The sequence below is a fragment of the Trichosurus vulpecula genome, chromosome 3 (genome assembly GCF_011100635.1).
Source record: "Trichosurus vulpecula isolate mTriVul1 chromosome 3, mTriVul1.pri, whole genome shotgun sequence".
Taxonomy (NCBI): domain Eukaryota; kingdom Metazoa; phylum Chordata; class Mammalia; order Diprotodontia; family Phalangeridae; genus Trichosurus; species Trichosurus vulpecula.
The window spans coordinates 173,537,069-173,609,157 of NC_050575.1; the positions used below are offsets into that span (position 1 = coordinate 173,537,069).

Sequence of the window (72,089 nt, forward strand, 5' to 3'; positions counted from 1 at the left end):
ACACTTGTATTTCACAGTTCCTGCTCTAGTCACTTGCTTATGGATTGAATTTGTGATCTTGGACTGGAAAGATGACCCACTGTGGGTTTCTTCTTAGAGTTCCTAATCACTACTCGGTCTGTCATCCTTCTTAAATCTTTGAGCAATTGCCTATGTGAGAGTGTGTGTATGTGTGTATGTGTGTGGGGGAAGTAAGGAGTGCATTGCACTGTTTGTACTGGGTTGTACTTTTTGCTCCTTCTCTGTCATCTTTGCTGATTTTCCTCAATTTTTTTCTTATCCAAATTAATGGACCCTCTGAAATCAATCCAGGATAAGAACCCCCAACTTAGAGGACAAGACATCAGTCTTATTATTATTCATAAATTGTGTGTCCATTTAGGCATTGGTCTATCCCATGTTTGCAGATTTCATGCTTGCCCCAATTAGCTCTAAAGGAGTCCAAGAATACTGATATCAAGCCATAGTCAAAGGAGTTGCCTCAAACCTAGTAGAAGGAAACTCTGAGACAAGTTTTAGATACACTATGCAGAAGCTCTCAATGCCAGGATCCTCTTACTAATATGTGGGATAAGAAGTGAACTACTAAAGATGGGTCTGAAGAGGAACTCCTACTGTCTTGGTGGGATGCCTCCATCCATGGAAATGGATAATGAATTGTTTAAATATGCTTGGAACCTAGGTAAAAGGAAGTAAATTATATTCCTTCCTAGGAGCAATGAGCAAAAACCAGAAATAGCAAGACACATCTGGCTATGGAAAGAAGCATTAAGTTATTATTGGGGAGGGGATAAGAGACAATTTAAAAAATTTTATTTGTATAGTATTTGTTTTTATATCACCTTTATTTCTGAGCCTTTCTCTTTTTTCTGACCATCAAGCCATCCTATTAAACAAAGAAAAAGAGGAAAGAAATTAAAAGCAGCCTAACAAAACCAATCAACTACTCAATTGAGTCTGATAGTATAAGCAATATTCCACAACCATAGATACCCAATACTTCAAGGAATGGAAGGAGGTGCCTTTCTAAAGTCTTTTTCAGGATCAAACTTCATCTATATAATTACAAAATCATTCCCTTTGTATTTAAATTATCAAAATCATCATATATAATACTTTCTGGCTGTATTTTGTTTTCACCTCAATCATTTATATAACTCCCTGTGCTTCACAAAGTTCTTCATATTTCTCATTTCTCATAGCACAGCATTATCACATCACATTCATGTACCATAATTTAGTTATTCTCCAATCAATGACATCTGTCTTGTGCCAGTTCTTTGCTACTACAAAATTCTTATTGAAGGTACTTAATATCTAGATATAGATATGTATTCAAATTTATGTAATCAAAAGGATCTATTTTATCTTCTGTGAATGCCACTATCTGATGCTTCTTATCTATGTGAAAGGTGCATGATTTTGTTGTGTTCTACTTTAAAAAATTGTTATCTTTAATATTCTGTTCATGTATCCATTTTTAAATTAGGGTGTTTATATTTTATAAGATGTTGGTCTAAATCGAATTTCTCCCAGATTTTAGGTTTCTTAGAAATTCTTATAAAATGGATAGTTTTTCTCCCCATTTAATTCATGTCATCAGGCCTATTAAATACTAGGTTATTAAGCTCAATTATTTCTGATTCTTCCTTAAATAGTTTGTTCCATTCATCTACTTTTTTATTTTATTAGAATAAATTTTATAATGATTACTTTATACTAAAATTTAAGGTCACAAACTTGTTCCCCTTTCAATCTACCACTTTTTCTTTCATTTTTAACATTATTTTCTTTTCGATTCCAGATCTTTGTTCCTTTAAATTAATTTTGTGATAATTTTGGCTAGCTCTAAATTGGTAGATTGGTATATTGATTGGCATAACACCAAATCTATAAATTAATTTTGTAACTGTTACAATTTTTTATTATATTTGCACGGTACAACTGTGAGCAGTAAACATCTCTCCAATTCTTTGTCAATTTAAAAAAAGAGATTTGGTAGCTATTAGGCAGCCAGATGGCACACTGGATAGAGCTGAGTCTAGAGTCAGGAAGATCTGAGTTCAAATCTCACCTCAGATACTAGCTATGTGACCCTTGGTAAATCATTTAACCACTGTTTGCCTCAGTTTCTTCATCTGTAAAATGGGGATAATAATAGCACATACTTCCCAGGGTTGTTGTGAGGATCAAATGAAATAATAATGGTAAAACACTTAGCACAGTACCTGACCATAGTATCTCCTTTTCCCTTTAGCAAATTCTGTTTCTCCAGGGATTCTTCTCTTCAGTGAATTTTTGGGCCTCTTTTTACCATTTGGCCAATTCTGTTTTTTTTTAAAGTATTAGCTTCTTTAGTATTTTCCTGTGCCTCTTTTACCAAGCTGTAAGCTGTTAATTTTCTTTTTCATAATTTTCTCATTTCTTTCCCCAATTTTTCCTCCACCATTTCTCTCTCTCTCTCTCTCTGTCTCTCTCTCTCTCTCAAATCTTCCAGGAATTCTTGAAGACTTTGGGTTTAATTAGCATTTTTGAGGCTATTTCATTGCTGTTTTCACGTTTTTGTCTTCTGAGGTTATGTCTTGGTCTTTCCTGCCACTAGAGCAGCTTTTTATGCTCAAATTCTTTTCATTTTTGTTGTTTGCTCATTTTCCAGCCTATTTCTTGACTTGAACTTTATGTTAAAGTTGGGCTCTGCTCATCTGGGACTAAGGAGGCATTATCCCAAACTTCAGGCTTTTTCATGCTCCTGTTTTCAGAGCTAGTTCTGAGGTGCTTCCAAGATGGTATGATACCAGGAAGTTTGGTCACTGCTTTCCTGGTCTGCACTCTGATCTTATACTAGGAAGTTCCCCTGGTCCCCTGCAATCTCAAGCACTAGAGCTCCTCTTTGCTTTGGTGCTATGACCAGGGCCCCTGTTCTCTTGTGATCAGCCATCAGCATTTCTCTTCCATGGAACTGCAACTCAGAACTGTGTATGGGTGATAGAATTGCCAATCAGCACCAGCTCTATGCAGTGCCAGTAAAGGGTCCCACCTCCCTGAAATCTCTTTCTGTCCAGTTGTCTTACTCCCTTACAGTCTCAGGACTGAGAGCTTCCACAGCTGCTACTGTGTCTGTTGTTGCTGCCACCAGATATGTAGACTTTGGACATGTTTCCACCCTAGTTCCACAGGCTTCTCTTGCCAACCTCTTAAGTTTTCTTAGGCCGGAAAAATGTCTCACCCTGACCTTTTGCCAGCTGTGCCACTCCAAAATTTGATTTGAGGTGTTATTTTAAAGTTGTTTGGAGGGGAATGTTTGGTGATTTTAGCTGGGTGACTACCCCTAATTTGCCATCTTGGTTCCACCTCCTGGATTAGTTTTTTAAGAAAGCATTTCAGTGTATTTTGTTTGATACTGTATTTGTTTAATAGGGTATTTAATTAGTGCTAAATGTGAACTATATCCTATTATTATGACCCAGCAAGCAGTCATAAAATAGGTAGGGTTAAACCTAGTAGAATTGCCATATCACACATGTCTTAAGGAAGTTTGAATGGTCAATAAATTACTTGCATATTCACTTGAATTTAAAAGAAGTATGTTAGGCTGCTACTGATGTGGGACAGGAACTTAGGAAAGAGACTAAGATGGAATAAAATAGACCTTAGAATCATCTACGTAGAAATGACAATTGAATCATTGTCAGCTGATAAAATTTGCAAATTAGAGGACATAGAAAGAAAAGAAAAGAGGGTTTAACTAGAGCTATGAAGAAAATTCAATTAGTAGCTATGATATGGGTGATCTAGCAATAGAGAATGAGCAAGATCAGACAGTTAGGAAGAGAACCAAGGGAGAGCTGAGTCCTAAAAATAGAGAAGAGTAAGCATTCAGAATTAAAGGTTGGCAGTGTCAACTGATGCCTCTGTAGGTCAAGAAATGCTGTAACTTCTTTGCTAGGATTTTATTTGATATGTTTCAATCAATATTCGTATATCTATAGTTAGTTTCTTTCCTGTATAATCACTAGTTTAGATATTAGGACTATATTCGTCCCATTAAAAGAGTTTGATAGCATGTTTTCTTTTTTTGGGAAACAATTTGTGTAGTATTAAATATTTGATAGAATTCACTTGCAAATCTGTTTGGACCAAGTGTTTTTTCCCCTTCCACTTTTAGTGTCTCCTTAACAACTAGTTCAATTTCATATTCTGAGCCAGAAATAAAAACTCCTTGAAGTAAAGGTAAATCTTTTAAATAACAGTGCTTTATATTTTGTTAATGTTATAATTTAAGATGTCAATACATAATTTTACATGTTCTTTAAGGTTTTATTTTTTACACTATGTATATTTATTTTATTATTTTCTATTGTAAATATTATTTTCTATTTTACTATTATGCTTTATATGTATTTTTTGTTTTGGTAATTTGATTTTTTTTCCTTCTTGTCTTTGATAAGTTTAGTTAAAGGATTATCAGTTTTTTAAAGAGTTATCAAAGAACTAGGTTTTGCATTTAAAAATATATATAGTATTATTTTCCAGTTTATCAATTTTTCCTCTACTTTTAAGATTTCCTCTTTTGTACTTGTTTTGCATTTATTTGTTGATTTATTAAAAAAAATCCACATTCTGTCTGTTAAATATTTCTTTTAAAATTTTTGTTAATATATTTTTTCAGGGAAATGTGCTTTTTTAAGAGGATTGCCTTAGCTACATACCAGAAATTTTGGTATTTTTTTAAAAAAATAATTTTCATTATCTTTTGAATAGCTATTGTTCGGTGACTCTAAAAAAGCACTGATTTAATAGAACAAAATGCTGCCTAAAACACACACACTCTCTCTCTCTCTCTCATCCATCTATTAAAGCTTAAGTTGTTATTGTTACCTTATCTTTGTACAGCTATTTCCTTTAATAGAATGTAAGCTCCACGAGAGTAAAGACTATTAAATTTTGATCTTTTTATTTTCTCCTCCTTAGAACAGTTTTTTGTACATGGTACAACTTAATAAAGATTTATATGATTGAATATAATATTTCTTTTCTTGAGATTGTTTTCCTATAGGAAAAGAGGATATCCAGGGCCAGGGGGGCAGGAGAAGGGGAAAACACATATGTATGGATTTAGATCATTAGGCCTGGGAGAGCATAAATGGTTTTATGACAGAAATACAACTTAATGTCATTACACCATATTGTGGATGGCCTTGAATGACAGACAAAGAAGTTTGAATTTTATTGAGTATGCAAAAGGAAGACCCTGAAGATTTTTGGACAGAGCAATAGCCTAACCAGAGATATACAAAAGAACAGAGGACAAGGACATGTCCTGGTGTGATGGCCCCTCCTATTCCAGAATTAGCTTTTTTGTTTATCATCCAGAATCTTTTCACTATAAAGAACCTATTTGTTGGCTTCAACTACTAAAAAAAGTTGCTAGTAGGCTCCAGAAAAATCACAATCAGTGTAAAAAGATCAAGTCATCAGAGTAATCAGGGACCGGGGGTGGGGGGGTCTATCCTCCTATATTATTAAATTCTGGATAGATGACCTTTAATCTTCACCCCTACATGAACTCCCAAGATCTGGAGGGACTCCCTGAAATGTGCTCTTTCCCCTCTCCATCTCTTCCACTTTCTCCCAAGGTGACTCCCTCCCCAGCCAATGGAAATAACTTGTTTTTTGTGGAAAGTATTCCTGAAGGCCTAATCCTGGAACAGGAGATTCTTGGGCTTCCAACAACTCTATCTTTGTTACAACAGTCCAACTCAAAGACAATAGTCTCTATCATTTTGAGTCTTTATTTGGACATATTTGTCAATAGAAGACTCTTAAATATCTGCCTGTATTTAGATTATACACAGAGTTTAAGAGGAGCAGTGTCAGGGAGATTGCAAAGTGACTGATTTCATTAGATGAGTCCACTTCCCCTTCTGGCCATATTTTGCACAATTGTGAAATGAGCCTTGTCAATCACGAAAAGAGGCAACTGAGAATGTGTTTATAACCTTTGTCTCTCTCTCTCCTTTCTATAATTTGCCCTGTTGGTTACTTGCCTGGTTTGGGGTCTACTGTCTTAGACACAACAGAACCTAGGATTCACTCCTCAGTGATCCTGTGGATGCTGAATCTTTAACAACAGTATTGCTGTTGTTGCCTTTGAGTAATCACTAAGCATCTTACAGAAAACACAGAAGCAAAGAGAGAAGTTATATAATTAACTTTTCAGGTTTGCAGAGCATATTCTTTAAGCAAACATGTGAAGCAGGTAATATAAGTAGTTATCTCCATTTTACAAATGAGGAAACTGAGGAACAACATACCTACTAACTTATCCTTGGCTTTGCAATCAATACGAGATATGAGTAGGACTTGAATCCAGGTTTTGAGAGTCTAATTCTAGTGTGCTTTTCATCTTGCATTGACAGAGAGGAGGGAAAAGATGCAATTTAAAAATCTTTGTGCAAATATTTGGATAGAGTTAACTTCAAGGGATATATATCCTTGGCCCCAAGAAGGATCTTTTAATTTTAATATCCTGTATATACTTAAATTGGCTAAAGAAAATCAATACTTTTACCATCTGTTTTATTGACATATTTGGTTAGACCCTTGAGGTGAAAAATTCCACTGTAAAGTTGAAAAACAGGATGCCCAACTGTGGGTTCTGATGCCCATCTCTACAAATGTGTCTATGAACTTTAATAATCAGAAACAAATCACCTCCTCAGGAAGCCACCCATGTAAGTGAGGAATTAGGGTCCTGGTCCTGAATCTTGGCATGGTACACCCTCATAACTCTTTTCAAGAAAAGAAGAAGCAAAGCAATAAATTGGAGCAAGTTTAGTGAGCTTAGATAAGGTGCAAATGAAAGTCCTGTAGAATGATGAGGAAGACTAAAACCAGCCTTGAGACAGTGGGTATCCAGCTGTAATGTTGGGAGGTGGTGTAAGATCTTCCCTGCCCATTAATGGGACTCATATGGAGCCCATTAAGGCAAGCTTACTTAAAGGAAGGCTTTCACACCTTTTGGTACTAAGTTAATTAGGCAATGAGTCAGGTTGTGATGCCTTCTGGCTCTGAGTCTATTAGCCATAAGAGTACATATTCAGAGAGGTGAGCTTTTGCTTTGGGGGTTTGCTTATGAGGAAGATGTTGTGATTCCCTGGCTGAGACTCTGAGTGGCCATATGTTCAGAACCCTTTGACTCCTCAGAGGTAAAGGCTCTCTCAATTCAGTGGTGGATGTAAAGCTTTGATGCAGTTAGTAGAGCCCTGTCTGTTGGTCTTTATTTCTCTTCTTTGTATTTCCTGTCTGTATTTCATGTGATTAAAAAGATTGTTGACCCCTGACACAGTTATCTTTCCTTAGTAAGGCAGATCTAAGAACCTTCACTAGTGTGCAAGTGTGGTTGTTATTACACCAGCTGATCTTGGTGGTCAAGATAGTATTAGTGTTTTTAATAGGTAAATATATAGATGATATCTGATATCATTTTTTAACATTAGTCCCTGAGTGGGAAACAAATATATGTGATAAAATTTCATACCCTCCCCTCCATGACCTAGGTCCATAATAATAGAATAAAAAAGAAAAGGGAAAAACTGGTTGAGCAACAATCTCAAAAAATAAGGATGCTTGCAGCAGTATTTTTCTTTGCTTTAGCCTCTGGCTAAAGGTAAACATAAGGGGGAGTATTGACCAAAACCATCACAATTTCCCAGGCAAAGCCAAAAACAAAAAGATCATCAAGCTTCCAAAATCTCCATATAGACTTCTATTCTAGTGATATATTTCTGTATTGTAAGCAGAAAGGACATTGAAAACATGATTGCCCCCTTAGATCTACTGGCATCACTTCAAGTCTTTAGAGCAAATTAATACCTTTATTTTAGGAAGTCCCTTTATTCTAAAATGAATAGAAAATCTGAATGTCTGAACACTAGTACTCCTTTTAGGACCTTCATTAGTTTTTTTTTCTGACTCTGATGAACTTAGCTTTCCCATTAAAGTTGGAAATAAAATGTATAATTGTATTGATGATACTAGTGCCATTTATTTTGTATTAGCCTTTTCTAAGTTGCATGCATCATGAAAGAGGGTGATTTAAAAAAATCTTGTATGATCTTACATTAATGAATAAAATTTTATACCAAAATCAGCTCTTCCTGATGTCTGTAATTACTACAATACTGATGCCAAACTCTTTCCCCCATAAACAGGAACTTCTTTCCACTCACCATTTGATTAAGACTAAGATAAGATTTTGGAATAGGCAGGGGTAAAAACAAAACTGCTAGGTGTTTCAAAGCTTTTGAAAAAATCTGCAGTCTCTGCTAGGTCTTCTCAATCCTAGCCAGATTGGAATTGCAGAGATCAAGATAGGTAAGAGAGGAACAAAACCTTTTTCCCCCCAGTTTTCAGAAATTTATACCATTGTAAAGTGATTAGATTATAACTGAAATATCTTTTCTGTAAATTCCCTAATTATGGTTTCAATGTTTTTGCAATGCTGAAATATCCTTGTGGTTTTTTAAAAAAAAAAACCAGAACTTAGTTATTTAGTTAAATTAGAAGCAAAGTCACCCAAAAGAAACTGGAATGGACTATGTAACCAAAATGCGAACGCTTTGCAATTAATTGGTACTTTTCAAGCAAATTTGTGAAGGAAAGATTTAGTGGACGGATACACTGGAATATGATTGAGAAATAAGGTGAGAAGGACTAAGAAAGTAGCAAAGACTATGTGAAATGAAGAATCAGAGTGTAAAAGGAGCGATGCCGTTTTGAAATTTGTAGGGCTCTAATAAAAATCCACAGCAAATAAAGAAAAGAGGAGAATGGGTTGAAAGTTAAAGAAAATGAGAGTCCATTCACATTAACAGTGTGAATGTGAAGCTCAGTTAAAGGGCACATGAAGTGAGAATTTGGATTTTTGGAAAGAGGATTGAGCAGTATTTTTGTTTTGTTTTGTTCGTCTCATTAAGATAAGAAGAATATGAGAAACTATGCCTATGAACTTGAGAACACTACTTGGAGGAATGCCTGTTCAAATCCTCTTTGGAGATTTTTCCTTACCTCTCAGCTTTATTTCACTAATTTGGATGCTCTTTTTGATTTGGTAAATAGCTGAAAATATAGAAGGTTATGTTACCATCTTTACGTGGAGAATATATTAATGTATATTAATCATTAACAGTGGATATGTTTGTAATTTCCATATTTTAGAAGAGCCTCAGGGTCCCCTAAAGTGAGAAGTGATAATGTGACTGCCACATTAAATATTTGGAAGTAGACCAAATTAAAGTACAGTTATCCCTTCCATATCGTGGGAGTTAGGAACATGATGCCCCTGCAATCTGAAAAATCTGCATAAAATTTTTGTCCCTCCCTTCATACTAGAGAAGGCCTGAATTGTTTTATTTTTCATTTATGGGGTATTTGTGGTACAGTATTGTAAAATTTGGGTTGATATTGTACAATAACATACATATATTTTATGCATTTCTGATTTTCTAAACTTTTTCTGTCATTTGCTGGCCTTTATGTGTCATCTTTGACTTCCACAAAACTCCCCCAAAATACCCATTTAATTTCTTATGTCAGGCCATGATGTATAGAAACCCTGACTGGAAAGTCATGATGTGGAAGAGATAACTGTAGTGGGTCCTACAATTTAAGGTACTGGCAGCAAACAACACTTGGGAAAAGTAAGCTTTTGAATAATAGCAATTTTAATTGTAAATCTGGATTGGATTTCATTGATTTTGTTTAAAATTAAATTATAATGGGGTATCGTTTAAAGTGAGATGTGTCCCCTTTCAGGGTAGCTGTGGTGTTAAACCCTCTATAGGTGGATAAAATCTTAATGTAAAATATACTTAATATTTGACACAAAGGCTATATGTTAAGAAATTGCATTAGTGAGAATTAAAAGTATAATTTCATATTCTGTACTGGTCTCTGAAAACAATCAGTATAGAATACCAAAATTGATATATGTTTGTAATGATTTTCTATGTAAGATAATTTGGAAATGCATTCAAATAAATTAGTCATTTGACTGACCATAAATTTTGTTTTACATTTTAAAATCCACAATATTGTTTCTATAATTGTTAAGCTTCTGCTTTGTCTTGCATTGTGCTTTTAGGGAAATCATTTTATAAGAAATGCTGTTAATTTGGAAACTATCTAGAGGGTGATGTCATTGTATCCCTAGAAAATTAAATCATCTTTTGATCTGATTGCTCTTAAGTTATGAATTGAACTGTTAGAGGATGTGGTCACAATGTTTAAAAGCTGTTAAGTATTTGAGTATATTTTGCTTTAAAATGAATAATAACTATAACTTACTCTTTGGGAAAAGTATACAAGATTTACAGAACTTTTGGTCACTGATTATGAAAGTTATAAAATTGCATCAGGAATAGTATGTATTGAAGTTACTATTATTGAAACACCATAAGAAAAATGATAATAGTAATTGAACCTGGCCATAAGATGTTATTGGTGAAATTTGCTATTTGAAGTAAAATCTCATAGGGCTAAAATTTGATAATATTATGAGTTTTGACTTCAGGTATAACTATCTGAATTATCATGAAATCAGTAATTCACTATTCAAGGGAGATGCCATGAACTGCTCAAAGGGAGTACAATTTGGGAACAACTGTTGTTGGATGTCTGTATTTAGTAAGGCTGAGAAGAAGGCCTTACAAATGTAATGACAGGGATCCTCTTAGTTTTCTCATTTTATTGTTTCCTTACCTAATGTTGAACCTTGGTATGATACCCTCTGAATATTGTGAAATTTTGCTACATTATTGGCTGTTCCAAAAGGTTAACTATCACTCTTAACTTAGAATCAAACAGACATAAACACACTTTATCCTGTTATTCTTAATGTCAAGTCAGTCTGTGCCCTTGAAGGGACAATTTTGATATTGTTACAGCCACATCCTTCCTTCTTGCTTTCATAACAAATTTCTGTAACCATGGCAGGTGAATTGTAAAGGGCGCATGTGTATATGTATACATATTTCTTCTGAACTTGTAGTCACTATATGCTTCAAATTCCTAACATAAACAACTAGGAAAATGAGCTCTCAGGCTTGTCATCCGTTCCTTTCTTAATGGTTATGTATTCATCTGTAATAGTTAGTCTTTATAGTGTCTTTCTCTCAACATAGATGTAAATATATCTATATCAAGAAAGAGTGATATAGATAGAGCTATATTGAGATATGTGTATATATCCTTGGAGGGGGAAAGGACAAAGATATGATGTGATAAAAGAAAAATATGATGTGATATAGATGGCAAAATTTGGTGGCGTTGTGAACTGATCCAACTGTTCTGGAGAACAATTTGGAACAATGCCCAAGGGCTATAAAAATGTGCCTATCCTTTGATCCAACAATACCACTACTAGGTCCGTATCTCAAAGAGATCATGAAAAAGGGAAAAGGACCCATATGTACAAAAATATTTATAAAAACTCTTTTTGTGGTGGCAAAGAACTGGAAATTATGGGGATGCCTATCAGGTGGGGAATAGCTGAACAAATTGTGGAATATGAATGTAATGGAATACTATTGTGCTAAAAGAATTGATGAGCATGAAGATTTCAGAAAACACCTGGACTTACATGAACTTATATTGAGTGAAGTGAGGAGAACCAGGAGAACATTATACGGTAACAGCAACATTGTGCAATGATCATCTATGATTGACTTAGCTCTTCTCAGCAATATAATGATCCAAAACAATTCCAAAAGACTCATGATGGAAAATGCTATCCACATCCAGAGAAAGAACTATGGAGTCTGAATGCAGATTGAAGCATACTCTTTTCACTTTTTTGCTGTTTTTCCCCTTTCTTCTGTTTTTTCTTTCACAATGTGACTAATGTGTAAACTTGTTTCCATGATTGCACATGTATAACCTATATCAGATTGCCTGCTGTGTTGGGGAGGGTGGTGGGAGGGAGAAAATATTTGGAACTCAAAATCTTATAACAATGAATGTTGAAAATTATTTTTTTTGCATGTAATTAGAAAAAATAAAATACTCTTTACAATAAATTAAAAAAAGAAAAATATTTGGTGAGTCAAATGTCAGTGGTAACTTTGGAGAGAGTAATTTCATTTGAAAATGTGGTTGGAAGCCAAATTATAGATAGTTTAGAAGAGATCATGTGGAGAAGTGGAGGCACCAAACAAGGATGACTTTTTCAATGAATTTAGCTAAGAAGGGAAATAGAGATAGACGACAATGGCTAGTGAGGATAATAGGTTTCAGTGAATTAAAAAAAAAGTTGGGAGAAACAAATGCATTTGTGTGCATTAGGGAAAGAACCATTAGATAAATAGACAGATTGAAGATTAGAGAAAGGGAAGAAGGGTAGAGAGAATAGTTGAGGGATTGTAATCTGATGGAGAAGATGGGATTGGCATTAAGAATGCATATAGAGGCATTTACTTTGGCAAAGAGATGATGAAGTCTCTTGATCATAGATTGAAGTGAAAGAGAAGTTAGAAGGTTATTATATCACAGGGATCAGAGATGAAAAGAAAGCAGGAAAGAGAGTTCTGTGTGGATGACTCTAGAAAGAGCTGGTGAAGGAAATTTTAGGAGAGAAAAGGTTTGGAACAGCTGCTGTGGTGAGTAGAAGAGAGAACTGATTAGGGAAGAATAGGATGATTGCAATGTTGCTGTGAGGGGTAAGTTGAGATGAGATAACAAATTCATAGTGGACTTAATCAACATGTTTTTGTGACTTCCTTTAGCACTATTCAAGAGCCCATAAGTAGGAGCAAAAGAAACATATGGTGGGTAGCTGATATTTTGCAAGACATAGGGCAAGGGAGCTGGGGATTCAAGAATGGAGGGAAATGTAGAGTTGAACTGGTTCATAAATGGATTGAGATTGAAAATAGAGGAGAGCATAGCCAGGGTAGGGTCAATGACCTGGTAAAATACTGAGGACTGGATGTTTTGGAGATCATAGTGAAGATGAAGTACAGGATTAGGAGTTGTAAGGCACAGGGAAAGACATGATGATAAAAGATTATGATCACATAAAGAAGTTTTGGAGTTCATGAATATGGAATTGGTACATATGTGTACGAATGAATGAATGAATGAAATAATTAAAGAAAAAGCATTTATTAAAGACTATGTGAAATGCACTATACTAAATTCTGGGAATACAAATAGAAAAGAAAGTTGTTTTTCTCAAGGTAGTCACCTTCTAATAAGGAGAGACAACACATGTAGGTGGTTTCAGCTGCAGGTCAGATTGAAAAGCCCCATGATCCTTACTGTGCAGTGGCAAATCAAATGCTAATGCATCTTCTTTAATGTAATATTCATTAGTAAAAACCATATTGGTTTCTGATATTGAATCATTTGATAGTGTCAAGGACTTTGATGATATTCTTTCCCAAGTCTTTGTAAATGTGGCACCCGATGAGGTGAGGGCAGAAGATTCTACAGAGGAGGTTGCCAGGTCATAATTCCACAAGAATTGCTTTCATAAAATATGACTATGACTGTGAGGACCCAGCTGGAAGCAGGATCAGTGGTCTGGAGTTGCTGTGAATTCCATTGCTCTTGGGCTAACTTGCACATCATTGGCAGTTGATCAGCATGTGGTGATGATTACTTTCCTTGTTGATGACTGAAAGGGCTAATCTGGAAGTTGAGTTAGTGCTATTAACATTGACTACTGTGTCTTATGTACCAAATCTATTCCACTGATCCACCACTCTATTTCTTAGCCAATACCAGATAGTTTTGATAATTACTGCATTAAAATATGGTTTGAGATCTGCTATTGCTAGTCAACCTTCCTTTGTATGTTTTTAAAATTAATTCACTTCATATTCTTGACTTTTTATTCTTCCAGATGAATTTTATTATTATTTTTCCTAGTTCTATAAAATAATTTTGATAGTTTGATTGGTATAGCACTGAAAAAGTAAATTAGCTTAGGCAGAATTGTCATTTTTATTTTATTGGCTCAGTTTACCCATGAGCACCTGATATTTTTCCAATTGTTTAAGTTTGAATTTATTTGTGTGAAAAGAGTTATGATTGTGTTCATGTAATTCCTGGGTTTGTCTTGGTAGGTAGGCCCCTAAGTATTTTATATTGTTTACAGTTATTTTAAATGAAATTTCTCTGTCTCTTGCTGCTGGGCTTTATTGATCATATAAAGAAATACTGAACATTTATGTGGGTTTATCTTATATCCTTCAACTTTGCTAAAGTTGTTAATTATTTTAAGCAGTTTTTAATTGATGCTGTAGCATTCTCTAAGTATGTTATCATATCATCTGCAAAAAGTGATAGTTTTATTTCCTTGTTGCTTATTCTAATTCTTTCAATTTCTTTTTCTTCTCTTATTGCAATAGCTAACATTTCTAGTACTATACTGAATAATAATGGTGATAATGGGCATCCTCACTACATCCCTGATCTTATTAGGAAGGCTTCTAGATTATTTCCACTACAGATAATGCTTGCTGATAGTTTTAGATAGATACTGCTTATTATTTTAAGGATAGCTCCCCTTATTCATATGCTCTCCAGTGTTTTAATGGGAATGGGTGCTGTATTTGGTCAAAAGTTTTTAAGCATCTATTGAGATAATAATATCATTTTTGTTGGGTTTGTTATTAATGCAGTCAATTGTGTTGATAGTTTTCCTATCAACACTGGACCAACCCCATATTCCTGGTATAAAGCTCACCTGGTCATTGTGTATAATCCTTGCGTTATATTGCTATAATCGTCTTGCTATTATTTTGTTCAAAGTTTTTCCATCAATATTCATTAAGGGAATTGATCTATGCTTTTCTTTCTCTGTTTTAGCTTTTCCTGGTTTAGATATCAGAACCATATTTGTGTCATAAAAGTAGTTTAGTAGGTTTCCTTCACCATTTTTTCAAATAGTTTATACAGTATTGGAATTAATTATTCTTAAAATATTTGGTACAATTCACTTGTGAATGCATCTGACCCTGGAAATTTTTCTTAGGAAGTTCATTAATGGCTTGCTTAATTTCTTTTTCTAAGATGGGGTTATTTGTGAATTCTATTTCCTGATATGTTAATTTAGGTAACTTATATTTTCATAATTGTCTAATTTATTGGCATTTAATTGGACGAAATATTTCCTAGTTGATTGCTTTAATTTCTCCTTCATTAGTGAAGATTTCACCTATTTCATATAGCTATATGAACCTATATGATAGGAGTATCTTATTGGTTTTTTTAAATAAAACCAGCTCCTATATATTAGATCAATAGATTTTTTAAAAATTATAATTAATTTATTTTTAGTTTTTTAACATTCACTTCCACAAGATTTTGAGTTTGAGTGTTCTCCCCTAACTTTTCTGTCTTCTTCCCCAAGACAATGTGCAATCTGATGTAGGCTCTACTTATACATTCATTTAAACATATTTTCACATTAGTTATGACGTAAAGAAGAGTTAGAACTATTTGGCGGAACCACAAGAAAGAAGAAACAAAACAAAACAACAAAAGAAAAGGGGAGTAAATAGTATGCTTTCATCTACACTCAGACTCCAAATTTCTTTATTTGGGTGTTGATAGCATTTTCCATTGTTAGTCTTTTGGAGTTGTCTTAGATCCTTACATTGCTGAGAAAGGCTAAGTCTGTCAAGGTCAGTCATCACACAATGTGCCTGTCACTGTGTACAATGTTCTCCTGGTTTGGCTCATTTTACTCTGTATCAGTTAATGTGTCTTTCCAGGTTTTTCTGAAGATTGCCTGTTCATCATTTCTTATTGCACAATAGTATTCCATTACATTCATACACCACAACTTGTTTGGTCATTCCTCATTTGATGGACAGCCCCTCAATTTCTAATTCTTTGATACCACAAAAAGAGCTGCTGTAAATATTTCTGTTCATGGTGGGTCTTTTTCACATTAGAAAGTTGTATTGTATATAAGTATATACAGACTTAGAAGTTGTATTGCTGGGTCAAAATGTATGCACGATTTTTTAACCCTTTGGACACAGTTCCAAATTGTTCTCCAGAATGGTTGGATCAATTCACAACTCCACTAACAATGCATTCCAATTTTCCCACATCTTCTCCAACATTTACCATTTTCCTGTTTTGTCATGTTGACCAATCTGATAGGAGCGATGTGGTACATCAGAGTCATTATGATTTGTGTTTCTCTAATCAATAGTGATTTAGGGCATTTTTTCATATGCCTATAAATAGCTTTAATTTCTTCCTTTGAAAACTGCCTGTTCATACCCTTTGACCATTTCTCAATTGGGAACGACTTGTTTTCTTATAAATTTGACTCAGTTCCCTTTATATTTTAGAAATCAGGCTTTTATCAGAGACATTGGTGTTAAAAACTGTTCCTCAGCTTTTTGCTTCCCTTCTAATCTTGGTTGCATTGGCTTTGTTTATGCAAAACCTTTTCAATTTAATATGTAATCAAACTCATCCATTTTTCATTTCATAGTATTCTCTATCTCTTGTTTAGTCATAAAATCTTCCCTTCTCCATAGATCTGACAGGTAAACTATTCCTTGCTCTCCTTGTTTGATTATAGTATCAGTCTTTATACCTAAATCATACACCCATTTTGACTTTATCTTGCAATAGGGTGTAAGATGTTGGTCTATACCTAATTTCTGCTGTACTATTTCCCAGGCTTCTCTAAAAGTTCTTGTTAAATAGTGAGCTCTTATGCCAGAAGCTGGACTCTTTGGGTTTATCAAAGAGTAGGTTACTGTAGTCATTGACTACCATGCCTTGTGTACCTAACCTTTTCCGCTAATCCACCACTATATTTCTTAGCCAGTACCAAGTAGTTTTGATGATTGCTGCTTTATAATTTAATTTAAGATCTGGTACAGCTAGGCTGCCTTCCTTTGCATTTATTTTCATCAATTCCCTTGAAATTCTAGACCTTTTGTTCTTCCAGATGAATTTTGTTTTTGTTTTTTCTAGCTTTATAAAATAATTTTTTTTGGCAGTTTGATTGTATGACATTGAATGAATAATTTAATTTAGGTAGAATTGTCATTTTTATTATATTAGCTCAGCCTATCCATGAACAACTGATATTTTTCCAGTTGTTTAGATCTGACTTTATTTTTGTGAAAAGTGTTTTGCAAATGTGTTTGTATAGTTCCTGGGTGTGTTTTGGCAGGTAGACTCCTAAATATTTTATAATGTCTACAGTAACTTTAAATGGAATTTCTCTTCCTATCGCTTGCTGTTGGGCTTTGTGAGTTATATAAAGAAATGCCAATGATTTATGGAGGTTTATTTTATATCCTGTAACTTTGCCAAATTTGTTGATTATTTCAAGTAATTTTTTTACTTGATTCTCTAGGATTCTATAAGTATACCATCATATCATCTGTAAAGAGTGATAGCTTTGTTTCTTAATTGCCTATTCTAATTCCTTCAATTTCTTTTTCTTCTATTGCTAAAGCTAACATTTTCAGTACAATAATGAATAACAGTGGTGATAATGGACATCTTTGTTTTGCCCCTGATATTATTGGAAATGGTTCTAGCTTATCCCCATTACATATAATGCTTGATGATGGTTTTAGATAGATGCTACCTATCATTTTAAGGAAGACTCCATTTACTCCTATGCTCTCTAGTGTCTTTAATAGGAATAAGTGCTGTATTTTGTCAAAAGCTTTTTCTGCATCTATTGAGATAATAATGTGCTTTCTGTTAGTTTTGTTGTTGATATTATCAATTATGCTGATAGTTTGAACCAGCCCTGCATTCCTGGTATGAATTCTACTTGGTCATAGTTTATTATCCTCGAAATAAATTGCTATAATCTCTTTGCTAATATTTTATTTAACATTTTTGCATCTATCTTCATTAGGGAAATTGGTCTATAATTTTCTTTCTCTGTTTTGGCTCTTCCTAGTTTCAGTATCAGAACCATATTTGTGTCATAAAAGTAGTTTAGTAGGATTCCTTCACCATTTTTTCAAGTAGCTTATACAGTATTGGAATTAATTGTTCTTAAAATATTTGATAGAATTCACTTGTAAATCCATCTGTCACTGGCAATTTTTTCTTAGGGAGTTCATTGATGGCTTGTTCAGTTTCTTTTTCTGAAATTATTTTCTGAAAGTATTTTATCTCCTCTTTTGTTAATCTGGGCAATTTACATTTTTGTAAATATTCATCCATTTCACTAAGATTGTCATATTTATTGGAACACAATTGTGCAAAATAGCTCCTAATTATTGTTTTGATTTCCTCTTCATTGGTGGTGAATTCATCCTTTAAACTTTTGATGCTGGTAATTTGGTTTTCTTCTTTCTTTTTTTTAAATCAAATTAACCAAAGGTTTATCTATTTTAGTTTTTTTTCATAAACCAGCTCTTAGTGTCATTTATTAGTTCAATTGTTTTCCTAATTTCAATTTTATTATACTCTCCTTTGGTTTGTAGAATTTTTAATTTGGTATGTAGTTGGGGGGGTTAATTTTCTTTCTAGCTTTTTAGTTGCCTGCCCAATTCATTGATTTCTTCTTTCTCTATTTTATCCATGTAAGCATTTTAAAGATATGAAATTTTCCCTAAGAACTGCTTTCACTGCATCCCATAAGTTTTGGTATGTTGTCTCATTATTGTCATTCTGTTGGATAAAGTTATTGATTGTTTCCATGATTTGTTGCTTGATCCATTCGTTCTTTAGGATTAGATTATTTAGTTTCCAATTAATTTTTAGACTATTTTCCATGGCCTTTTATTACATGTAATTTTTATTGCATCATGACCTGAAAAGGATGCATTTACTACTTCTGCCTTTCTGCCTCGAATTGTGAGGTTTTTATGCCCTAATATGTGGTCAATTTTTGTGTAGGTGCCATGTACCACTGAGAAAAAAGTACATTCCTTTTATATCCTCCTTCAATTTTCTCCAGAGGTCAAACATAGCTAGGTATTATAAAATTCTGTTCATCTCCTTAATTTCTTTCTTGTTTTATTTTATATGGTTAGATTTATCTAGTTCTGAGAGGGGGAGGTTGAGGTCCCCCACTAGTATAGTTTTGTTATTTTCCCTGCAACTCCCTTAACTTCTCTAAAAGTTTGTATACTATACCATTTGGTGCATAGATATTTAATATTGATATTGCTTCATTGTCTATGGTACCTTTTAGCAATATGTAGTTTCCTTCTTTATCTTTTTTAATTAGGTCTATTTCTACTTTTACTTTGAGATCAGGATTCTGCTTTTTTTTACCTTAGCTGAAACATAATAGATTCTGCTTCAGCCCCTTACCTTTATTTTGTGTGTCTCTCTGCTTCAAGTGTGTTTCTTGTAAACAACATATTGTAGGATTCTGGTTTTTGATCCACTCTGCTATCCACTTCTGTTTTATGGGAAAGTTCATCCCATTCACATTCACAGTTATGATTACTAACCATGTATTTCCCTCCATCCTATTTTTCTTCCTATTTGTCCTCTCTCTTCTTTCACCCTCTCCCAATTCACCAGTATTTTACTTCTGTCTATCACCTCCCTTGTTCTGCTCCCCCTTCTTCAGTCCCCTCCCTCCCTTATTTGATCTTCTACCCTCCCACTTCCCTTTTGGGTAAGATAGATTTCTATATTCAACTCATTGTGTATATTATTCCCTCTGAGCCATATTAATAAATAAACTGATGAGAGCAAGGTTCAAGTGATGCTCATCCCCCAACCTCCCATCTTCCCCTGCAGTGTTATAGGTCTTTTGCACCTCTTCATGTGAAATAATTTACTCCATTCTACCTCTACCTTCTGTACATATTGTACTCTTCTTTTTCATCCCTCAATTGTTTATGTCATTCCCTCAAATTCACCTTATATCCATACCCTCTATCTGTGTATGTTCCTTCTAGCTCTCCTATTAGTGATGATACTTGTAATTCTTAAAAATTATTTTCCTGTGTAGGGATGTAACTAATTCAACTCTATTGAATCCCTTGTTTTCTTTTCCCCTTTTCCCTGTTCATACTTCTTTTGAATCTTGATATTGGAGGTCAAATTTTTGGTTTAGTTCTGGTTTTCTCCTTATGAAAGTTTGAAATCCTTCTATCTCATTGAATGACCTTTTTTCCCCCTTGATATATTATGCTTAATTTTGCCAAGTAAATGATTCTTGGTTGTAATCTCAGCTCCTTTGCCCTCTAGATTATCATGTTCCATGACCACTGATCCTTTAACATTGCATCTGCCAAGTCCTGTGTAATCCTGATTGTGACTCCTAATATATAAATTATTTTTTTTTCTGGCTACTTATGTTTTTTCCTTGAACTGATAGTTCTGAATTTTGGCTGTAATGTTCCTTGGAGTTTTTGTTTTGGGATCTCTTTCCTGAGGTAATTGGTGGATTCTTTCAATGCCTATTTTGCCCTCTGGTTCCATCATGTCAGGGCAGTTTTCCTTGATAATTTCTTGAAAGATACTGTCCAGGTCCTCCTTCAGATTATGGCTTTCAGGGAGTCCAATGATTCTGATATCATCTCTTCTGGATCTATTTTCTGGGTTTGTTGTTTTTCCCATGAGGTATTTTACATTTTTCCAATTTTTTCATTCTTTTGATTTTGTTTACTTGACTCAATGTCTTGTAGAGTCATTAGCTTCAACTTGCCCAATTCTAACTTTTTTTTTGCTTTTTGGCAGGACAATTGGGGTTAAGTGACTTGTCCAAGGTCACACAGCTAGTACATGTGTCAAGTGTTTGAGGCCGGATTTGAACTCAGGTCCTCCTGACTCCAGGGCCAGTGCTCTACTCACTGCATCACCTAGCTATCCCCCCAATTCCAACTTTTAAGGTGTTGTTTTTCTCAGTTAGCTTTTGTACTTTCTTTTCCACTTGGCCAGTTATACTCTTTAAGGAGCTGTTTTCTTCCGTGAATTTTTGTATCTCCTTTTTCCATTTGGTCAATCCTACTTTTTAAGTAGTTTTCTAATCTGTTGATTCTTTTTTGCATAACTCTTTTGCATCACTCTCATTTCTTTTCCCAACTGTTCTTCTACCTGTCTTACATGATTTTAAGCTCTCTTTTGAATTCTTCCATGAGTTTTTTCTGCTTGAGATCACTTCCCGTTTTTCTTTGGGGTTTTACCTATAGGTATTTTGACATTGTTGTCCTCTTCTGAGTTTGTGTCTTAGTCTTCCCTGTCACCATAATAACTTCCTATGTACTTATTCTTTTTTTAAATCTTTTTCCTTTCTTTTAAATTTGATCTCTGCTCCCAGAGTAGAAGGGGCTCTGTCTCAGGCTTCTTGTGCCAGTGGCTGCAGGCCCTGGCTGTTTACCTGGTGCTACTCTGATGTTATCCTGAGTCCCACAAGGGACTCTTGTGTCTAGTGCTATGTTGAGGTGTGGTGTGAAGGGTGGCTGGCACTGCTAGAGTTTGTAGCAGCATAGTAGTTTACCTGGTGGTGATCTGGGATCCTAGTGGTGGTGTCTGTCATGTGCTGAAACCAGATGGGGTTTTTCTGTATTTCACCAGGCCTACATTGAAGCATGTGGAGATCTGGCCTCTGGAGGATACCTGTTTGCTTTGGACTGAGCTGAACTATGTGATGGTTCAGCCTCTGGAGGACACCTGCCTGCCTGGGGCTACACTGAAGTAGATGATGGTTCTTGGAACTGGAGTCTGCCAGTTCCGTTGGTTATACTAAGGCACATAGGGAGTCCCAGCATTGGCATTTGCCTGCTCCACCACACTGTGGCTCAGTATCTCCTGCTGGTTTTCTGAGGTGGGTTGCTGGGATACTTCCTGTCTTCGAATGTGCTCCCCCTTTACCCAAGTGAGACCAATCTTTCTTGTCAATTTTCCAAGTCTCCTGGGCTAAAATACCACTCCCCTCCTTTCTGCTCTGCTGTTTCAAGATTTGTCCTAGGACACTGTTTTATGGTTGTTGACAGTGATTTACTGCTTACTCTACCATCTTGGCTACAAGATGTAACAACAAGCACCCTAGCATACCCAGGATGTCCTGCTAGCACAGTTTCTTTGATCTGTTTCAAAAGAAAACAACTTTATAGGGGTCAACAATCTTACTTTTAATTATACTCACTCGTTCAGGGATAGGTCAGCACTCTAAACATCAGAGAAAATACAAGCAGAGAAATTAGCATAGAGACAAATGGACAGGGCTGTAACTGCCTGATTCAAAGCAATATTGCTATATACTTTACGTACACCATTGGATGGAGAGAACCTTTATAGGGAGGTAAGTTAGGGAGCTCTGGACATATGGCTACTCAGAATCTCAACCAGGAAATGAAAAGATCCTTCTCATAAGCTAGAATATAAGACTAAAATATAAAAGAATATATGCTCTTTCAGCTAATAAGCTTAGAGCCAGAAGGCATCACAACCCTCATGACTCAGTGCCTAATTAGCTTAGTACCATAAGGTGTGAAAGCCTTCCTGCAAGCAAGCCTCCACTAAGCAACCTTCCCTTAATGAACTCCACTGAGGCCTATTAATATGTAGGGAAGATCTTATACCCTATTAACCTTACAAGAAGTCAATGGTGTGGTTTGTTCTTCATCAGTCAATAGTTTGGGTAACATTATCAATTGGATAGAGAGAATAAGAGGGCATGAGGAATATTCTAAACATTGAGGAATGAATCCAGATAAAGTATTAATGGATGGGGAGAGTTTTATTGAAGAAGTCAGGTGATTAGTTTCGTCAAGGTCATCCCTCAAGGTCCTGGCCTTATGGCAGATGGTGTTGTGCCCTGTAAATCCTGGGGAATTCTGGGAGCACTGTAAACATGAAGAACCTTTATCACCTGGCCATGTCCAAAGACTCTTCCATAGGTTAAGACTTTTCTAGGATTTAGTAGATGCTATCAGTAGTTTGTGAAGAACTATGCCATCATCACTAAATATACCTACTAATGATCTCATTCTTGGGCATGTTATTAAGAACAAGAAGTCAAATACAGAAAAGTACAATCTGATCTGAACTCATAGCATCATTGGAGATTATTAGGATGAGACATTGACAAAAGGCCCTCACGGACTGAAACTTATACATTAGATTGTATTGGCTTATGTGGATTTAAGCCAAGTCCAAAATTTTGTACATGAAATCAATTTGGAAGACTCAACAGCAGTTTTATACCAGGAGGGGTATAGTTACTATTGCATAATCCGAGTACTTTGCTGACAGTGAGCCTCAATATCCTGTACACCATAGGTGTCAAATACACTACCTGAACCAGAATAAAATGTAAATGGGAAATATTTAACAATATAAACAACACAATAAAACATAAATAATATCACAAGTAAATCAATATGTGGCCCGCTAGGATCTTTGTGTATAGTGTATAGACCTCCTGTCTCTATTTGAGTTTGACACCCTGCTGTACAATGTTAAAGTTTTGACTTTGAAGTTAGTTGTCACTGCTTACTTTGAAGAATACATGTGTGGATGTATTCTAACAAATTCTAAGTTGGATATTGCCTGATGGAGATTAGCAACAGCACTAGCTATCCATGAGTTCAGCATATACTACCTTGTGAGAAAAGAATAACTTGGTTGCAGATACTGACTCTCTTATAGTGCCAATGTGTTCGAAGATTTAATGTTATCCATTGAAGGTGGAAACTGATCTTTAACAGAGAGAGACCTGGGTCACCAGAACGTTAAAGTCTTATTGAAAGTTTGGGACTTCTACTGCATGGTGGGAAGTAAATTTTGTTACATTAGATCATTGTCCTTGTCTCAGTGTCTTGTAGATAATTACCTATGTGATTAAAAAAATTTTGTAAGTGTTCCCCCCTCCCTCCCTCCCTCCTTTCCTTCCTTCCTTCCTTCCTTCCTTTCTTCTTTCCTCTTTCCTTCTTTTTGTGTCTTTTTTCCTGCCTTCTTTCCTTTCTTTTCTTTCTTCTTTCTCACCTTCCTTTCTTCCTTCTTTCAATGAGCAGGTGAAGATGGGAGAAAGAAAAAAAGAAATGCTTGGTAATTGAAAAAATACAAATTCACTTAAATGATCTATGAGTACTGATAAAGAACAAGAAATAAGCACTCACCCTTTGGTGAATCAAGCTTCCCTCTGCAAAGGCACCATATTGTTGACAAGAAGTTGGTTGGAGCTAGGAAATAGAACACTTACCAGACTACGACTGTTCCTTGAAGGGGTTAAAGAAAGAAGTTTCTGCCAAGCAAGGCTTATAGCTTCATGGCTGTGAAAGCATTATATCATAATCTATCAATCAATAAATATTTAGTTGTCTTCTCTGTGCTAAGCACTGCCCTGGATGCAGGGGATACAAATGCAGAGGTGATTTTTGGATATAGACTGATACAGAACTTTAAAGCTTGAGGAAAATAGATTCTTTTGACACCAGGTGGCAGTAAATGTCTGCTTATTGAATTTAAAAGAAAATGTTCCTAAGGTTCCAGTTTATCTGGAGAAAATAAGAAGTATAACTTTTAACTTTTTGTGTTTACATTTTTTTAATATCTAGGAAGAGAAAGGAAGAATATGAGCAACATTTTAGTGATTGCAGATAATTTCTTCCAATGTGGAGAAGCCTATCCCACCAAGAACAAGAGAGCTTCAATAGTCACCAATGCATTGTAAGGCAATTTCTCAGTGCATGACATCCCTATCAAGATGTATTCTGACCAAGGTTGAAAATATTATAGCAAACTATCCTTTTTATTAAGTGTTTTTTTAATTAAATCTCTTCTTGCCATACTACTCCCCACTTCATCAAAAAAAGAAAAAACAAATTTCTTGTAGCAAATATGCGTATTTAAGCAAAACAAAGCCACTCACTGGCTGAATTCTAAATAAATTATGTCATTCTCCACCCTAAATTCATTCTCTCTCTGTCAGAAAGTAGATAGGATGCTTCATCTTCCTCCTCTAGAATCATGGATACTGATGGCATTAGTCATAGTATTTACTCTTTTCAAAATTGTTTGTCCTTATATTATTGATGTTGCATAAGTTCTCAAATTTCTGCTCATTTTATTTTTCATCTGTTTACATGAGTCTTTGTAATTATTCATTTTTATAATGATCTTGTATTATAAATTGTGCTTCTGGTTCTGTTCACCTCAATCTACATCCCTTGATACAAATTATTATAAGTCTCTTTCAAATCATCAGTTTCCTAATTTCTTATGGCATAATAGTATTTCATAACATTTATATGCCACAGTTTTATCTATTCCTCAATTAAAGTGTTTTTCTTGGAGTTTCTAGCTTTTTTTTTTATCAGCACAAAAAACCCACTGTAAATATTTTTGTACATGTAGGAAATTTTCCTCTTTTTTTCTTTTCTCTCTTTTGGATACAGGCTTAGTAGAGGTATAACTGGGCCAAAGTACACACACTATTTAATAACTTTTTGTGTATTATTCTAAATGTCTTTTCAAAATTGTAATTCACATTCACTAGTTCACCAACATTGCCTAAATTTGCCATTTTTCTTTTTAGCCAATATGATGGATGCGAAGTAGAATTTCAGAATTGCTTTAATTTGCATTTCTCTAATTATTAGGGCCTTGGAATGTTTTTTATGTGCCTCTAAATAGACTGGGTTTCCTCTCTTAACTGCTGGGGGGGTTGAGGCAGAGCCAAGATGGTGGAGTGAAAACAGGGTCTTATCTGAGCTCTGTCACAAATTCTTTCAGATACCTCTTGAGAAATGAATCTGAACAGATTTGAGAGAGGTAGAATCCACTAGGAGAGAGAGTGTGGCAGATTTCCAAGCCAGGAGAGTCCAGAAAGAGAGGCATCTGTTGCACCCAGCTGGGAGAGCATTGGCTTGCAGAACCACCACCGATCAGACCAGAGCACCATACTGGAACAGGAACAGGGCCAGCCCACTGGCTGCAGTGGCAATCCCCAGGCCTCCTGGCATAGGACAGGAGTCTATTGAAGCTAGATGAGATAGAAGCACAGAGCCTAGGGTAGCAACAGCAACTAATCCTGGGGCTATCAGCTCACAGTCTAAAGGTTTGAAACTCACCTTCTTGAACTTCTGGTAGCCATGATGACCCAGTAAACTCTAAGAGATCTCATCCCTCCCTTGAATAACCCAGAAAATATTGCTCTAGGAGAAACCCTGGAGTGCCAGGGTTGCCAGAAGCAAGAAATGGGGGTTTAGTAGTCTTTTAGCTCAGGAAGCTGGGGAGACCCCCTCTTGTGGTGGCAGAAGGAGACCAGTACAGGAAAGTAGGCATTCCAGCAAGCCCCACCTTAGCAGACCAACCTGAGTTCCTGAGCCCCAGGGGAGCAGAGCTGGCAAGTGCCAACACCAGGACCCCAGGGGTGCCTTTGCACAGCCAGGGCAATTGGCAGACACTAGCACAGACCTCTGGCTGAGACCACCTGTGCTATATAGTGCAGTCCTAGGGGAAGAGGACACTTCCAGCAGCCAGACCACCCCTCCCCCACACCTCATGCTGTGACCCCCAGGGGAAGCTCATAAAATATTCACTGGGCCTTTATCCTTGGCACACACCAGCCAGCTTCAGCTCAGCACCAGCTGAGTGGCAGCATTATATAGCTTCTAGCTGACAAAACCAGAGGCTGCAGCACAGAGTAACCAGGCTCCTGGCTCCCAACACAAGAAGCTTGGGACAGAGCCCCCTGGTTCCCAGAAGCAGAGATCCACTTAAAAAGCCAGAAAAAAGGCAAACATCATGAAGAAGCAAGCTAGAAAAGCAAAAAAGATCATTGAATCATATTATGGGGACAAAGAAGATCAAAATACAAATTCAGAAGAGGACAAAATTGACTCTGTACCCACATCTGAAACATCGAAAGGGAATATGATCTGGTCTCAAGCCCAAAAAGCATTCCTGGAAGAGCTCAAAGAGGATTTTAAAAGTCAAATTAGAGAGGTAAAAGAACAATTACAGAATCTAACAGGAGAAAATTTCCCCTTGAAAACTAAAATTGGCCAAGTGGAAAGAGAGATGCAGAAACTAAATGAAGAAAACAATTTGTTAAAAATCAGAATTGGGCAAGTAGAAGCTAATGACTCTATGAGGCATCAAGAATCAGTCAAACAGAATGTAAAGAATGAAAAAATAGAAGAAAATGTAAAATATCTCATTGGAAAAACAATTGACCTGGCAAAATAGATCCAGGAGAGATAATCTAAGAATTATCGGTCTACCAGAAAACCATGGTGAAAAAAAAGATCCTGGACATTATCTTCCAAGAAATCACCAAGGAAAATTTCCCCCAGGTCTTTTATAGCAATTTAGATTTGAAGATCTTTCCCATCCACTAATAGGCCATGTGAGGTGCTTACACCACAGGAAGCATAAATCACATGTGGTAAGAGGAGCTTGCTGAGAGGAAAAGGAAGTTGTGTCACAGGAAATGCTGAGAGAGCCGTTATGGCTGTTAATGGCCATTTATGATAGTTAGAGCTAAGGTAAAGAAAGTTGACCTGTGATAGCTGTATTGTGAATTTTTGGGAAGGCCTCAAACAGGGGTTGGAGAGGTTTTGGAATGGTAAGGCTCCATGCTGTGATATTGTGTTTTAAGTTCCTTGCTGTTATGATAAAGTGGGCTCACTGGTTGTGAGAACAGATTGCCTAGTTATGGGAAATGATTATCAGGTGTCTGAATAAATGTTTTACTTCTTCTACCTTCTACATGGAGAGTCCTTCATGCTTTTCTATACAGAAATACATAGGCATAATTCATGATTATCATTGATGTTGTGTTTATTGCCTTGCTGTTACAAGGTCCTAGAACCAGAGGGTAAAATAGTCATCGAAAGAATCCACTGATCACCCCCTGAAAGAGATCCCAAACTGAAAACTGCAAGGCACATCTTGGCTAAATTCTAAAATTATCAGGTCAAGGAGAAAATACTGCAAGTAGCCAGGAAAAAAAAAAAAAACAATTCAAATATTGTGGAACTACAGTGAGGATTGCACAGGAGCTTGCAGCTTCTACATTAAAAGACATGAGGGATTGGAATATGATATTCTGAAAGGCAAATGAGCTTGGATTACAACCAAGGATCAACTATCCAGCAAAATTGAGCATAATCTTTCAGGCAAGCAGATGGATATTCGATGAAATAAGGGAATTCCAGACCTTCCTGATGAAAAGGCCAGAGCTCAATGGAAAATTTGATCTTCAAATACAGGAGTCAAGAGAAGCATAAAAAGGTAAACAGGGAAAAATGTGAAAAAGAAAAAAAAAACTTTGTAATTAAACAAGAGCTACACCCCTATATGGGAGGATGATATTTGCTAATTTTGAGAATGGTACAGTTAGTACAACATCTAAAAGGGATATACATAGACAGAGGGTGTGGGCATAAATTAACTGATATGATGATAAAAATCTTAATTAAAGGATGAAAAAGGATTGTAATGTGAGAAGAGGTAAGGAGGAAGCAGAAAAGGGTAAGTTCCATCACATGAAGAAGTACAAAAACATTTTGCTAGAGAGAAAGAAGCAAGGGAAAAGAGCAGTGTTTGAGCTTTGCTCTCATCAGATTTAGTTCAAGGAGGGAATAACAGGCATGAAGCCAAGATGGTGGAGTGAAAACAGGGACTTACTGGAGCTTTCTTACAGATTCTGTCAGATACCTTTAAAAATGAATCTGAGCAGATTTGAGAGAGGTAGAAGCCACTAGGAGATTGAGTGTGGCAGATTTCCTTCCCAGGAGAGTCCTTAGGGTCAATGGGACAGATCTGTGGGCTGGGCGAGCGCTGCGTGCATGGAACTGCATCTGACCATACCAGAGTAGGAGCAGCAAAAGACCCTAGCTAGTGGAGCAGGCTGAGAGAGTGCTAAGTGCTTGGAACTAAATGACATGAGAGTGGGAGCAGGCCTGGGGCTGAATTGCCAGGTGCAATGGAGATCCCCATGCCTCTTGGTACAGAACATGAGTCTGTTGAAGCTAGTTGAGACAAACACAGAGCCTGGGGCAACAGCAGCAGTAGCAGCTACTCCTGGAACTATCAGCCTACAGTCTAAAGGTTTGAAACTCACCTTCTTGAACTTCCGGGAGCCATGATGACCAAGTCAAACAGATCTCATCCTTTCCTTGAATAACCCAGAAAATACTGCCGTAGGAGAAACCCTGGAATAGAGGAGCCAGAAGTGGGGTTCAGTAGCCTTTTAGCTTGGGAAGCTAAGGAGAACCCCTCTTACAGTGACAGAAGGAGACTAGTGCAGAAAGGGAGGAGCCATCCCAGCAAGCCCCACCTTAGCAGACCAACCTGAGTTTTTAGCCCCAAGGCTGTGGACCTGGGAAGTGCCATCACCAAGACCCTAGGCATGCCTTTGCACAGCCAGGGGAATTAGAAGATGTCAGCGCAGACAATGGCTGAGACCACCTGTTCTATAGCACAGCCCTAGGGGAAGAGGAGACTTCTAGCAGCCAGACTACCCCTCCCCACACCTCGTGCTGTGACTGCCAGGTGAAACTCAGAAAGACTTCCCTGGGCCTTGATACTTGGCACACACCAGCCAGCTTCAGCTCGGTACCAGGTGAGCAGCAGCATTATATAGCCACTAGCTGACAAAACCGGAGGCCACAGCACACAAAGCCAGTAACCAGGCCCACAGTTCCCAGCACATGAAACTTGGGACAGAGCCCTCTGTGCCCCAGAAGCAGAGATCCACTTTAAAAGCCAGGAAAAATACAACCACCATGAAGAAGAAATCTAAGAAAACAAAGACCATTGATTCTTAATAAATTCATAATATGAATTTAGAAGTGGACAGCATTGACATTATAGCCACATCTGAAGCCTTAAAAGGGAATATGATTTTGTCTCAAGCCCCAAAAGCATTCCTAGAAGAACTTAAGGAGGATTTTAAAAGCCAAATTAGAGAGGTAAAAGAAAAAAATGAAAAAAAAAATCACTAATGAGAAATAAATTTTTAAAAAGCAAAGCTGGCAAAATGGTTAAGGAGGTACAGAAGCTAAATGAAGAAAACAATTCATTAAAAATTAGAATTAGGCAAGTAGAAGCTAATGACTCTATGAGGCATTAAGAAACAATTGAGGAGAGAATAACATACTTAATCAAACTTGTCCCACAGGCAGTAGGAGGGGAAAGGGGAAGGAAAGGGGGGGTGGTTAGAAGGGAGGGAAGAAGTAGTAAGGGAAAAGGATAAGATAAGGTAGGGCATTGAAAGGGAAGGAATATGGATGGATGCAGTGGTCAAAAGCAAAACTCTTTTGAGGAGGGGAAGGGAGAAGGGAAAAATAAATGCATAAATGTAGTGGGGAGGGAAATGGGATGGAAAAAAGCAGATGGTAATCATAACTGGGAATGTGAATGGGACAAACTCTCTGATAAAATGGTGGTAGATAGAAGAATGGATTAAAAACCAAAATCCTGCAATATGTTGCTTACAAGAAACACATTTGAAAATGGGGATACACACAGGGTAAAGGTAAAAGGCTGGAGTAGAATGTATTATGCTTCAGCTGAAGTAAAAAATCAGGGGTGGCAATCCTAATCTCAGACAAAGCAAAAGCAAAGATAGCAATAATTAAAAGAGATAAGGAAGGAAACTATATCTTCCTAAAAGGCACCATAGAAAATGAAGTAATATCATTACTTAACATATAGGCACCAAATGGTATAGCATCCAAATTCTTAGAGGAAAAGTTAAGGGAGTTACAGGAAGAAATAGACAGTGAAACAATACTAGTGGGAGACCTTAACTTCCCCCTCTCTAAACTTGATAACTCTAACCTCAAAATAAACAAGAAAGAAATTAAGGAGGTAAATAGAATTTTAGAAAAGGTAGATATGATAGACCTCTGGGGAAAACTGAATGAGGATAGAAAGGAATATACTTTTTTTCTCAGTGACACATGGCACGTACACAAAAATTGACCATATGCTAGGGCATAAAAATCTCACAATCCAGGGCAGAAAGGCAGAAATAGTCAATGTGTCCTTTTCAGATCATGATACAATAAAAATTATTTGTCATAAAGGACCATGGAAAGATAGACTAAAAATTAATTGGAAACTGAATAATCTAATCCTAAAGAGTGAGTGGGTAAAAGAATAAATCCTAGAAATAGTCAATAATTTCATTAAAGAGAATGACAATAATGAGACAACATACCAAAACTTATGGGATGCAGTGAAAGCAGTTCTTAGGGGAAGTTTTATATCTCTAAATGCTTTCATGAATAAAACAGAAAAAAAGGAGATAAATGAATTGGGCATGCAACTGAAAGAGCTAGAAAAAGAACAAATTGAAAACCCCCAACGAAATACCAAAATTAGAAAACCAAAGGAGAGATTAATAAAATTGAAATCAAGAAAACTATTGAACTAATAAATAAAATTAAGCTGTTTTTATGAAAAAAAAAAACTAATAAAATTGATAAACCTTTGGTCAATTTGATTGAAAAAAAGAAGAAAACCAAATTACCAGTATCAATAATGAAAAGGGTGAATTCACCTCCAATGAAGAGGAAATTAAAACAATAATTAGAAATTATTTTGCCCAATTGTATGCCGACAAATTTGACAATCTTACAGAAATGGAAGAATAATTACAAAAATATAAATTGCCCAGATCAACAGAAGAGGAAGTAAAATACCTAAATAACCCCATCTCAGAAAGAGAAATTGAGCAAGCCATCAATGAACTCCCTAGGAAAAAACCTCCAGGGCCAGATGGATTTGCATGTGAATTCTATCAAACATTTAAAAAACAATTTATTCCCATACTTTGTAGACTGTTTGGGAAAGTAGGTGAAGAAGGAGTCCTACCAAATTCTTTTTATGACACAAATATGGTACTAATACCTAAACCAGGAAGAATCAAGACATAAAGAAAATTATAAACCAATTTCCCTAAGGAATATTGATGCAAAAAATTTAAATAAAATATTAGCAAAAAGATTGCAGCAACTTATCTCGAGAATAATACACTATGAACAGTTAGGATTTATTCCAGCAATGCAAGGCTGGTTCAATATTAGGAAAACTATCAGCATAGTTGATCATAACAACAAAACCAGCAGAAACCATATGATTATCTCAATAGATGCAGAAAAAGCTTTTGACAAAATACAACACCCACTCCTATTAAAAACCCTCGAAAGCTTAGGAATGAATGGAGGTTTCCTTAAAATCATAAGTAACATCTACCTAAAACCATCAGCAAGCATTACATGTAATGGGGATAAGCTAGATGCATTTCCAATAAGATTGGGGGTGAAATAAGGATGTCCATATCACCGCTATTATTCAATTTGGTACTGGAAATGTTAGCTTTAGCAATAAGAGAAGAAAAGGAAATTGAAGGAATTAGAATAGGTGAAGAAGAAACTAAGTTATCACTCTTTGCAGATGATATGATGGGTTACTTAGAAAATCCTAGAGAATCAAGTAAAAAACTACTTGAAATAATAAATAACTTTATCAAAATTGCAGGATATAAAATAAACCCACATAAATCCTTGGCATTCCTATATATTAGTAACAAAGCCCAACAGCAAGAGATAGAAAAAGAAATTCCAATTGAAGTTACTGTAGAACTACAAAATATTTGGGAGTCTTCCTGCCAAGACACACCCAAGACCTATATGAACACACTTACAAAACACTTTTCAAATAAATAAAGTCAGATCTAAATAAATGGAAAAACATCAGTTACTCATGGTTAGGTCGGGCTCATATAATAAAAATGACCATTTTACATAAAATAATTTACTTATTCAGTACCATACAAATCACCTTACCAAAAATTATTTTACAGAGGTGGATAAAATAATAACCAAATTCATCTGGAAGAACAAAAAGTCCAGAATATCAAGGGAATTTCTTTTCCTCATGACGTCAGTATAACCAGTATTTCTAGTACTATGCCAAATGGAAGTGATAACAATGAACATCCTTGTTTCATCCCTGAATTTATCAGAAAGAATGCTAATTTGTTACCTTTACATACAATGATAACTCAGTTTTCTTTATATGCTATTTACGTTTTAAGGAAAGATCTATTTATTATTATATATTTTAGTTTTTTTTAACAAATGTTTTGTATTTTGTCAAAAGCTTTTTCTGCATTTATTGATGTAAGCATGCGATTTTTGTTGGTTTTGTCATTAGTGTGGTTAATTGTTTATATTTTTACTTAACATTAAGCTAACCCTATAATCTTGACATAAATCCAACCTAGTGCATAATCTTTGTGATATTACTCTGTTAATATTTTCTTTAAAAGTTTTGGACCAATGTCCCTCCCTTAGGGACATTGGTCCATAGTTTTCTTCTTCTGTTTTGACTTTCCTGGGTTTAAGTATCCAAAGCATATCTGTGTCATAGAAAAATTCGGTAGTATCCCTTCTTTTGACCTTTTCTTGCAAGCATTTTATAGAATAAATAAATTAATTTTTTTTATAGTTTCATAGCATTAACTCATAAATCCATCTGGTCCTGTCCTTCCCCACCCCCACCTTTGGAAATTCATTTATGACTTATTCAATTCATTACTCTGAGGCTAAACTGTCTAAATTCTTTACTTCTTGTTTTCTTAAATTGAGTCTTTTATTTTTTTACAAATATTCCTTTATTTCATTTGCATTGTTGGTTTTATTCAAAAATAGCTGGTGAAAATAGTTTCTGATATCTTTTATTTCTTTTTCATTTGTTGTAAATTCTCCTTGTTTATTTTGGGTGCTTTTTGGATACTGGAAGTTTGATTTAGTTTTTCTTCTTTTTGCTAGAATTAGCTAATGTTTTATTTTTTTCAAGAAAACACTTATTTTCATTTATTCATTCTTTTCATTTTTAATTTTGTTAATATCTTCTTTTCTATTTTGGTGTTAAATTGGGCTTTTTAATTTTTTGATTTTCTATTATTTTTAGCAACATTTCAAATTCTCTCTCTCTCTCTCTCTCTCTCTCTCTCTCAATGAAAGTGTTTAGAGATGTATAATTATAATTTTTCCTAGGAATTATTTTGGTTGTGTCCTGAAAATCTTTGTCTATTTCCTTATTCTTATCATTGTTTTTAATGAAATTCTATGATTTCTATGACTTGTTCTATGGCATACAAAATCCTTTAGGATTAAGTTATTTGGTTTTTAGTTGATTTCTGATTCTTTATTTTTTGCTGTACCTTTTATTTAAAATAATTTCATTGTATCCAATAAAAGCTGCATATAATTTTTCTACTTTTCTGAATTTGTTTTTGGGATTTGTATATCCTAAGGCATGATCAATTCTCTCCTTTCCTCCCTCCCCACTCTCCCCCTGGCCCCATTGAGAATACAAACAATTTGATATAGATTATACAAATGTAATCATGCAAAACATATCCAAAGTAGTCATGTTGTGAAAGGAAACATACACAAGTAAAATAAAAACTCAAGAAAAATAAAGAAAGTAATAAAAGAAGTGTGCTTCAATCTGAATTCAGGCATCATCAGTTATTTCTCAGGGGATGGATAGCATTTTTCATCATATGACCTTCAGTAAGATAGATTTCAATATCCAACTGAATGTATATGTTGTTCCCTCTTTTGACAAATTCTAATGACAGCATCCATTTTATATCCTGTAATACTCTGTCTCTTGTTCAGTCATAAATTCTTACCTTCTCCTTAGATATGACAGGTAAACTATTCCACACTCCCCTAATTTGCTTATAATATCACCCTTTATATTTAAAATATGTATCCATTTTGATCTTATTGTGGTATGGCCTGTACTCTATACTTAGTTTCTGCCATTCTGTTTTTTTAGTTTTCCCAGTAGTTTTTATCAAATAATGAGTTTTTGTCCCCAAAGGTTGGATCTTTGCATTTATCAAACACTAGATTACTATGGTTACTTTCTACTGTGTATTGTATACTCAATCTGGTCCACTGATCCCCCGCTCTGTTTGCTAGTAACAGATGATCACTTTGTGGTGTAGTTTGATATCTGATATGGCTAGGCCACCTTTTGTTCTTCAGGTGAATTTTGTTATTTTTTTCTAGCTGTATAAAATAATATTTTGGTAGTTTCTTTGTTATGGTACTGAATAACTTAATTAATCTAGGCAAAACTGTAATTTTCATTATGATGGCTTGACTTAACCATGAACAATTGATATTTTTCCAATAGTTTAGACCTGATTTTATTTATGTGAAGTGTTTTGTAATTGAGTTCATATAGTTCCTGGGCATGTCTTCACTTGTAGACCCCCAAATGTTTTATATTGTCTATCATTATGATAAATGGAATTTCTCTTGCTATCTCTTCCTGCTGGATTTTGTTGGTAATATATAGGAATGGTCATGATATACGTGGGTTTATTTCATATCTTGCCACTTTGCTAAAGTTGTGAATTATTTCAGATAGTTTTATAGTCAATGCCCATCATATCATTTCCAAGGAATGATAGATTTGTTTCCTCATTACATATTTTAATTCCTTCAATTACATTTTCTTCTTTAATTGAAATAGATATCATTTCTAGTATAATATTGAATAATAGTGGTAATAGAAATGCTTGCTGCAGACTTGATCTTATTGGGAAGGCTTCTAGCTTACCCCAATTACAAATAATATTTGCTGATAGGTTTAGATAGATGCTATTTGTCATTTAAAGGAAAGTTGCATTTATTCCTATGCTCTATAGTGTATTTTAGGAGGAATGGATATTGCATTTTGTCAAAAGCTTTTTCTATATCTATTGAAGCAATCATATTGTATTCTTTTGTTATTGATATGGTCAATTATGCTATAGTTTTCTTTTAATGTTGAAACAGCTCTGCATAACTCTCTCTTTCTTCTCTCTGTCTGTCTCTTTCTTTTCAGACTTTCTTTTCTCACATGTGATTTGCTTCTGACAGCTGCCTCTCCCAATCTGCCCTCTCTTCTCTCAATCTCTCCCTCCTCTTATTCCCCATGCTGGGCTCTGCTCTGCTGTGCTCCCAGGTCCATGTGGTAGACCTTACCCTGTGACCATCCAGGCTGTCCTGGCTGGAGCCCTGCTTCTCTCTGCTATTTTGTGGGTTCTGCAGTTCTAGAATTTGTTCAGAGCCATTTTTCATAGGTGTTTGGAGGGACCTGAGTGGGAGCTCATGCAAGTCCGTGCTTTCCAGTTGCCATCTTAGCTCTGCCCTGCCCCCCATAATTTCTTGAAAGAGGATCTCTATGCTCTTTTTTCATCATTACCTTCAAGTAGTTCAATAATTCTTAAATTATTTCTCCTTGATCTATTTCCTGGGTCTGTTATTTTTCCATTGAGCCATTGAGATATTTTACATTTTATTCTATTTCAAATGTTGTTTTATTGCATTTTGGTTTCTCATGGAGTCATTAGCTTTAATTTGTCAAATTTTAAATTTGAAGGAGTTATTTTCTTCACCAAGCTTTTGTACCTCCTTTTCCATTTGGCCAATTCTGCTTTTAAATTTCTTTTCTTCAGTGAATTTTTGTACATCTTTTTTCCATTTTTTTTTTGCTTCCTTTGTCAAGCTGTTGATTCTATTTTTCATTACTCTTTTTTAAAAATAATATATTTATTTTTTATTTTTAGTTTACAACACTCAGTTCCACAAATTTTTGGGCTCCAAATTTTCTCTCCCTCCCTCTCTTCCCCCTTCCCCCCCCAAGACAGAATGTAATACAATGTAGGTTCTACATATACCCTCACATTGAACTTATTTACATAATAGTCCAGTTGTAAAGAACAATTATAACCAATAGAATGAATCATGAGAAAAGAGAAATGAAACCAAGAAAGAAGGAAAAAAAGAGAGCAAAAAGTTTGCCTCAATATGTATTCGAACTCCATAATTCTTTTTCTGGATGTGCATAGCTTTTTCCCATCATAAGTCTTTTGAAACTGTCTTTGAACCTTGCATTGATGAGAGGTGTCAAGTCTACCAAAGTATCCTTACAGACACTGTGTGTCTGTAATCATGTATAATGATCTCCTGGTTCTGCTCCCCTTACTCAGCATCAGTTCATACAAGTCATTCCAGGTTATAATGAAGTCCATCTGCTCCTCATTTCTTATAGCACAATAGTATTTCATTACATTCATATACCACAATTTGTTTAGCCATATTCCAGTTGATGGAGCTCTCCTTGATTTCCAATTCTTTGCTCCCACAAGAAGAGCTGCTATAAATATTTTTGTATATATGGGTCCCTTTTCCACTTACATGATATCTTTGGGATATAGCCCTGGAAGTGGTATTCCTGGTTCAAAGGGTATGCACATTTTTATAGCCTTTTGGGCATACTTCCAAATTGCTCTCCAGAATGGATGGATCAGTTCACATTTCCACCAACAATGTAACAATGTTCCAATTTTCCCACATCCATTCCAGCATTTATCATTTTCCTATTTTGTCATGTTAGCCAATCTGATGGGAGAGTTTCATTATTCTTTTGTATCACTCTTATTTCTTTCCCCAATTTTTCTCCTGTCTTACTTATTTTATTTTTAAAGTTCTTTTTGGTCTCTTCCAGGAATTCTTTTGGGTCCTGATACCAATTCACATTTTGCTTTGAGGCTTCACATTTAGCCTTTTTGACATTGTTGTCCTCTTCTGAGTTAGTATTTTGATCTTTTCTGTCACCATAATAACTTTCTATTGTCAAGTTATTTCTTTTTCTTTTGCTCATTTTTCCAGCCTACTTCTTGACTTTTAGTTTTATCTTAAAGTTGTGCTCTGCTCCTGTGGTGGAGAGAGCACTGTTCCAAACTTTAGCTTTTTCATACTGCCATTTTCAGAGCTGGTTCTGAAGACCTCCATGTTTTCAATTCTTCCAAGGTCATATGGTCTCTCCTATGACCACACAATCTAGTGTGCTAGTGTTCCTCCTCACCCTAGGAGTGTGACCTAGGTCTGTGAACCAGATCCCTGTTTGAACAATGTAGCATAGTTCTGAAACCAGTGCCAGCAAAGTGTCTCATGTAATTTCCTTCTGACTTATTGTCCTGTCCTCTTACCATCTGTGGGCTGAGGGGGTTGCTGTTGCTGATTCAGTTGCCCCCAAGGCTTCCACTGGCTTGATAGGGTGAAGCCTGCTGCTGGTTTGCTCAGGCTAATTGTGCTGCACTTCTTTCTGCTCTAACCTCAGCAAGACAGACCTTTCCTGTAGACCTCCTAAGTTGTTTTGGACTGGAAAATCATTTCATTCCCATCCTCTTGTTCATTCTGCCACTCCAGAATTCATTTTGTGAAGTTATTTTAAAGTTGTTTGGAAGGGAATTTGGAAGAGCTAAGGGAACTTCCTGCCTTATTCTGTCATCTTGTTAAAAAGCAATTTGAAATCAATCAAATAAAATGACAAAACATCCATACTCTTTGACCCAGAGATTCCAAAACTAGACTTATGCCTCTGGGAGATCATTGATAAGAAGAAAGTCCCCATATACACTTAGATGTTCTATATGGCAAAAGTACTTATAGTAGCACTTTTGTAGTAGCGAAGATTAGGAAATAAAGAAGATGCCCATAGAATAGGGAAAGGCTAAACAAATTGTGGTGCATAAATATAATGTAATTTTTTTTCTTCTCTAAGATAAAATAAATGTGATGATTACAGATCATCATGTTACAGAGAAGCACAGAAAAATCTATGTGAACCCATTACCAGTGAAGTAAGCAGAGCCAAGAAAATAGCCTACAAAATGATTATAACAATCAAAATAGAAAGAACAACTGCCACAAAACATTCAAAAGCTTAGGCTACAAAATTGTGACAACAACAACATGGCCCCAAAAAGAGATATAAGGAAATGCCCCTACTATCTGCCTTTGTTAAATTAGGAGATCCACTAGTATGTAACATTGCATATATTTTAAGACTTTTTAAAATGTATTCATTAATTTTGCTTTCTCCTCTTCTTTATCTTTTTCTTGAATTTAAAATATATTCTTTGATACATGTGATATCTCTTTTAAATGGGGGAGGGCAATGAATCTTGGGACAAACTCTTGCAATATAAAAATAAAAGATCAATAACAATGTATTTAATTTAAAAGGATGTAGTAAATTAACATTTCTGGAAAAAGGCATAAAGGTGGGCTGTAGAAGATAGGAGACAGAAGGATTTTGAATCACACATCTGAGTGGTAGAAAGAATTGTAAATAATATGGGTGTCCATTTGAGAAATGTACGAACAATTTGTGGTATACAGATGTAATGCAATATTATTATAAAAAATGAAAATTTGAGGAATTCAGAGAAATATGCGAAGAGTTATATGAGTGATACAATGTGAAATAAATATAATCAGGAGAACAATACACACAATGACTATAACAATGTAAAAAAATCACTAAAACAAAGCCAAAATCTACGGAATTGCAGTGACCAATCTTAGCTCTGAAGAAAAGAGATGCACTTCCATTTTTTCCTCTGAAGAGATAGGGAATTGGGGGTTTACAAATAGATTTTGTTGCTACTGTTTAATTGGTTTTGCTGAAATGATTCTCTTTATTATACAGAAAGGTTCATTTGATGGTTGGAGGCATGCTCTATGCAGAATTAATTTTAATGTAACTAATGTAATTAATGTTACTCAAAAACATCAATAAAACATCAGAAAGTTGAGGTGGCTGGATGAAGTCCCAGAGATCTGATAAGACCCCTCTTCTTACTTCACTTCTGGGAAAGGGGGTATTGTAAAGGCAAGCAAAGAGGGATTTTTTTGCTGTTTTTTTTTTCTTTTGGAGTTCTTCTCAGCGCTAAAAAAATCAAGTGCATTTAAGTCTTGCCTTTAATTGAATCAAGAGTCCTTGTTTGAATCAAGAGTCTTTTATTGAATCAGGAGTTGTTGATTGGAAATAGTATTTATTGGTTGGAAGGAGAGGTACAGGTAGAGAGAGAGAGAGAAGCAGAAAGGTAAAGAGAAAAGCAGAGCTGAGAGAGAGAAGCAAGCATGAGCAGGCTAGGGGAATTCACTTGTCCGGAGGCCTAACAGAAATAATGTTTGTGATGCCTGTTGTTGGTCTGTGTTAATTTCTCAGATAGAAGTCCTGTCTGTTGGTCTGTGTTAATTTCTCAGACAGAAGCCCTGTCTGTTGGTCTTTATGAATGAATTGAGATGACAGTGCTGGTAATATATGTAAATATTTTCATAGCCCTGTTAAGCTTTGCTTTCCAAGAAACAGGAACTTCAGGCAGGAGCCCCTGGAGCCTGCTATCAGGCAGGGAGAGGAACAACTTAGAATGGGGCAGTCCCTGTGAGCTGAGACAAGGAACAGGAGCAGAGAACTGCCTGCATGTGAATCTAGGCAAGAGCTGGGAGTGGTTTGCCCACTGAGGAGGAACCACGGAATTTTGGAAGTCAGCCTCAAGTCAAGATAAAAGAAGACTTTACTTGGACACTCTGTATTGATTGAAGAGACTATAACTTACTGTCACTTAGGAGCGGATGATGTTTGCATTTTCTGCTACCCCTTAAGGATGATATGTTGTAATAGGGGAGACCCTGGCCTGAGACCCCCTGCTTGTGTAAACAAGTATTTTGGGGATGCAATGATATATGCTGTGTGTGAATATTCTGAGGAATGCTGTAAGATACACTGAATGTTATGTTTTGTTTAAGACTATGTGGCCACCTTAGTAATAAGTTGTTACGTTGTTGGGAATGTTATGCTTTATTATACTGAACAATGTTTAGTTCTGAATAAATAGAGAGTTCATTATACTATGCGATCAGATCCTTAAATTTCACAGCAGCAATCCTCGAGTGTGCTGCCATGATTGGCATTACAGGTATGTATCTGCATCATTTTGCAAATAGACTCAGAATACCTCATGTTCAAGGAAAAGAATTTATTTCACACTTATAGAAAAGTCTCCCTCCAGAGGTCCTCCCCAAGGCAAAGCAAAAATGGAGGCCGAATCTCCTTGGGGACTGCAGACATTTTGATTATCTAGATGAAGGTAGGATTCCAACAAGACAAATATGCTGCATCCTGGGAATTCCTGTGGGGTAGTGACAAGAGCATGATTACAAAATTTATTCACAGGCAAACTTAGGAACAAGGAATGAACAGTAATTAAAGTTTTAGTCTACTTAATCGACTAAGTAAAGTCTTAGAACCTAGGTAAGAAAGTCTCGTGATGGAGTTAACTCTGGTCTATAGAGAGGGAGGGAGGAAAGGAGAGGGGGAAGGGGGAAGGGGAGAGAGAGAGAGGTTTTAGAGATTCCGCAGATATCTGAGATGGAAGGTATAGGCCAAGGAAGGGGCCAAGAAAATGCAAGGAGCATTAAAATATAGTTGGTGGGAAAATAGTTAAAGTGAAAGTGCCCCAAATAGAAAGGGAATGTCAACCACCCTCATACCCCCACTTCAAACACCTGCTTTGTAAGATATTATATTGCTGTATAAACAAGGGGAAGCCAAACATAGTTTACAGATTATCAGTTAGTGTAACTTATTAGGATCCTCCTAGTCTTATTCACATCTGTCCCTAAATTATATGATCAGATTTTAAAGTACTGAGTTCTAGTTTTCTAAAAAGCATGACCCCTAAGAAATAATCTCAAGGTTAAATATCACAGACCTACATGTCAGAGTGGGCTGTCTTACTGTTCAAGCTCCTGGCACTGATCTGTGGAGACAAAGCAATACATTGATGATTCTCAAACATGAAGCCTTCTTAGCCTCTTTTTGTCACCACTCCCAGAAGAAAAAGAAATAATGCAAGGGCAAATGGGATCCAAGGTAGTCTTATTTCCATTCTATGAAATTCTCCTTTTAGTCACAAATTGAGAAGACAGAGATAAGAAGGACTTACCAGCTTCAGATACATCTAAAATATTTTCTCTCTTAAGTCCTGCATTTATACAAATTTTCTCAAATTTCTCCTTTATATCATCATTCAGGTCTGGAGTACGACCTGTACAATAAAAAAATTATAATAGCAATAACATTAATAGTTAGCATCTATATATGACTAAGTTTTGCACAATGCTTTACATATAAAGCCCCTCTTTTTGTCTCTAGAGAAAATGAATTTCAATACAGGCTTGTGGTTAAGTCTAGGGCTATTGGTCCTTGGATTCCCTTTTGCTCTTCCCTGTCTCATGGTCTACTCTTTTAGAGCAAACAATTACTTAGAATGCAGTCAAAACCAGCCTATCTTTAGATGGAGACAACAATCATCATAAAAGCACATCTAGCAAATAAATAAGGTTTAAAGAGAGTAGGTAATTTCTAAGGTTAAGTGATGCAAGTTTGCCAGCTAGTGATGAGAAAGGAGATTGGCAGGGCTAGGGTGGAGAAGTGGAGAGGAGATAACTTCATTAGGTCCCAGTAGTCTTAATAGTCATGGAAATGACTCAGAGCTCCCACATCCCTGAGCTTCCACTCCACCCTACCCTTGTTGTTAGTGCAGCTTCAGCCTTCCCATCATCCTTTAGCTCCTCCTTCTAAGATTCCCTTGTAGAAAAGGGGTTATACATGCATGATCTCATTTGATCCTCAAATGAGATCAGAATGATTGCTGATTCTCTCTTTTATGACAGTACAGAAAATTGTCAGGGGGTGTAGCTGGATGAGATAGGGAAGGAGCCTGTACCACTGCTCTGGGTGACACAACTGACAACTTTGGAGATAGTAGCTGCCAGGTAGCCTGGGATTAAATATTCCTTTATAAATAAATAAATATTTCCTATTCAGTCAGGAAGGAGGAAAGACAATCCCTTAATGGTTAGTAATCTATCAATCAATCAGCAAGTACATACATGTCAGGCATTTTGCTAGGTGCAGGGAAAATGACACAAAAAAAATCAGCTCCTGATGTTGAGGAGATTATATTCTATTGGGAAGAATACACCATTTTCACATGTGTAAATACAAGACATAACATGAACCTGTATACACGCATAAATGCAATCTATACAAAACACGTGAAATCAGTGCAAAATAATTTCAGTGGAGGGCAAGGGAACACTGACTGGGGCAATTATAAATGACCTCTTGAAGGATTTAGACCTTGAGTTGAGCCTTGAATGGAGTTAGGGGCTCTAAGAGATCGAGGGGAGGAGGGATAGTAATGTAGGTTTGGGGAATAGATTGTGCTAAGTCACAGATATGGGAGATGAATATCATGTTTGAGGAGCAGCAAGTAGTCCAGTTTGAATAGAACACAGAGTATGTGAATGAGACTATGATATGTTATCAGATCAGAGAGATAGGCTAGGGCCAGCTTATGAGGGACTTCAACAATACAAAAGAGTTTGTATTTTCTACATGAAGTTATAGCAGACAACTTTTTTATTGTACTAGGTTATGTTTTATTCCATAAATTAAAAATGAAATAGAAAAAGAAGAATAGGATGATTAGACCTGTGTTTTAAGAAGATCAATTTGGTAGCTATGTGGAGAATTGATTGAAAAAGAAAGAGACTTAGGAAGACCAATTAGGATCACAGATACTGACCTGAACTAAGATGATTGTGGCAAGGGGGTCAGAAAGGGATAGATGATAGAAATGCTATGAATGTAGAAATGACAAGCTTCCACAATTGATTGCATATGTGTGATGAGTAAAAGTCAAGTCAGTCATGTGACCATCAAGGTAGCAAGATGAATCACTTTCTCAAAACTCCTTCAGCCTTCCAATCTCTCTCTACCCTCCAAAAAAAGGACAATGTGACAAATGTAGAGGAATTTCAGCTAAATCCACACAAGAAGACAGATAAGGGACAAGGTAAAATCCTTTATGAATTGGCCCTAGAGAAATCTAATATTGAGTGTCCACTCAATGTCTCTCCCCAACTTGCATTTGGAGGAATAGCACAAGGAAACTTGGAGGATTGTATGGAGCCTTTGCTGTGATACCCTACTACTGCAGAGATCTTGCCAAATCCTCATTGTCTCAAACAAAGTATCCCAATCCTACTTTTAAAGCTGAACTCGAATGTGATCATCTCCATGAAACATCAACTCATCGTAAGTGATCCCTTCTCCCTCTGACCTACCATAGCATTTTGTCCATCTCTCTTCTGCAGTTTCACATCTTGCCTTGTACTATGGACATTTGAATACATTTTAGCTCCAATCTTAGACTATAAGCCTCATGAGGGATTATCTTTATATCCCCTGTCCTATCAAGCACAGTGCTGTGGACAGTGGAAAATGTACATATATACAAACATACACATACATACAAATGAATGTGTGCATAAGTGTGTTTGTATATACTTGTTGCATATATTTTCTCATTTCCTAGTCATTCTCCCACTGATTTCTCATATAAACAAGATATGTATATGTTTATTTAATGATAAATAATTTTATCACATCATAAAGTAAGACTTCTGATAAATAACCTCTTTCTACTTTGATCCTTTTCTAGCTAGTGTGAAAGGATTCCTGAAGAAGGATATGTACCATATTGTTCATTCACTAATCCATTCAGCACACATTTATTAATGACTTACTATATGCCAAGCACTATTAGGTCCTGGGGATATGATGACCAAAATGAAACAGTCCCAACCCTTCAAGGGGTTTACATTCTATTGGAGAAGGTTCACAGCTATCTTCAGAAGTAGCTGCTGATGGCTAATTTGCTATTCTGAGAAGCATTTTTCCTGATCTGGACATTGCACATGACAACTAGATATATTTTATCCCCAAGTCTACAGACCTCTTTTCTTTCTTTACTCTTCTCTTATGAAAAGGAGTGTTAGGATAGAGTCATGGGATACATACCAAAGAGTACTCCCCAAAGTGTCGCTTCCTTGTTGTTGTAGTTATACAAGATAAAAATGACATATTCATCCTCCTTGAAACTTTGAAGGTAGAGATCATTACTTCCTGAATCTGTGAAGCAAGCAAAAGTCAGGGTCAGAATTTCTTATGCTATAGAAACACGGGCAAAGACTTGAGGTCTGTTAGTAGTTTAATGTCATGCAAAGGCCTTTCCCAAGGGTGTCTGGAAACTTGATTCCCATCATAACCTCTGAGACTCCACCTAACTTGCTATTCTGTTCACAAAACTTTCTCTGTGCTCATCCTAACCCTCTCCAGATTCACAGAATTTTTGTTAGAGATGGAAGGAAGGCCATCTAGTCCAACCACCTCACTTTACAGGTGGAGAAATTGAGGCCTAGAGAGGGGAAAGGACTTGCCTAAAGTCACACAATTAGTTTGTTTCCATTTTACTCTCATCAGGGCTGATCAGATCTCTGAAAGGAGGAACTACGAGAGTTAGATGATCTGATCTATGCTTTGCACACAATAATCATACAGGAATCAAGGCAGGGGGGTGAGAGGCTTGAGATGTCTCTCCTCCATCCCAAAAGGCAGTGGTTTGTATAGACTCTGATCCCTAGACACTTCTTTGCTAATCAATGGGTCCATCAATTCATTTCGATGCATAAAGCTGAAAGACATTGATATTCTCATTTATACTTACATTCCACCTTCATCTGGCCATCTTTCTTTGCTGGGTTAGCAGACACAGAAAACTGAGTGCATTTTCCATTTTCTCTGAAAATAAATATTAGAATGTGAATAACATTTAAATTCACGTAGGGAATTTTACACTAGATTTTGACAATCATTCTATATTCCTTCCATATTTATTCATTATCTCAATTTTATTTCCCCAAATTTACTGTATATAGTCCTTATAATAATATTATACCCAAATTACTCAAAAAGATTAAACTTGATTCTCCATTTAAAATTATTGAGTACATTTTTATTACATACTAATTCTTTGAAAATATGTGATCTGTATATGGTGTAAATGATGGTAGTTAACTAACCAAAATAATCAACTATGTAGGGCATTTCTTTCTTTGCTCATTCTGCATAATGAGGTCTGGGATGTTAACGTTACTTATACAAAGAATGATAAACCTGGTAACAAATGATTGAGTTTGAATTTTGGCTTTGCCCCTTAGAAATTGCACACCCTTGGAGAAGTCATTTAACTTCTATGAGTTTCGATATTCTCATCTGTAAAATGGAGACAGTAGTACTTGCACTACCTATCTTCCTTCATTTCCCACCAGTTGCACCTTTGATTTGACTCCAACATTGTCATTACCCCACGAGTACTTTCTCCCTCTCCTCTCCTATTTTTTAGTTTCTTTAGAGAGACTCCCTCTCATTAGATTATAAGCCCCTTGAGGACAGGGACTGCCTTTTCTTTTCTATTATTTGTATCCCTAGCCCTTAACTCATTTCCTGGATCATTTTTGTTGCTCAGTAGTTTCTGCTGTATCTAATTCTTCATGACCCCATTTGGGGTTTTCTTGGCAAAGATACTGGGTTGGTTTGCCATTACTTCTGCAGGTCATTTTACAGATGAGAAATCTGAGGCAAGCAGGGTTAAGTAACTTGTCCAGGGTCACATTGCTAGTAAGAGTCTGAGGCTAGATTTGAACTCATGTTTTTCTCACTCCATGCCCTGTCTGCATTGTGCCACTTAGCCACCCCTTCCTGGAACATGGCAGATGCTTAATGTATGTTTATTGCATTTTGTTGTCTTGTTTTGTCTTGTCTTGTTCCCATGTCATGGAGTGGTTATGGAAAAAGTACTTTGTAAACTTGAAAGCATTATAAAATATAAAATCTTATTGTCTTATTTTACCTTCATAGCATCCAAAGAAAGATGCGTGTAGCGGATACTATATGAACTAATATATAGATACAGCTAAGACAGAGATATTAGAGTCACACAGCTAGTCACGGTGAAAATAGGGCCTAGAACCCAGTCCAGGGTTTTCTTCATTATGATTCCCTTCCTGGCAATTAGTCTGGAGTTGATAGTCTATGAAGACTGATTCACTCACACCTTCTTTTTTTTGATATAGATAAAGCCTGCTGACTTTTTCAGGCTCCTTTAAAGAAAGGTTTGTATGCCTGGAATGTTTGTATCCTCCATTGTTTGTATGCCAATGTCATTAATACATCAGAGTGACTTGTATGCCAACTTTCCGTCTTTCTCAGTCTTTTTCTATCCTCCTAGCAGAGGGGCCTCCAGCACACCAAACTACTTTTAAGTGATGATTAGTCTATGAGCAGTGACTCAGGTAAGGTTGAGACAGAATGAAAGAAGCAACCCAGAGGAGTGAGTAAAAAAAGTGAGTCTATACATAGTACTTTATAATCAGTACTATTTCTCACCCTTGTATACATTGCTAAAGTCTATGTTGTTATTAGTGTGTTTTCCCTTCCAAAGTTGTCCTAGGTGTTCATAAGACCAACCATAGCATGGAAACTTCATTAATTCCTAGTCCCTAGAGACCACGTCCAGCCTGTGTGAGATATCTGTGTGAGCAGTGACTCAGGTCAGGTCTCCACATCTACCGGTTAATAAGGCAATATTTACCTTTTGAAGAAGACTGCATGCAGGTTACCATTCTCCATAATGAGTTTTTGGACAAAAATCCTCAAGGGACCTCCTTCCTCAATCTTTGCTGTAACATTTGAGGCCAGTGCAATAGTATACCAGGTTCCTGAGAGCTGTGGAATAAGATCTGGGTAAGACTTGAAGAAAGGGAAACACCTTAGTCAGAGGATCATGAGATTCTGGAGCTGGATGGCATTTTGGTCCAAATCTCATATAGTACAGATAAGGAAACTGAGGCTTCAAAGGTAAAATGGGTTCCTACCCCAACCCTGCCTCATGTACACATTAGCAGCATGGTAGAATAGAAAAAGGATTAGACTAAGAATTTAAAGTTAGTGCTCATCCTGGCTCTCACATTACCTACCTGTATGACCTTGGGCATGTTGCTTTATATATTAAAAAGTTTTTCAATATATCGATTTTCTCATCTAGCAAATGGAAATAGTCATATTTGTACTGTGTGTTCTACGAGGTCATTCTGAGAATAAAACTTTCCCTATTCTTGTTCTATCTTGCCTTTAGAAATGACTGACTAATTCTGTTGCAATTATTTGGGGCAGAGTGGGGGTAGGGGTTGACACAGGAATAGTGATGTCTGTTCTACATTTTAACAGTTTAGTTCACTCCTGTATCACTTGTTAAAGTCCCTTCTCTGCTTCTAATCACTGGGAAGGCACTGCGGGTTTCTGCTCCTCTCTTTTCTGCCTAGGTCTAAGATCACTCCCTAAGCCATGGCAGAATCCATGTGTCATACAATCCCAGCATGTGACAGGTAGAAAACCCCAAAGCTACCATTTGAATCCTATACATAAAGTTGGTGTAAGAAAAGAAAATCTGAAAGAAAATCTTCAAGCCCCATGCCTTGAAGTGTTAGAGTAAAAGGTTCTTCTATGGGATTTGTTGGGTTTTACTGACTACTCTTCTAATACAGTCAGAAGCAATGAGTTCAATCTTTTCAGGTGGAATGAAGTTAGCAATTTGAAAGAAGTGCATTATAGGATCATAGAATTTTAAACCTACAAGACCCTTAGAGATAATCTGGCAGAGCTTCTATATTTGACTATTATGTGAAGCCTTTCTTTTACTCTCCTCTCCCTGATAGCTATTAGTGGCCCCTTACCACAAATTGCTTTTAATATATTTTATATAATGGCAGAACAGAACAATGGATAGTGAGCCAGCGTCAGGCCAAGAAGACCTGGATGCTAGTCTCTCCTCCACCATATAAGGGCTGTGTGGCACTGCATACATTTTTAACATCTTAGTGGTCCAGGCAACTCTGAGAGTATAAATGGCAGAGAAGGTATGGGATTGGTGGAGGAAGTTTCTTCACCTGGGAATTATCTATGTCCATGAAGTCATAAGTCCCCATATATTACATATATTTAGATAAATATAGGATGTCTCCACTAATAGAATGAATTTTCCCTTAAGGGAAAAAAGGCTATTTCATTTTTGTTGTATCTCCAAACCCAAGCATAGTGCTTGGCTCATAGTCAATGCTGAGCATTAATAAATAGTTTTTTTGATTGATTGATAGAAATTATCCTATTGGATTATGCTGGAAAGACTGAGAGTTGGAGCATTTCTCATCCTGGCTATTTTAAAAGATGATACATGTAGGTCATAGGTATGCACACACATCCAAACGTCACTTCAGACTTTCAGTTGAGTTCCAATTTGTCAGGCCATATAGCTACTAGGAAGGACAGCTTTAAGTAAGAAGGCATGTCATTTCTATCTTGTCCCAAGACCTGTCTTTGTCTTGTTCTCCAAAAATAGCTTCTGTTTTTCTTGTATGCTACTCCTCAAACCTCTCCCAGACCACCCCATCCAATCTGCCTATGCCCACCCTTTCTTACTTACATCTGGTTGGTGCTCCTGAGAGCAGATATGATGAGCATGGAGGCCACAGACCAGGGCCAGTCCGAGACTCAGCAGCAGAAGCTTCATCTCCCCTATATTTGTCTCTGTGGCTTCAGTAGCAGCTAGGAGTGTGAGGATGATTCCAATAAATGCTCTGGGCTCTCAGGTCAGCTGCCTTTATACTCTTTTATGGGGCCAGGCCGATGAGATAGCCCCACATGGCCTCCCCCAGATGCACTAAAGAATACTTTATGCGAAGAGTCTCTAGCCCATGCTTATCCACTAGTTAAGCAACCCAAGGACACCGGCTCCCATGTACTTCTTGACAATGAATAGTGTACATTTCTGAAATGTTAAGTTCCAAGAATAACCAGTGTTATGTTGGGTCAACTTTTTGGAATCAGATCAAGAGCTAGCCTGAGACCAGGGAATCTAAATTTCTCTGTTTTTTTCCTGTGGCAATTCCCAGTTAACATGAACTTACTAAACACCTAAGGTACACAGAACCCTGTATATGCTAGGCAATGTGGGAGAATTGCTCATGACAAAGAAAACAGGGTCACTCTTATGAGGGATCTTACAGTATAGTTGTGGGGATCCAACAAGCATTCATTAAGTACTTACTGTATAGGAACTAGGCAAAAGTAAAAGTTTGTATAGAATTTGCTCTCTGTCCCCCTGGAGATTGCAGTCTAGTGAACAATAATCTATCCTAAGTGCATTTTTTCTGTATTTGTGATTTCAGGTGTTTATGGAATTCACAGCAAGGGAACTTTCTCTTCCACACCATATCCTTCACTGTTCTCTAATTTATAATCTCAGAGAGTTGATTTGGACACTGAGAGGCTAAGTAACTTGTCCAGATTCACTCAGCCAATATGTCTAAAAAGAAGGACTTCCATGCAGAGCTCCCCAATTTAATAGGCATAAAACAAAGTGCTCTATGTTGTCTGAGGAGGGTGGGTATCAGGGCAGATCTGAAGGAAGTAACTTTTGAGTTAGGCTTTTAAGGACAGGTGGGTATTCAGTATGTGAAGATAGGGAAGAAGAGCATGAGAAACATAGGGAAAATTGAGAGCAGAGGCACAGATCTGGACAGTAGAAGTCATGTTTAGGAAGAATAGTAGTTTGGTTTTGCTGAAGCATAGAATACTTGGAGGAAATCAGGAGTCAGGCTGTGAAGGCAGGTTAGATGTGTAGAGCAGATGCCAAGTTGTAGGGGGTCTATGTGGTAATCCCATTTGGGTTGGAGTATAGAAGGGAGGCAAGATTGACGTGCAAACACATCTTCAGTGTCATTTTAATAGATAAAACCCTATCAATTTTTGATTCTAAACAACATCATCACAAAAATAGCTAATCACATATCTGGTATGTTTTTAGACTTACAAAGTGCTTTCCTCACCAAACAAAATGAAACAAAAAAACCCCAAACAACCCCCCAAACTGATTTACATAGTGCAAAGTTTATCATCTTCATTTTATAGCTTAGAAAACTGAGGCTCAGAGAGGGAAGCTGACTTGGCAAGGGTCATGCAGCGAGTAAGCCTTAGTGCTTTTCCCATTCTCTTTGGGACTATGGTCTTGTCTCACCTAGTTAGTCCATCAATAAACATTTATTAAACACCTCCTATGTGCTAGGCACTGTGCTAAGCACTGGGGATCCAAATGAAGGCGACATGCAACCTCTGCACTTAATGAGCTCAGAATTGAATGGTAGAAAAAACACTAGAGCAGAGGAAGCAGGGAGACTGTGTTGTGGTCCCAGCTCTGTTGCTAACTGGCTGGGTGACTATAGGAAATCTTTGAGCCTCAATGTTTTCATCTGGAAAATGGGGACAAGAACCCCCATCTTGCTTACTTCAAAAGACTGAGGTGAGTACAAAATGACATAATCTTCAAGAAGAATAAATTTCTGTGCTGTTCTGGGATGTTATTCCAGTAACTTCGTGGAGCTGTGACAAGTCATTTCTGTGTCCTAGACAAGGTTTAAATATTATACTCCCTTGTATGTGACTGTGCACTGGAGGCTTTGAAGCTTTTCTTGTAATGCCTATGGCTTGGCTGATCACAAGGTAAATGTCTACATCCTGTGAAGAACAGGGTTCTTTGGTGTAAAAAGTAGGTACATTTTTAAATGTCATAATTAAAAGTGTCCCTCCTCTTCCAACCTATGTTGCTTGTGTTCATTTCAGTGGATACATGTTTGTCAAGTGCTTACTATGTTTACAGCATGGTACTGGGGATACAAAGGGAATAAAAGAAAGGAAAAAAAGGAAGGAAGGAGTGAAGGAAGAGGTAAGGAAGGGAAGAAAGTGCAAATATATTTATGTATGTGTAGGTACATTTATATACCTACATACACACACGTACACATACACACACATATATATGCACATACGTATACACTTATATACACATACATATATTTGGATATCTATAGTCAAACTCATATATAGACACACATTCATATACATCCATTGAGATTGCTTTACTTGTTTGTCCTCTGTTTCTCTGAGGGTGGATAACCTCATCCTTCAAAATTTCAAGTCTTTACATATTTTTCCAAGTCCACCAACTCATCATTTCCTACACCACAGCAATATTCCAACCTTATACTGTCCAATTATTTTAAATAGTCTAAAGCAATATTGATTACTATGGCTAGTGTAGTTTCCCTATTTTCCTCTTTTTATTGAATCTATTTTAGTTTTAACTTTGCCTGAGATCATGATTACTACCCCTTCTTTTTTCCCTAATAAACTCTACTCCTTATCTTTGTTTTATGTTTGTATGTGTCTCTTATTTCCTATCCCTCCTGACTCCTTTACTATACTTCTACCTGCTACCTTGCTCTCCTATTACTTAACCTACCCCTCCCCCAACATCCCTACATCCCTCCTTCATCCTCTCCCTCTACCTCTTCCCCTTACCTTCATTTCTATCTGAATTTAGAAGACTTTTATCCCCTTCCAAATATATGTATTATTCCCTCTTTATCCCATTTCCATTAATCTAGACACCCTTCTATACTCTTCTTATCCTATTTCCTCACCCTCTTATTTCTTTATAAGTTTAGAAGAATTATATTCCCTTCTAAATGTATATATTGTTCTCTCTTTAAACCAGATCTGATGTGAGTAGGGTTCCCTCTAAAAATCTCTCACTTATCACCTTCCCTGCCCCTATCACCTTAGCTTTTTATTTCTTTCTGAATTTAGAAGACTTTTATACTTCTCTTTCTCTCTCTCTCTCTCTCTCTCTCTCTCTCTCTCTCTCTCTCTCTCTCTCTCTCTCCCCCTTCATACATATATGTATATAGATGTATATGTGTGTGTATATGTATGTATGTATGTATGTATGTATGCATTGTTCCCTCTTCAACCCATTCGTGATGAGAGCAGAGTTCTAGAACTACCAGACCTCTTTCCTATCTAATTCCTCTGTGTCAGTTCTTCCTCTCATACCTCATTTGGATAAGATAATTACCCTTTTTACCTTTTCCTAAATGGTTTTACTTTTTAGAACCACATCATACTTGTGTCTATTATGGCTCCTTTTTTGATGCAGGCATGCCATGCTGAATGGTCCTATACCATGTCTCCAATCAATTTCAAAATTCTTCAGAGAGACTTTGAGAGTGTCCCTGTATCATTTCTTCTGTCCTTCATGTTAGCACTTGCCTTGTGTGAGGTCTCCATAAAATAGTCTTTTAGGAAAACAGATTTTTGGCATGTGGGCTACATGGTCAGCCCATTGGAGTTGCCCTCTCTGCAGAAGAGTTTGAATGCTTGGCAATTCAGCTTAAGAGAAGACCTAAACATCTTGCCAGGTGATCTTCAGACTCTTCCTAAGACAATTCAAATGAAAGTGATTCAGTTTTCTGGCCTGGCGGTGGTATACTCTCCAGGCTTCACAGGTATACAACAATGAGGTCAGCACAATGGCTTTGTAGACCTTCAGTTTTGTAGGCAGTCTAATACCTCTTCTCTTCCACACTTTCCTTCAGGGCCTCCCAAACACCGAGTTATCTCTGAGAATGCCTATGTCAGCTTCATCATCTATGTGGACATCACTGGAAAGTATACTGCCAAGGTAATTGGCCTTATCTACAGCATTCAAAATTTCACCATTTATCATAACTGATGGTGTTACATGTGGATGGTGAGGTGCTAACTGGAGGAGAACTTGTGTTTTCTTGGTGTTGGTGGGCCAAAATTAGCACATACTGCCAAGAATCAACCCATACTTTGTTGCATCTTGACTTCAGAGGCTGTATTGAGTGCGCAATCATTTGCAAACAAAAAATCATTCATCAACTCTCCCTCCACTTTAATCTTGGCTTGTGGCCTTTTCAAGCTAAATAATTTGTCATCCATTAGTGCAATAACAGACATTGATATTATTTTCATCTTACTTGAAGGCATCTGACAACACTGGTGAAAACATCATGCTAAAAAGCATGTGGGAGCAAGTACATAGCCCTCCTTCACTCCAATGGTGACTGAAAAATCGTGAGAGTATTGTCCATCATCCAGAACCCAGACAAGTGTGCCATCGTCATTACTGATGAACTTCTCTGGGCACCCAAATTTTACCATAACTTTCCACAAGCCCTAATTTGTGAAAGTATCAAAGGCCTTGGTCAGACCAATGAATTTTGTGTACAGATCTCTGTTCTGCCCCTCTTGGAGTTTTCAGGCAGCAAACACCATATCAACCATTCCTCTGCCCTTTTTGAAGCCACACTGGTTGCCAGATAGAGGACCATCTTCCAAGTGAAGGATCAGCTTATTAAGGATGACTCTTGCAAGAATCTTGTTAGCAATGACTAAGAGAGCCTCCCACCCCTGCCATGATTTTCACAGGATAATCTATTGCCTTTACCTTTATAGAGATGGACAATGAAGGCATCCTTGAAATCCTGGGGGATAATCTCTTTTCCTCTGAAAAATTTTCGTCAGCTTTTGCATGAGCAGTGGACCCCCTGCCTTGTAATTCTCAGCTGGAATAAAAACAGCACCAGGCACTTTGCTATAGAAGAGGAGACTATGGGCACTCAAAGCTTCTTCTTCAGTTGGAAGTTCAGCCAGAGAGATATTGACTTCAATGTGAGGTATACAGTCAGTGGCTTCAGCACTGATTGATTATGGTCAGTTGAGAACACTATGGAAGTGGTCAATCAGCTCATTTCTCCAGCCCATGTCCGTATCACTAATCAATCACTAATCCATCAGCACTGAGTAGCTGAGGTACAGCATAGGCCTTTGACCCATAGATAGCCTTCAGGGAATCATAAAAGTGCTTTAGATTGTTACTATCAGTCTAAAACGGAATCTCACCTGCCTTCTTACTGAACCAAGAATCCTGCATTTCTCTAAGCTTCATTTGCCCTTTGCTTTTGATGGAGTTAATGCTGCCTTCTTAGATATGGATGAACTGTCATGCTGGTAAAACCTATGGAGTTCTCCTTTTTCATTTGGACATTTCTAAATTTCCCCATCATTTTGTCAAACCAATCTTGATATTTGCAAGTGTTCTGGCCCAGATGAGTAAATGCAGGGCTGTACCCCAAAAATCTACCCACTGCTATTCTGCTCCATTGTTGCCAACTGTGTGTTGGCTCGGCTTTCCCACCAAGTTAGCAACAAATTGTTCCCACCCAGAGAAGCACTCTAACCTGCTGACAGTAAGTCTTCTGATATTCGTCTTGCCTTGGGGCTGACTCTTCTGTTGAAAGAATGTTTAGCTTGGAGAAGGTAAATCTATGATCATCCAAGCATTCTGTGATGCACGTTACCTTTGTCACTCTCACATCCTGTCTATTTTTTTTCTCTTTACAATGACATAGTCTATTAAATGACAATGTTTGCTGTGCAGGTGGCTCCACAAAGTTTTATTGCATTTAAGTAAGTTGAAGATAGTGTTTGTGATGAGAAGGTCATGAGACCCACAAGCCTTCGGTAGTAAGTGACTGTTGCTGTTGCTGTTTCCTGGCTCCATTCCTCCCAAAGACTCTCAGCCATATCTAATAGTCTATGCCTACTCTGGCATTAAAGTCACTCAGAATTATAAGTTTGTGCTCTTTTGGCACATTGATGATGACGGTCTCCAGGTCTTCATAAAAATTTTCTTTGACCTCATCAGGTTTTGTCATGGTGGGAGCATATGTACTGATGATGGTCATGTTGTGCTTTTCTGAAAGGGACAATCCCATTGTCATGAGAATGTCATTCACTCCTTTTGGTTGGCATACAAGCTTGTTGACTAGATTAGTTTTGATCACAAAACCTATGCCAGCTAGCACAGTGAACTCAGACAAATCTTTTAACCTCTCTGTAACCCCCAGATAACTCTTTAAGATGATAAATTGTCAAGGAAATATTGAGCTATGCTGGTAGAAGGAATTTCACCTCTGGGAGTTCCCTGTTCATTCCATCTCCGAGAGTTCCTTATTCAATGACTAAGACCAAAAAGAAGACTGTCCTTAGAATACTTTATTGTGTACTAGACTGTAAGCACCACAAAGGAGATCAAGTCTAAAAATTTTAGTTGGGTGAATGCCTTAAATTTTGCTCTGCACACAGTAGGTGCTTAATAAATGCTTATTGAATTTCTGCAACTAGACAGAAAGGTTCCAGATAGTAGTGAGAGATATTTCTTTGTTTGGGCACTCTTCTGACATTGCTTAAGAAAAGACTCCTTGTCCCTTAAGTATTTTGTAAGTAAATGTTAATTGCCTGACTACCACAAGAATAAAGAATATAGGAACTGTATTCTTTAGTCTCAGGATAGACACGGAGCTGATCCCAGGAAGTCGGCCCAACCATACACTGGCTGTTGATCTTGGAAATTTGTATTTCAGAATTGTCATTTTTTGTTGTCAAAAAGCACATTACTAATCTGTCCTTGGGATCTTTGGCTGGCAGTTACCGGTGAGTGACTATAAATAAAATGTACTTTGAGGTATTAGGATTCTCTTAATGCCACATCACCAGGAACCCCACCCAAGAATGAGGTATAAAGGCAGCTGACCAGATTGCCCAGAGTATTCATCAGAATTCTTCTCACACATTCAGCTGCTGCTGAAGCATCAGAGAAAAATCCTGAGAAGATGAAGGTCCTACTGCTGACTGTAGGGCTGGTTTTAGTCTGTGGGCTCCAGGCACTCAATAACAACATTGAAGACTCATCAAAGGTAAATGAGCAAGGGTGAGATTCAGATGGTAGCTTGACAGCTTTGGTTCTGCACATATGCTAGGATTAGATGCCACATGAATTTTGTCATAGGAAGTTATTTCAGACCTAAGTAGACAAGAGGTAAAGAGAATCCCCCAGGACAATGAATGATTAAAGTTAGAGAATGAACACTTTTTCATAAGTACTAAAGAAGAATTGCTCTAATAGACCCCAATAGAGATCAACCATCCTGAGGCAGTCTCTCACCCTACTCCCCAAATAACTTCAGAAATTATCAGTAACATTTAAGCCCAAGATATGTGCTAAGAGGAGGGAAAAATAATACTGTTTTTAGATTAATGCCATGAAATACACAATACAGATACAGTTAGTACCATTAGACAGATGAACAAACCTAGACGTGGAAAGGTTAAGTAAGTTGCCAAAAGTCAGAGAGTAAATTAGTATTAGAGCCAAGGCCAGAACTCAAATTTCTTAACTCCTAGTCACATGATCTTTCTACTATACTATGAAGATAATGAATAAACCAGGTAAGCTTGGGGTAAGGATATACTTCACCTTGAGGCCTCAGTTTCCTCACTTGTAAAACGAGGGATTTGGATGATGGTCCTTCCAGCTCTAAGATGCTATGAGTCTGTGTTACCAGGGATGACTTTGTTTTTCAATTCTCATCCAAACTCTTTCCCGCAGGTTACTGGAAATTGGTTCATTGTCGAATTGGCCTCAAATGTGACATCTAAAATTGAGGAAGGAGGAGGCTTGAGGTTATTTGTCAAAAACATCAGTGAACATGGTGGTATTCTTAGGGGAGTCTTCTTCAAAAGGTAAGTACTACCAGTATTAATTGGTAAATATGGAAGAGGGGACAAAAACAGGGGTAATAGTTCTGGGATCCCTTAACCCATACAGGCCGACCAAGGAATCAATTAGTGATGAAGTTCTTAGGATGTGATTGGTTTTATGACCATTAAGGGCCATCATTGAAGGGAAAAGGAATTAATAGGCTTGACATATATTTGAAGCTTGTGTGCAGGGGTGAGGATAGTACTGATTATAAGCATATTTATGTGAAATTTGGATCTTTTTAATGATTGTCTGGGGAACTACCATATTCTTTCTTTTCTAAACCTCTCTGATTCACCAGTCTCCATTTTGAGGTAAAGGTGAGATACTTGAGGCCCCTTTACTAAGAAGACAGAAAGAAGAGTGACAGAGAGGGAAGAGAGATATTCACTTGATTCTATAATTTGCTGTAGCTTATTTAGCCATTCCCCAATTGATGGATATCAACTTTCTTAGTATTTCCTACTGCAAAAAGTACTATCAACATTTTTTCTTTATAAAGGGTTTTTCTTTTATTCATTAAATGTCTTTGAGATATATGATTAGCCTTGGGATCTCTGGGTCAAAGGGTATAGACATCTCAGTCATTTTCTTAACATAATTTCAAATTGTTTTCCAAAACAATTAGACAAATCTGCACCTCCAACAATAACACATTTGCTCTGTCTTTGCACAGCCATTCTAACACTGACTACTCTTATTTTTTTTGTCATTATCAATTTGCTGGAATTGAGATAAATCCCCAGATTTGTTTTAATTTGTATCTCTTATCATTAGTGATTTAGAATATTCTTTCCTTTGTTAAAAGTTTGTAATTTTTTCTGACAATTTTTTGTTTATATTTACACTTGTGACATTTTGGTGGACAGAGCGCTGGGTCTGGAGTCAGGGAGACTTGAGTTCAAATCTGGCCTGAGACACCTGCTGTGTGATCTAGGTCAAGTCATTTCACTTGTTTCCTCAGTTACCTTATCTATAAGATGGAAATAATAATAATGCCTATTTCACAAGGTTCTTTGTGGTAATCAAATGAGATAATATCTGCAAATTGCTTAGCACAGTACCTGGCACATAATAAACATTCTACAAATGCTAATATTATTTATTATTATAGCTATTTTATCCTTTAAGTATTTATCTACTGAGAAAAGGCTTTGAGTATTATATATTTCTATAAGTTACCAATATCTTGGATATCTTATATTTAGATATATTTGATCTAAAGTGTTTTTCCCTTCCTAGCTGACTGCTTCCTGTCTTGTTTTTCCTTTGTTATAGCAAAAGCTTTTCAATTTCATATAATAGAAAATGTCCTCCTAAGTATATTTGTGAAAGGTACTTGATATAATTTTTTCTAATTTTTATGACCATTAATATTCAACCCCATATCCCTAGGAGTTACAGTATAAATTTATAGCATAACATATTGTCTTAAACCTCATTTTTGCTAGACCAATTTCCTGGTTTTCCAGAAATTCTTGTCAAATACGAAGTTCTTTTCTAGGTAATTTATATTTCTTAGTTTACCAAAATCTGATATATTCCTTGTCCTGTCTTTTTTCCTGGTTTACTTTTCTGTTTTGTTTTTAATGAGTATCAAATAGTTTAGATTATTTCAAATATATTGATTAGATAGGGAAAATTGCTGTTTGCTCTGAGATGTTGTGAGTAAAAAAATAATAAAAACAGTTCATATTTATATATTTTGGTTAAAGAGGTCATAGGTTTTCTCCACAAAGAGCCTATGAGATAAGCCAGAAAATTATTAACCTGTTTTGCAGATGAGAATTCTAACACTCAGAAAAGTTATGACTTGCTTGCCCAAGGTCACACAGTTAGTAAGGGGGAAGAGACAGGACCTGAACACAGATCTATTGCATCTATCTTCACATGACTTTTGGAAAGCTCAGTGATTATCCCAAAATACTTGTATGTCTAATCATGCATTCTGATTAATTGAATATCATCATATCCACCTCAGCAGAGATTTCAGATTTTCAAAGAACTCAGACTTAATTTAAGATATCCAACAATTTTTAAAATTCATGAACTTAATTTAAATACTTCTGAGAAGTTAGAAATCAGCATAGATTCAGCAGTATTCATAATATTATTGTAAGAAATTTTAAAAAATTATATACATATTTTTGGACAAAATTAAAATTAATAAAATACAGGCAAAAGGATGTTTCACAGTAAAATTTCCTGTGTAAATTTGGTGTTATTGTAATCCTGATCTTTATTTCCAGGGAAAATGGCAAGTGCATTCAATTTTCTTTGACAACTTTCAAAGGAGATGATGGTCAAATGCATTTTGAATGTAAGTAAAAATTCAGATCTCAATATCTGAAGTTATTCTGAAATGAATTGATCGACCCCTTGCTTAACAAAGAAGTGGCTAATGGTCAGACTATATAAAAGAAGGCCCTTTGGGGTACTAGAGGGACTTCTTAAGGGACATTAAGATGTCCCTCCACCACCCTGTCTTAATTCTCTCATGACTGTGCTGTGCAAAGCCTAGATCAGATACTCTGATCTTCTCACTTCCTACTTACAGAGCTCTAGAGGTCTGATTAGCCATTACATGACTGAAATGGAAGCTAACTCATTGTGTAACCTGGCACAAGTCTTTTGCCCTCTCTTGGCCTCAGTTTCCCCATTAGTCAAGTTAGATGGCTGGATTAGATGGCCTCCAAAATTCCTTCCATTTCCAACATTCTGTGACTCTAGAGGCAGATAGTAGGAATGTTGTCCAAAATATAGGTTTGTCAACAGAATAACAATTTGGTTGGAATGTCAAAGGTTATGATGGAATTGAGGCCTTTGCATGATGTTCAATTACTGATAACTCTTAAGTCTTTACCTTTTTTCCCGTAGTATCAAAATTCTGATCTGACCTTTTGATGGCTTCACAGATGATGGAGAAAATGATTTCTCCCTTCAAAGTGTAGACCCTACATATTCCATGTATATTTTGCATAATTTCAACAATGGGAGGATGATCATTTGGGCAGTACTCTTTGGTAAGTATTCTGTGATCCTGCACTAATTCTCTTCCCCTTCCTTTTTTCATTATAAGTTAAGAGCAGTAAAGGAAAAAGAACCTGTAGCATTGTAGCATTGGTGGTGTCCCAAATTATGTTTGACTGCTGTGTACAATGCCCAAGATCAGGGAAAAGACTTGCAAGGACAATAAAGTGTCCATGCTGAGCTTTCTTCAATGAACTCTGAAGGCAGCTCTGAGCCTTCAGTAGAATTTTTGTGAGCCAGGTCCATTACTTTTTGTCTTCATATTGCCATGTAGAATAGTATTTGGCACAAAGGAGAGAGAGAGAGAGAGAGAGAGAGAGAGAGAGAGAGAGAGAGGTGTCCCAATATAAATATAAATCTTTCTCTGCTCTGGAAGAAGGTTAATATGAAATAATTATTCTCTTTTGCTCAACCTAAGCCTTTAGTAAGTAAAAAAAAAGGGGAGGAGGGACTCTGGCTTAATATTGAACCATTAAATCTATTTCTCTTTCCTCCTTGGTGCTCCATTATTGTTGTTTTTATCTGGAATCATTGAATGATGAATGTAGGTTGGTATTGGAATGGTTAATTATGTTTATTCTAAAATCAGATTTTTTTATTTTTTATTTTTAAAGATTAATTTATTTATTTTCAGTTTTAAACATTCATTTCCACAAGATTTTGAATCACAAATTTTCTCCCCATCTCTCCCATCCCCCACCCCAAGATGGCATGTATTCTGATTACCCCTTTCCCCAGTCTACCCTCCCTTCTATCACCCCACTCCACTCCCCCCCATTCTCTTTCCCCTTACTTTCTTGTAGGGCAAGATAGATTTCTATACCCCATTGCCTGTATATCTTATTTCCCAGTTGCATGTAAAAATAGCTTTTAACATTTGTTTTCAGAACTTTGGGTTCCAAATTCTCTCCCTTCTTCCCTCCCCAACCCCCCACCTTGAGAAAGCAAGCAAATCAATATAGGTTATGCATGTATCATTACGCAAAACACTTTCATAATAGTCATGTTTTGAAAGACTAACTATACTTCCCACCATCCTATCCTGTCCCCCATTTATTCAATTTTCTCCTTTGGCCCTGCCCCTTAAAATCAGATTTTAAAAAGAGATAAGTGGAATGGGCAAATCTCTGAAGAGGCAGAAATAAGCTTTGGGAAGGATACATTCCTCCTTTGGTAAGATGAAGGGAATGTGAGGAAGGAAGATGAATAATCACCAGTCCAAATGGTTTCATCAGTGAAATCTTGTCCTCTGTTTCTCTTCATTGTTCTATCATATGGCCCTAGTATCTCAGATTTGCTCCTCACGGATTCCAGTTTCTTTCAATCTCTGAGATGACTCTTGGTCCCCCATGCTGGATTGCTCCTTAACTCTATACCTTGGATTCCCTCACTCCCTTCAGTGCTCATCTTACTTGCTATATCCCTCAAAAAGCCTTCCACTATAAGATAGTTCTCATCTTGTAAATTTTTACTTTGTATTTATCTTTTATGTTTCTTGTGTAATAAATGTTTGGACTTTGTAACACCAGGGGTTCACATTTGCATTTACTTATTTGTGAAGATGTTGTTTCTTTCCAGTAGATTGTAAATTCTTTGAAAGAAAGAGCAAGCTCTCTTTTGTCCTTGCATTACTTATGCCTCACACAGTACGTGGCACATAGTAGTTGCTTAATAAATGCATGTTGATTGACTTACTGATAATCAACAGAGAATCTTCTTTCCTCCTTTATTACTTGTCACATCAAATCCTGAGGCATGTGATAGTTCCAATCTCCAAAGGTATAAGTTTAGTCACTGAGATCAAGGGTATAGGTAACTTTCCCATAATCCTTCACCCTCACATTTATCTAGACACCCCTTTCTCCACATATTGTTGTAAATGATGAATGAGAGAGACTCACCAACAATCATACTCTCACCCTAACTACAGGTAGGACTCCAGACCTGCCAGATGAAATAAAGCAGAAATTTGAGGAAATGTGTGAAAGTTTTGGAATTAGGAAGGATCAAATTAGGGACCTGTCCAATGATGGTAAGTTCTGCTCATCTCTGTCTCTTATTCCCCAATTTCCCTTTGTGACTGGGAGGAGAGAGTTCCATAGAATGGAAACACTCCTAGCTTGACTCCCCTTATCCTCACTCAGACAATCTTATTTCCCTTTCCTCTGGGATGATGACAAAAAAACTCTGAGAAAGATTCATGTCTAAGAATCATTGGTATCTTGCTTTATCTCCACAGATCGATGTGAGGAGCTTAGGTGAGGAAGTCTATCCTGGAATGCAGGTCTGTTATCTTTGACCATAGGGTTATTGCCTGAGAGTAATAGTTCTTTAGAAATGCAGAGCAGGGTGCTCAATTGCATAACTTGGGGAGATCTTACCAGTTTTAAGGTGCAATTGGAGTCTTCAGCAGTTCTTGATCTTTCCTTGCTCATCCTGACATTTTCTGGTAAAGCAAGTACTTAAGGTAGAGGAGTGAGGGTGATTCACATTTCCTTTCTTCTATAGGCTATTTTGATTCTGTCCATTCCCTCTTTCTCCACTTTCCAAAAGCTGATGTAAAAGAGATTAATATGAGGATGTGGAATGGTCAGAGGGATGGAGTTTGGAGGGAAGGTGTCAAAGGGGAGGGAAGGGATCAAGTCGAGGAATTGGGATAATGATGTAGAGGGGTATCAGGGTTAAGAAATGGGGTGAGGATGTAGGTGAGGTTCCAGGGTGAGGATTGGAGTTACAATCTGGCTTTGTAATCCTTTGAATTTAATCTGCTCTATGAATCTATCAAATTAAAAAATTTTGTGTTTCTCAACCTCCTGAAGATTTGTCTTCCTGTTTCCTAGACTGAGGGTTATAGGAATAAGGAATTTTATCCTACTGCTTTTCATCCTTCTCATCAAATTCCATTTTCATTGGGCCCCCCTCTCACCTCAAATAATATTACTATATTTACTAAAGTCTGTGTTTTCCCTAGTTACCTTCTCATGAGTCAAAATTACCTGAAGGAGGTGAATTTTTCACCTTTGTTCCACGCTCTACCCCCACTCTCAGTTCCTAAGTCACTTTGTGCTATTAAGTAAACAGGATCCTTTCATTGTCTCACAGGCATTCCTAGGATGAAACATCATTGTGTTTCTGGGAAACTTTCCTAGTTCCTCCAATGAAAGGTTAAAGCAGACCATGAAAATTTCCGCTGGCTTTCTGTTCTCTTCTCCAACATGCTGGGGAATTCTGTCCCCTCCCTGCTCTGTCTCCTTACATGCAGGAATCATAGGTGACACCATTCCTGCAAATGTCTAATAAATGATTAATTTAGTATATTGTGTCTTAAATACGTTGATGAATGTGGGAGAGGTGGGGAGGGATTTTAGAGCAGCAGTAGGAGGAGGTCTTGTCAGGTTCTGGGAATTCACCCAGGCACCTCAGCTGATAGATTTTTATCTGTATATGCTGTTGGTATCTTTTATTTTTACATAATATTTATTAATGGTTACACAGCACCCATTTACCCAATGATTCTTTCATCATAACAAAGTATAGTGACCCCCAGGGATGCCATTACTCTCAAAGGTGCTAAGAGGTATTCTGTGGAACCATTCACCCAAAATTAGCCCTCAAGTCTCCAGTGGTATCCTTACCTTTGATAGTTAGCCACTATAGTTAGACACAATTAACTCAAAGCAAAGGCATATATTAAATCACCACAGTAAGAACAGCAACTATAAAACATTCCACCCCAGAGACCAGGAGTGAACCCTCCCACAACTGCACATAGCATCACCGGGAAGAGTAGGCACACACTTATGAGATACAAGTAGTGATGCGAACATCTAGGGAACACATATGTCCAAAGCAACTCCAACTTTTAGTATTGAAAAATCCCAAGATCCTTTCTTTTCTTGTCATATCCTCATACAAGTCACCTCAAGTTAAAACATCAATTTCTGGGCATGCCACTCAGCTGGGCTCCCTAGGACTGCTCTCCCCTGTAAATCAGCTGTCAGTGGTCATTCTGCCTTGAATCCACAGTTGGCTCTCTATCCTGCTGCCAGGGGTCATGCGTTTTAAAGCTGTTTTCTGCTTTGAGCTCTTCAACTTGACTGATTCCTTGACTTGCAGGTTTAGCTTTTCAATAGCTACCAGAGACCTGACCAATATTCAGCCAGTGAATGCAGTATCACTTTCCAGTTCAATCAGAAAACTTTCACACAGGCCAAAATCACAACTTTATGCTTTATTAATGCTTTAATACCTGCTTATCTCTGTTATCTGCTCCTACTTTCTGTCAACTGATTGCCGGGGGGAAGCCAAACCCAGTATACTACAAAAGAAAACCATATCTAAAATCATTCTGCTCCTACATTCCTCTGCCCCTCTGGGGAAATGAGGGAGGTACTTTTCTTTGTATCTTCTCTGAGGCCATGGTTTGTCACTACAATTACAATTTGACTAACTCATGGTGTTCTTTTTATTTACATTACTGTAATCATTTTCTATATTCTTTTCTTAGTTCTTATTTTACTCTGTGTTGTTCATATTAGCATTCCTATTGTCCCCCAATTCCTTACATATTTTTAAATTTTGTACAGTGTGATTATATTCCATTTTGTTCAGCCATTCACCAATTGAATTTATTTCTAGTTACTACCTCATTTATTTCCACTTATGACCACAAAAAGAGTTGCTTTATGAATTTCAATAAACATCTTTGACCTTTCCCTCTTATTACCCAAATAACATTTTGGTTTAAAATTCTCCTTTCTTACACTCTCCCTATCCAATATCTTAACCTAAGTAATATTGTTTTGTGGTGCCCCTTCCCAAGAAGTGTTAATTTACTTTGTCCTCCTTATGTCTACCCCATCTAAGGCAATATTCTAAATTTCATTCTCTCCTTAGTGGGCTATATATTTACTTGTTCCTTTATTCTTGCTATATTCTTCCTGAAAAAAATAGCTCTTCTGAGGAAAAATATTTTTATCTCCTTCTTCTATCTCACTGCTACATTTTTGTGCATCACCACTTCTATCTCTTGAACTTTCTCTCTGACTCATTCTGTATCGCTGTCTCTGGAATTCTCTGTTTCTTTCTCCTTTTCCTCCTCTTTCTCCTTTTTCTTCTCCTTCTCTTCTCTTCCTCCTCCTCCTTATTCTTTTTCTTCTTCTCCTTGTCTTTCAATTTATTTCCAATTTAATTTATTTCCAACTACCATGCCTTTTTTCAGTTACTACCACAAATAGTGTTGCTTTGTGAATTTCAATAAACATCTTTGACCCTTCCTTCTCCTTACCCAGATATTCTTTCTCTCTGTTATCTTCATTTCTTCTTCCTCCTCCTCCCCTCCTCCTTCTTCCCTTTCTCCTTCTCCTCCTTGTTATCTTCCTCCTTCTTCTCCTTCTTCAACTTCTCCTCCTCCTCCTCCTCCTTCTTCATCTTCTTCTTATTATTCCTCTTCTCTTTCTCCTCCTCCTTCTTTTTCTTCTTCACATTGCTCCTATAAGTGTGAGGAAAGTAAACATATTGACTTTTCTTTATGTCTTTACGAGGCTAGTGATTGGTTAATTTACTTGGAAGCTGTCTTATACCCAGCCTTCATCTTTTTTGACTTTTTTGTTCACTTTTGAGCCTATTTCAGCCCCACCACCCATTCCTGACACTTTTTCTAAGACAGTCCTCTTCATAGTTCGAAACCTTTTCTTTCTATTGTCATGGTGCTCATAGACATCCAGAGGCTGACCAGGCTGAGCCTTGAAATGGGAACTGTAACAGCTACCTGGTTGCCTGCCCTCCATAAAACAAACAAACAAAACTTCTAGACGAAAACTGACTACAAGTTTATGGGAACATTTCCCTCAGTTATGCAAATATCTTTCCATTCAGCCGTATCTTCACTGCAGTATCTTTCCTTCTACATAGAACTGCACCTTCCTGTCATATGGCCTCATAGGAATCATGCTTTCTTCCTGTTATTGTCTGTGTGTGTGTGCTGGGGTGTTAAGAGAATTCAGTCTGAGACACTGTCAGGAAAGGACTAGGTAGAGAACACCACAGTCACAGCTTATGACATAAATCAGTCTGGCTCTTTGTGCAGATTGTCCTTAGCACACAGGAAGAAGATAGAGTCAGAATAGTTAGAATAAATGTGAAAAAATAAGGTAGTTTGATTCTCTTATGATATTACCAAAGTGTTTATACTTTGGGTAGAAGTATTGCTGTCTACCTCCTTCTTGATACAGATTTAATTATTTTAAATTTGGTTTGTTTTCTCTTTTATGAGTTTGTTAGGGTTATGGTGTCATAAACGTTGAACCAAGGTTCCCCAAGGTCTTTGAGGGCAGAACTATAGCCATGTTTGTTTTTGTATTGCCACCTGTTGGTATATAGCAAGTACTTAATTGATTTTTATCCAGTCATTAAAAGAGTCTTCACCTTATTATATAGGTCCCATTTTTCCCCCACCAAGAGCTATTTTAGAGGAGAAACTAAAGGCTGGTATTGCCTAAGAAATGTCCTTTATCTGCATAGAAGTCTAAATTCTTTGATCACATGGCCTAAGAAATCAGAGTATCACAAAATCTGAGAGTTGGGAGGGATTTAGGTAGGCCATATTGTTCAATCTGTACATGAAATGATTTCTCACTAAAATACACTTGAAAATTAGCTATCCATGCCTTATTTGATGACCTCTGAGGAAGGGGAATCCAACACTTCTTGAGGCAACTCATTATACTTTTGGATGTTTCCTACTTTTAAGAGAGATTTCCTGACATCAAAGCCTATGTTTTCCTCTTTGCAACTGTAACAACAATACTGCTTGCAGCCGCTGTGGAAGCATATGGCCAATAGCAGTAGCACATAGGAGGGCTGCTAGCACAGTTTCTTTGATCTGCTTTTCTAAGGAAAGCAACTTTAAGGGTTTTATAATCTCACTTTAATTAAACATACATATATAATTCACTTGGTTTGGGGGAAAAAGTCAGCACCCTGACCTTCAGAGAAAACACAAAAGAAATTACAAGCAGAAATTATACAAACAGAGCAAATAACACAAATCAGCAGGCAGGGCTTCTATAGCAATAGTTACCAGAGAGAGAAGCACCAACATCTGGGTCTTCAAAGCTTCAAAGGAGCTCCTTAATGACTACCCAGAGTCTTGTCTGGATAAATCACACAAACAGTCTTCCAATAAGTGAGCCCCAAAGCAAAACGCTAACCTCAGAGTATATATATACTTCTTCAGGGTCAGAGGGCTTCACAGCTATGTGGCTCAAACTCATGTGACTTTTTGGCTTTCTTGTGACTTAAGCAGGTCATCAAAGACTCTTGATTCAAACACAGGCACGACTCAATCAAAGGTACTTGATCGCCTTAGTGCTGAGAAGCAGTCCAAAAGAAAAAAACAGCAAAAAGTCTTGCCATTACTGTGACATATAGTTTGTGTTCCTGGTTTTTATCTCTATAAAAAATGGAATAAGCATAGTCCCTTCTCCATATGAGAGTTCATAAAATGCTATTATTTCCTCCCTGAATCATCTCTCCTCCAGGATACATATCATCAGTTCCTACAAATGATACTCATATGTCATTAACCTAAGTCCTTTCACAATCCTCATTGTCTTCTCTACATTGTCCAGTTTATCAATCTCCTACATAATGTGTGGTATTTAAAACTGAATGTAATACACCAGATGAGGTCTAATGATGGCAGAGTTCAGTGAATGTAGCCCAAAATCACACTTGCTTTTATAGCTGCTACAATTTGGTGCTGGCTCATATTGAGCTTGTAGTCCATTAAAACATTCAAATATTTTTCAGAACAACTGTTGCTATGCTTCTTAATCTTATACTTATAAAAATTACTTTTATACCCAAGTGTAAGTGTAAGACTATGCATTTATTCATAGAATTTTAGATTCCGACTGTCATTCATTATGTTAATTCTTCATCTTAGCTTTGTGTCATCTACAATTCGTTGAGGGTGCCATCTATACCTTTCTCATAGTCTTTGAGAGAAATGTTAAACAACAGAAAGCCAAACATAGATCCCTGGACTACTCCACTGGAGACCTCATGCCATGTTGACATTAAATGTTTAAAAACTTCTCTTTGAGTTCAGTCCTCTATTTCTGAATCATTCTGATTGTGTTATTGTCTAATACATAACTGTCTTTCTTCTCCACAAGAATATTGGTTTGGTAATCTTGTCACAAAAGGAAATGAGATTAGTCTGGCATGACCTCTTCTTTAAGAGGAAATGCTAGCTTTTTGCAAATTATTTCTTCCCTTTTTGAATATCCCCCTAAAGCAGCAGTCATGAAAACTACTCAGTACTGGCTAAGAAATAGAGTGATGGATCAGTGGAATAGGTTAGGTACACAAGATGCAGTAGTCAAGTCACTATAGCAATCTACTCTTTGATAAACCCAAAGAGTTCAGCTTCTGGGTTAAGAACTCACTATTTCACAAAAACTGCTGGGAAAACTGGAAAATAGTATGGCAGAAACTGTGTATAGACCAATATCTTACACCGTATACACGGTATACACCATATAAAGTCAAAATGGGTTCATGATTTAGATATATAGTATCCCCTGATACTATAAGAAATGTGGGAGAGCAAGGAATAGTTTATCTGTCAGATTTATGGAGAAGGGAAGAATTTATGACCAAACAAGAGATAAAGAGCATTACAAAAAATGCAAAATGGATAATTTTGACTGTGTTAAATTGAAAAGTTTTTGTACAAACAAAACCAGTGCAACAAAGATTAAGAGGGAAGCAGAAAATTTGGAAAGAATTTTTACAACCAGTGTCTCTGATAAAGGCCTCATATCTAAGATATTGAGGAAACTGAGTCAAATTTATAGGGATACAAGTCATTCCCCAATTGATAAATGGTCAAAAGATATGAACAGACAGTTTTCAGAGGAAGAAATTAAGGAAAGTCATACGAAAAATGCTCTAAATCACTATTGATTAGAGAAATGCAAATCAAAACAACTCTTAGGTACTACATCTCTCCTGTCAGATTGGCTAATATGACAAAACTGGAAAATGAGAAATTCTGGAGAAGATGTGGGGAAATAGGAACACTGTTACATTATTGGTGGAGTTGTGAACTGATCCAGCCATTCTGGAGAGTAATTTGTAACTATGCCTACCACTTCTAGGGCTACTTTAGAAGTAGAAGATTCCAAAGAGATCACAGAAGTGGGAAAGGGACCTGTATGTACAAAAATATTTATAGCAGCTCTTTTTGTGATGGCAAAGAATTGGAAATCAAGGGGTTGCCCATCAATTGGGGAATGACTGAACAAGTTGTGGTATATGAATGTAATGGAATACTATTGTGCTATAAGAAGTGAGGAGCAGACAGACTTCATAATAACCTGGAAAGACTTATGTGAGCTGATGCTGAATGAGGGGAGCAGAACCAAGAGAACATTATACATGATTTTAGACACATGGTACTGTGATGACTAACTTTGATAGACTTGGCTCTTCTCAGCAATGCAAGGTTCAAGGATAGCTACGAAAGCCTTCTGATGGAAAAAGCTATCCACATGCAGAGAAAGAATTATGGAGTCTGAATGCAGATGGAGGCGAACTATTTGCCCTCTTTTTTTTCCCTTCTTTTCTGGTTTTGTTTCTTCTTTCTCATGATTCATTCCATTGCTTATAATTCTTCTTTACAACTTGACTATTGGGTAAATAAATTTAACATGAAGGTATATGTAGAACCTATATCAGATTGCATGCTGTCTTGGGGGGGGGGTGTAGGTAAAGAAGGGGAGAAAATTTGGAGCTCAAAAAGCTTGTGGAACTGAGTGTTGTAACTTGAAAATAAAAAATAAATTAAAAAAAATATGTAATTCAAAAAAAAACACAATACCCCCCCAACTGTCTTTTAAATGATATCTTCTTGAATTTTCCCAGGAATCACAGTTAAGCTCACTGGTCTATAACTGCATGCTACTCTTTTCCCTTTATAGAAAATTTGGACATTTGCCCTTCTCCAATCAAGTGATTTCTTTGTATTTTCTGTAGTCTTTCAAATACCACTGTCAGTGCCTCAGCAATCACATTTACCAGTTCTTTCAGAACTTGGGGATGTAGTTCATTTAGGATGGATGATTTGGGTGCACCAAGGATAGCTTGGTGTTTTTTTTAACTAACCCTTAATTTATTCAGTATCAATTCCCTGAGGGCAGTTGGTGGTATAGTAGATAAAGTGAGTGAGCGTGGAGTCAGGAACATGAGTTCAAATACAGCCTCAGACACTTATTAGTTGTGTTATCCTGGGCAGTCACTCACCCTCTGTCTGCCCCAGTTTCTTACATGCACACACACACACACACACACACACACACACACACACACAAATATATCTGTATAGCTATATATGTTCTTATTACCTTCCCAGTTGGTCATTTTTAAACTATAATTTACATTTTAAAACTTCTTTGCAGAAACAAAACAAGAATCATGCATTTTTTGTTTGTCTCTATTATTGGTTAAAATTAGCCCATCTATCCTAAGCAAAAACCTTTTCTTTTCTTTATTCCTATTTTTTCTCCCCATATAGTTTTTAAAACCCTTGTTCTTACCTTTAGGGAAGGAGAGTGAAGGGAATATATATATATTTACTAAGTACCTACTAAGTGCCAGGTTTTGTGCTAAGCACTTTTATCAAATTGCTATATGATTATCACAACAATCTTACAAAGTAATTATTCTCATTTTATGGATAAGAAAGCTGAGACATACAGAGATTGAATAACTTGCTCAGTATCATATATCTAACAAGGTTTGTGGCTGGGTTTGAACTCAGGTATTCCTAACTCTGGGCCTAGAGCTCTATCCATTGTACCACCTAGCTAGCTATATTAGATTAACTGCCTTCATCAGGCTCAGCTCATTCTAAACTCCAGCATTCTTGAAAATACTTTTGTAGGACTATGCTATGTCCTTATATTTGTCGAATGTTACCTAGCCTTGTCTCCATCTTCTGTATCTTTCTTTTTAAAAATATAAATTACTTGATACAAATCCTGCTGTCCCTCCTTATTGGAATTGTTTCCTTCTTTGTCTTCAGAATTTCCTACTCAATATCATAACCATTCTTGATTGGCTTCTCCTAAATATTTTAATCCATGTGGTCCTGTATGCCTTCCTTTTGAGTCCTTCGAAATCACCTTTGAGAATCTAATGGATATGAGATAAAACTTCTGAGGGTGTGATTTTGGATATTTTTTCACATGCTTATTCAAGTATTTTCTTTCTTCAACTGAAAACTGCCTGTTTTTATCTTTTAATCATTTATTAATTATGTTTCTTTTTTAAAATTTGTTTTATCAGTTCCTAATATATTTTTGAAATGAGACTTGTGGAACATTTTATACCATTTTATATCATTTTTGTAATTACAATAAGACTCAGAGTCTGAACTGATTGACCAGAAGAAAAGCCTGATCCTAACAGTCTCTTTGTTCTCTGAGTAAGCTCAGAGGTGCCTCTGTCTTATGTCAACAAACCCAGATGGAGCATTCCTTTTCTCTGTTCATGGCCATTAAGGATGAGACCTTTAGCCCCGAGGAATTATCTTGAATTATGTGACCTTTTCTTATCTTAATATTTTATGGGCATATACTATGTTATAGGATATTAATGGCAAATTAAACACAGAGATCCTGGGTTGTAATTCCAATTGACACTTTGTCAACTATCCTGACTTATTGTATTTACAATCTATTCCATTAAGGAAAATCCTTGTCTTGTA

General features: G+C 36.6%; 2 protein-coding genes across 2 annotated transcripts; one reads left to right on the forward strand and one right to left on the reverse strand.

The window, feature by feature from the left end:
• Positions 1-41,585: 41,585 nt before the first annotated feature.
• Positions 41,586-49,327, reverse strand: LOC118841385 (trichosurin-like). The gene is made up of 6 exons (XM_036748774.1): positions 49,241-49,327; positions 47,354-47,487; positions 45,428-45,501; positions 44,722-44,832; positions 41,798-41,899; positions 41,586-41,611 (listed from the first exon to the last, which is right to left on the reverse strand). Exons 1-6 carry the CDS (start codon positions 49,325-49,327, stop codon positions 41,586-41,588), a joined length of 534 nt encoding a protein of 177 aa, XP_036604669.1.
• A 7,027-nt stretch (positions 49,328-56,354) lies between these two features.
• Positions 56,355-62,575, forward strand: LOC118842296 (major urinary protein-like). The gene is made up of 6 exons (XM_036749873.1): positions 56,355-56,438; positions 57,131-57,264; positions 59,533-59,603; positions 60,199-60,306; positions 62,244-62,345; positions 62,553-62,575. The coding sequence occupies exons 1-6, from the start codon at positions 56,355-56,357 to the stop codon at positions 62,573-62,575; spliced, it is 522 nt and encodes a 173-aa protein (XP_036605768.1).
• Positions 62,576-72,089: the final 9,514 nt, after the last annotated feature.

Coding starts and splice junctions, on each gene's coding strand:
- LOC118842296 (XM_036749873.1), top strand. CDS start 56,355: ATGAAGGTCCTACTGCTGACTGTAGGGCTGGTTTTAGTCTGTGGGCTC. Junction 59,604..60,198: donor TGGTCAAATGCATTTTGAAT/GTAAGTAAAAAT, acceptor ATGGCTTCACAG/ATGATGGAGAAAATGATTTC. Junction 60,307..62,243: donor CATTTGGGCAGTACTCTTTG/GTAAGTATTCTG, acceptor CCCTAACTACAG/GTAGGACTCCAGACCTGCCA.
- LOC118841385 (XM_036748774.1), bottom strand. CDS start 49,327: ATGAAGCTTCTGCTGCTGAGTCTCGGACTGGCCCTGGTCTGTGGCCTC. Junction 45,502..47,353: donor CATGCAGTCTTCTTCAAAAG/GTAAATATTGCC, acceptor ATTTATTTTCAG/AGAAAATGGAAAATGCACTC. Junction 41,900..44,721: donor ACTTTGGGGAGTACTCTTTG/GTATGTATCCCA, acceptor TTTATTGTACAG/GTCGTACTCCAGACCTGAAT.